The following is a 71,899-nucleotide window of genomic DNA, read 5'->3' as shown; positions in this document are numbered from 1 at the left end:
ATTTTTCATTATGAATGTGAAATCATGTTCAATTTCATGGAAGACCCACAGATGTACAAGAGCAACAAAACATTGCTGTACAAAGCATCTCCCACATAGATGGCTGTTTTCAAATGATGTTGAAATGGAGCCCATTGTAATCATGATGCTGTACTCTGATTGCCTCCAGTAACTCAGTTGGGTGGGGAATATTGAAGTGACAATGAATATTGAAGTGACAATGATGTCTACTTCTGGTGACTACACTGGAAATGTAATTTAATACATTTTAGGCTTACTTAGTAATGTGGTACAGGGAGAAATGGAGTTTTCTATCTATAGCAACAAATCAAAATAAGAATTTATCGGCCTGATCACAAAATTTGCTGATTTGTTGTTCTCCCCAGCAGTATACTGTTTTTCACACCGTGTTATTTAGAATCATTTGACTTCAAATGTTGGTCCTGGTCCTCAAGCCCTTGCTAAGAAGACTGGTTATTAATATTTAGGTAAATGACTGTATATGCTTTGCCATAATATTTTGGTTGCTTTAGCCCCATTCTACACAGTTACACAGCTGAAAATCATAGTAACTGCTAGGAACAAATGGGGGATATGAGCTGCATTAGTAGCACTAGCTGTATGCGTACTGATCAAAGATGCCTATGAAAATGTTGTTGGATCACTTTTCATCCTTATGTTGGAAACGGATAATGTTTCAGATTCTTCCCATCATTATTTATTTTAGCCCATGTGTCCTGTAAAGCTAAATAGTTTTACTTCTGACTCTTTAAACAATGCATTTTATATAGTTACCTTATTTGCACACTTCAGCCAATACAATAAAAATTTGGATTGGTCTAATCCTTTGGATTGTAGTAATATGCAAACTGCTGCACACAGTGAAAGAAGGGACACAGTTGCAATTTTATGTTAAAAGTGTGGCGTGCAGAATTATAGCAGCACAGATGTGAATTTGTCCATGTTCTATGGATAAAATATGTTTTATTTTTTTCCAATAGAAAATCAGTATCCAGCTTTGGACTATGTGGCAGCTTGGCTATTGATCAATGATCAGCCTATGTTTTTTTTTATCTGAATATGGTTTGATTTGAAAGAGATTTTATTTTAAAACCACTTAAAGCAAAACGTATTCTGTTATTAGCATATTTTTGCTACTCCATATTAGTATACAAAGATGAATCTCTAGTTTCAGAGAAAGGGTAAGGGAGTTGCCTAAGCCAGTTCAGTTTTTCTTTAGCTTTTAGACCCCATAAGAGATCTGTCATTTGCCCAGCTTAAATTGCACAGCAAGTTGCTGCATTGTCACCCTATGTGGTATGTTTTATTTTGGGCTACTGGACCAGGGATCATACATATGATGTTTGGATTATTATTTGCAACTAGCTTCACTTTAAAGGCTACATCAAGGCTGAGTTATCAAGCTTGGAGTGTTATAGAAAAAGGAGGTATTCTGGAAAATAACATTATCTATGGGCTATAGCTCAACACTGAGGGTGAGGGTGACTCCTAGGGCCTACAACTTGTGCCTTGGTCTTTGAGCAGATGATGAAAATTTCAACATAGACTACTGTGAGACTACAGGGTCAAGGTACATGATATTTAGGCCCAGAAACATCACCTCATTGGGCAAAGGGTCAGAGACAGAGGGAATGGTTTGCAAAGACTAGTGCAAGGTAAATATGACCAGATGTGGAATACTTCCATAAGGTAACCAAACAGGATGATTGTTTTATTCAACAGCAGAAACCTGATTGGTTGCTCTGGGTAACTGCTGCATGTTTGCTCCAGTTTTCTTAGCACTTGTCTTGATAAATTACCTGCAGAGATGAGTAGTAATTTACAGTATGCATACCTTCAGTCTCTGGCTTGTTGCTATTATCCTTGCTTGAAAATTCAGAGCAGAGATGCATTCATTATATGTGTAAACTATTTATGGTAATACCCAGGATTGCACAGGCAAAGACACCTCCATATTTAAGATTGCAGTGCATAAGATTGTTTTTAAGATGCGATCTCTCCTGTTCTACTGCAAAATGTTTCACCCTGTGTCAGTCAGTATGTATGAAAGCTTTTCAAATTTCAGTCATACCAAACTCTTTCTGTCTCTACAGTGTTAAAAGTGCACTTAATACGTTGGCCTAATTTACATCATACTAAAGAAAAGAATGGTTGGCTTGTTTTTCCTGTACGGCTTCATACAATAACTATAAGGTGTACAAGAAGTATGAATTCGAGCTAAGTTTGTTCAGGGGAAAATATTAAAGAGAACCTGTCAGTATTTTTGCAGTGTCTGGAAAACTGACAGTGCTGCTTAAAGGCAAGTTCCACAAGATGCCTACAGGTACCTTTTGTTATAGTTCAGATTTTTTTTTTTACTCCATTGAGTTCAACAATCTCATGTACATCAAATGGAGGCATTTACTTTCATGACTTGGAGCTGCTGTCCATACGCCCAATAATGCACTAATAATGTCAATAGAAATACTGTTGTTGAATTGTGAATGAGGGAATTGGGTCAGACAGAGCTCTTAAGCACAGAGGTCAACAACTCCATACATTTTGGGATGACAAGACTCCCTATCTGCACAGTAGAAGGAATATGTACTGTACTTGAAGGCAATCTGTGCTAACTGCCTTTATACAGCATTGTCCACATGCTTTGTGATCCATGACAGGTTTGCTTTAAGCATACTAAGGACTTTATATGTTGTTTAGTGTTAATTTTATAATAATTTATGTTTTGCTGAAATGGAGTAATGCAACTTAAGAAAGTCAAAGCAATGTTTATATTTTTTTTTATATGCGTTATGTTGTATATTTCTAAAGATGAAAATAGTCTGTACATATCTTGGTTATTTTTGCACAGTTTTTTTCAAGATTGTAAGAATCTTACATATGGTCATTTATTTATTTATTTTCTCTTAATGGTGTGCTGAAACTGAGGACTTAACTTTAAAATCTTGCCTCTTCCTTTGCTGCTTTACATTCCTTTTTTTTTAAATACCAGTTTCTTCCTAAAAACATGGAATTTTCATTTCTTTGACTTCTGAATTTCAAGTCTATGTCTTGTTAAGAGTTTATCCCCTCTTTTGCCAGAAGGTCCGGGCAGAAGAAGTGAAAAGGTGACATGACACTTCCATACAGCACTAATGCCTCAAAGAACCTAGAGTCAGAATACAGCTAATGCAGATGTTGAAGCAATACACATGTAGGCTGGTTATATATGCTAATCAAACATGGCATATTTGACCCGTGAGAGTTGTATTCTATTATTACCAGTGCTTCTAAAACATTTGCCCATCTGTAGATCACAGTAGAATAAGATTCCCATTTCTGGAATGTCTTTTGAGTGGGTAGGTTGCTATCAATACTCAAACAGAACACAGTGCCTTGTAGAATGATGAAAGGTACGACTGTACACTTGCAAATTCCAACTGATCTTTTTTTGTAAACTGCTGGTTTAGAATTCCAGAAAAAAATCTAGGTAGTTTGCCTTACTGCAGATGTTTTGTGTGGTTCATTCTTTCTCTGTATGGTACTCATTTTGCAAATACATACTTGATTCTTTCATAAACTAAAAGGAAATTTGCGCCACCAGGAGCCATTGCGCTCTGTGCATGTGACGTGAAAGTGTGCGGCCATACTTCGCAATGTTTTGTGTTGCAGTGAGCTAGTTATCAGGGGTCTGTTTTGAATAGGAATTGCAATAAAAGAGGTTTACAGCAAGTGAGAGAACACACAAGCTGAACTGAGAGGAAAATGGAAGGATCCAGTATTCACTTGCTTTACAAAATGCTACTTGCTTGGCTGTCATGCTGATCATCTGCCCTTAAAATGGACTTAAAGGACATCTATTGTGAAGAATTGAAAAATGTAAAATACTTACATATAAAATGTGCATTTCTCCTAACAAACGGTACTATAAATTACTTTTTTTTTTCCTATGTCACTGTCACTTACAATAGGTAGTGAAAATCTGGCAGGGTTTAGACTAAACCATCTCTTAATGTGGCATTCTCAGTATCAACATTACTCTTTACAAAAGTAATCAATGGAAATCTTCGAAGATGTCAGCTTCCCCACACACTTGCATGATATTGTGGCAGTTGAACTGAGCAGTGCTTTTGTAAATAAGGAAATAACTGAGAATTCCCGATGAGGAGATTGACTAGGCCAAAGACTGACAGGTCAAATTTTCACTACCTCCTGTAAGTAACTGCGACTTAGAAAAAATAGTGAATTTTTAGTCTGTATTTTAAATTTTATAATTTGTCATGATAGATGTCCCTCATGTTAACTGTCAACTAGGTAATAATATTCTTAAGAACATATTTAGCCTCCAACCTTTATATCAAACCTGTAGAGGATGGCATGACCGTAAACTGATGGCAAGGCTGTATACTGTTCAGCACTCCCATCTAAGCTGCACAGGCTGCTGCAATGAACAGGGCTCTACAACAGATCACATTGGCCCAGCTCCTCAATAGAAGCTGCCTCTCTAGAGATGTTCTATGAAATGCAAATAACACCAGCTTGCATTCACATTCAATACAAATTGTATGTAGATTGGGCCAATAAGATTTATTTTCTGCATTGCCCCAATTCCTGGTTGCGTACAGTTTGCATTACATTTGCATGCAAGCATAAATTATTACCTTAATATGTTATGGCAGCCTCTACTTCTTTCATGTCCTTCTGTCTTTTCAATCTTCCCACCTCCCATTTGTAAGTAGCAGTGATATGTCATGGTGACAGGAGCACTTGAAATCCCCACGCCTATCCAGTAAATCTGATACGTTGCAGGACAACTGTGATTCTATGATTTGTCTGAAGAATCTAACCAAATTGTTTCCCAACCCAGTCCTTAAAGCCCACCAACTGTGCATGTTTTGTGGAAATCCACAGAGGTAGTTCTGCTGAGATGCTAATTACCCCTCCTGTGAACGTTTGTTTTTTCCTGCACAACATACTGCTGGTGGACCTTGAGGACTGAGTCAGGGAACACTGAGGAGCCTGTGCATGCATATTTAGAAAAAGATGACAATTTGTCTGGAATACGTTAGATTCTTAGTCCATTTTATGGGTACAAGATATTTGTAGAATAACATTACTGAATTTGCAAGTAGAGCTGTTAAACACTGATGACAGTACAAACTACTGATAGATTATACCGGAGTATTTCATATATCATCATTTTAGGCTAGTCTTCACCACCATCGTTTGGAAGGATAAGGCAACTGGAAATGTGACCCAGATTACTATGGCTTTGGGATAAAAAGAAAACCAGAAAACATTATTTAATCATGATTCCACTTGCACACTTTACTGCCTTAGTGACCTGCAAATGCACAGGGAAATAGCGCTATTCAGGTCATTAAATAAATGCACCCTGCCAATGGTACGTATTACACAGGTGCTGTGTCATTGTATCATTACTGAATGTGAAAGAGATGCAATCTTGTACATGAGTTTTGAAAGCCTTTGTAGTCTTCAGTTGATGGCAAACAAAGTTTGACACTTTTACATTATAATTAAAACATTGATATGTTTGCACTCTCCTCTTGGATTGGTTGCCCATAATAAGTATTACTGTAAGCATTCATTTAGTTTCTCTGAAATTCAGTGGAAAGCATTCAGTTAAAAAAGGTCTAGGCAAACCATTATGGCATTTAAAAACCATTCACCTCTGTGTTTTCTACCACTTGTCACTTTTGCATCTTGCCATTTTGTGGACTTCTTGCCCTGTGTGTTGAAGATAATTTATGAATTGTGGGTTCGCCTCACAGTGCAGACGAAGGGAGCTGGAAGGGCAACTGGATCCACTAGTGCTTGTCATAGGAATTTAAACAGAAACAAATCAGCTCCCCTTTGCTTCTAAACGGAATCACACTGTAATCCTTCTGTAAAGTCACTGCCACAAATGTGGTAAGATCCATAGATAGTGCTTAAAGGGAAGGTTCAGGGAGGCTGAAAAAAAATAAAAATCCATATCCACTTACCTGGGGCTTCCTCCAGCCCGTGGCAGGCAGGAGGTGCCCTCGCGCCGCTCCGCAGGCTCCCGGTGGCCGACCCGACCTGGCCAGGCCGGCTGCCAGGTCGGGCTCTTGTACGCCCCACGCGGGCGCGCTGACGTCATCGGACGTCCTTCGGGCTGTACTGCGCAAGCGCAGAACAGCCCAGAGGACGTCCGATGACGTCAGCGCGACCGCGTGAGACGCAGAAGAGCCCGACCTGGCAGCCGGCCTGGCCGGGTCGGCCACCGGAGACCACCGGGAGCCTGCGGAGCGGCGGCGAGGGCACCTCCTGTGTGCCACGGGCTGGAGGAAGCCCCAGGTAAGTGGATATGGATTTTTTTTCCCACTCCCTGAACCTTCCCTTTAAAGGAAACCTGAGGAAAAAAAAAGTACAAGCATGTGTACTTGGGGCTTCCTCCAGTCCATCTGTAAGATTCCCTCCCGGGCCGCTCTGTTGTCCCGCAATGGATTGCCCAGTCATGCTCCACTAGGCATGTGCAATCTTGGCCACACACGTCCCCCAATCACGCTCCCATTGCTGGGAGCATTTTGCGCAAGCGCAGTTAGTCTTAGCAATTTGCACATGTGCAGAATGCATCAAGGTACGGTAGCGCAATCGGGATGCGCGTGTGGCCATGACCGCGCATGCACAGTGGAATGCAACTGAGGAATTTACAGTTCCGCACTGCAAAACAAAGCAGCCTGGGAGGATGGCAAGGAAGCCCCAAGTAAGTATAATTGCTTGTGCGTATTTCAATTTCTAGCACATGTTAATTTAGTTATCGTTTTGAAGTATATGGCAGTCAGGTCTATGGATGAGTAAGTGCCAGTGGCTTTTTGCCAGTATTCTCTTTCAAGCCATGGCTAATACTAATAAAAGGAGCCTGTGTTGGATGCTAGCATTGCCCAACTCTCAAGATCGGTGTCTGTTCTGTGGCAGAGTATGGCATCAACGTGCCTGCTCTGTAAGTAGGGCTACATGTAAGAGCTAGAAAATATCAGCCTCTACAATTGCGTGGCATCTTTGAATGTGCTGGTCGTCAAGGCAAGTTACTTTTACGGCCCTTTCACACTGCGTAAGTTGAGTTGCAATCAAATCACAAAGCAATGGAGCAGAAAAGCAGTAGCGCTGAGGTGCAGCCATACAGTGAGGCATCCTATATGCTACTGCAGATTTGAGAAGAGGGGTTCATGTGTCCACTTCCCAAACAACCAGTAATGGGCTGCTAAATACATTACAGCTCATTGCCTAAACTGCATGCATTTCTTTTAAAGGGAACTGGCAGGACAAAAATGTGATAATGCTGTTACTGGCTTGTTTTTAAAGGTGCTATTTCCAGAGCCGTCATCCTTATCCTTGTGGTTCAGCAACTTAAAGCATATATGTAGCCAGTGTCAGAACACTTGCATACTGCATGCTTGATCCTGGCTTGTTAAGGATGACAGCCCTGATATTTGCATTTTGTAAAAGCCAGTCAGAAATGGCAGCTCCCGGCAGATCCACTTGAAATGAAATCCTTCAGCTGAATGAAGCGTATGGCTCTAGAGGTAAATGTGTTCATAATATCATGACACTAAAATAACATTCCCAGCAATAGAAGCTTAGACTCTGCCACACATCCGCTGTGCACAGGCCTGTTAGCCATAAAAGTGACATGGAAAACTTGTTTGCCTTCTTTTGTATTAATGTTACAATGTACATAGCAATGACAGACCTTTGTAGAAAATAGTTTATACAGCATATTCTATTCAATGCTGGATATCCAGCTAACTCTTTAAAAGAAGACCTTTTTTTCTAGACCTTTAGTATTGGTATGCTGTATGCACCATGACACTTGAACACAACTCCCACATTGGGTTTTGATGAGCTGGTGTGTTCTAGGTTTGGAGATCTGTTGTTGCACAGAGAAAAAATAGATTACAAATAGTACTAAGTATCGTGCTATTCTGCAATAACAAAACACAGTTTCTCTAGACGCCTTCTGAAGAGAGCATATCCATGCCATTCTGATGGAAAGGACATTATTTTACAAATCCATACTTTATAACACTATTTCCTCTCATTGTACTGCACTTGTATCAAATGTGATTCATTCCATGCTTGTAATACTTGAGAAGCAATGAGTGGCTGACAGGAATCTGATCAAATTATCAACCGCTCTTGCTTTAAAAAAGGGGGAGGCTAACATTTTTCTCAGGGTCCCATGTGTACTGTGGGAGCCTCAGTTTGGTTCAGTGAAGATGAAACTCTGATGCATTGGGGAACATTACATACTATCGCCAATATACATAGAGTTAACCTACACTAAGGAATGATAGTCTGTTCATGGCAGTTTTGGGCCCTCAGCTAGCTAGTAACATGTTAGGATGCATCTTTCACATGGAGGGCTTCATATTGTTCATGTCAGGTAATAGGGTTTGTTCAAGAAAGGCTTTTGAATTAAGATTTTTCTCCTCATTTAGAAGCAGTCCCACTTGGCTTAATAGTCAAGCAGAGAATACTCTTCTTAGAGTTAAGAGTGACGTGTGGTAAAAAGCTCACTTCATAGGCCATGCAGCACAAAACCTATGGTAAACCTAATTCATTTATACACTTTGGGGGTGATTTATTAAAGGTGTGCTGTGTAGAGGACTGAAGTTACTGTGTTCACTTCAAGTATCCAATCAGGTGCCGGTAATTTAAATGAACAGGAAGTTCTCAGCACAAATGGATGTTGAAGAGAACACTTACCCTTTTGTAAGTCTCCTCCTTAGTTGGTATGACTGAAAGAAATACAGTACAGTGTGTCTTAGAGATGAGATCAGGGCAAAAAAAAAGTTAAAGAAAAGCTTGAGCGTATTTAGTAACTTTGATTTTTATGTACTTGAAGCGTCCTCAAAATTCTTAATTTTATAGAGGATTTCACACTGTTTTGTTGTTTTTTTGTTTGTTTTTTTTAAATGAAAGAAAATACTAAGCATTTTTATGGGCTGTTAAGCTTGACTGGAGCTGTAATTAAAATAAATACATTTAGGGGTATTTTTTCAGTGGCAAAAAAGGCTGTAAATTAAAAACCCCTTCCAAATGTTTTGAGTAGGTGTAAATAGTAAATTCTATGGCATAAAGTTTAAAAAAAAATGAAAAAAGTTTAAAAAATGAACAAATGTATCTGATTGATACTGCCATGGTCATGTGCCTGGCCTGGAGATATTTTCCAGTGAGGGATGTATTGTTATTGTCTTACATTTAATTTTTTTTCTTTATTTTTTTGTAACATGGCTTTGTAAATAAAATAATTTATATGTTTGTAAGAAAACACATTTGTTTTGTAATTTTTGTTCTAATAAATGGATTTTTGACTAAGATTACATAGATTTGAATGTTATGAATGGTGTCCATGCAAACCTGACACTCAAATAGAATTTTGATAGCATAAATATCCATCCAAAAAAACACATGGCATGGCATTAAAGTACATCTGTGTGGGTTTACATATGTAAAAATAAAAGGCAAGTGTTTAGTTGTCTTGAATAAGCCTTTAAATTATTTTTGCACACCCTACAAGCCCTGCAATCCAGCACACTTTAATATATAGATACTGACATTTCAGATAACATTTATGCTTTAATTAATTAAGCTGGCATTTTGAAAGGAAACTGGAGGCGAGTAAGCATATAAGATTTATACATACCTTGGGCTTCCTCCAGCCTCATCCGCACGGATCGCTCCCACCCTGCAGTCCTCAGTCTTCTCCTGCTCCGGTATCGGATCTCGTTACTTCAGCCAGTCGCGCCCAGTCTTGCGCAGACTTGCCGTGACTGGCTGAAGTTACGGGACCTGGTACAGGAGCAGGAGAAGACTGAGGACTGCAGGGTGAGAGCGATCCGTGCGGATGAGGCTGGAGGAAGCCCCAGGTATGTATAAATCTTATATGCTTACTCGGCTCAGGTACACTTTAGGAGATGACACCCAGGGTTTCAGGGCTGGGTTTGGGTGCTCAAAATAATATAAGGGCTTATGTTGGTTTTAGCCATACAATAAAGGTATACATTTATATAAGCACACCAATCCTAATTCAAAATGTATGTTAAATAAAACTATAAAAGGTATATGAAGTGAGGCCAATGGCATATAAAAAAAACTAGCAGCTGCTACATGGATCACCTGCTCATATCGTGCATTCACTCCCATGCTTCTACAGTCATGCACCCTTTAATTCAATGTAAAAAAAACAAACCATTTCTTCCAGAAAATGTTTGCAATTACAAATGCTTTGGTATTGTCATGTTTATTTATTTTGTTAGCACTGGAAGAACACCAAAATGTAGAGACATTCCACTCAAAACATAAATACTGGCTTTGGCAATATTAATGGCACCCTCAACTTACTACTTGTTAGCACACCCTTTGGAATAGATGACATCTCTCTACTAAAATTCTAGACCAAACTTAATTTGCCAGCTGCTCCAGGTTTTCTCAGATTTGAAGGGTTTCTCCCAACTGCTCTCCACAGGAGCTCTATGGGATTTAGATCTGGATTCATTGCTGGCCTCTTCAGTACTCTCTGGTGCTTTGTCTAAAAAACATTTCTGGATGCTTTTTGAAGTGTGATTTGGGTCACTGTCCTGCTGTAGGACCTATGACTGAGACCCGGCTTTTTGACACTGGGCCTACATTGCACTCCAGAATTTTTTTTTTAATAGTCTTCAGATTTTATAATACCACTTGCCAGTGCCTGAAGCAGCAAAGCATCCCCAAAACATCAGTGAACCTCCGCCAAGTTTGACTGTAGTGTTCTTTGCAGGCTTATTTTTGTTCTCTGTAAGCAGTTTGATGATGAGCGATAAGCTATATTTTTGTCTCCTCTGTTCGGAGGACATTTCTCACAGAAAGACTGTGGCTTACACAGGTAAATTTTAGCAAACGCTAGTCTGCATTTTTTATTTTTGTTTCTGTTGGTTCTCCTGGATCACCTGACACAGCGTCCCTTCGCATTTTGATGGTAACAGATAGTGCAAACTGTTGTGCCCTTTTTGCAGGTCCGCTTGAATTTGTTTGGAAGTTGATTGAGGTTCACTTGGACAATTCTTTGTTGTAATCAATCATCTTTCTCTATCATCCCTGTCTACAGAAATGATCTCCAGTGCAGTGGGTGTAAGCTTCTACACAATGTTATGTACAGTGCACACAGAAAGTTCTCTGGAGATAGACTTGTAGCCTTGGGATTGTCCATACTTTTCTATAATTTTGGTTCTCAAATTCTCAGACAATTCTTTGCTCTTCTTTCTTACTTCCATGCTCAGTGTGGTTCACACAGAAAGCCAAGAACAGAACTCAATGAAAAACATCATTCAAAATGTTTCCATTTAAACTGGATGCAAGTGGTCATTTCAATATTGCCAGCATCCTATTAATTGCTACTGTTCAATAAAAAATTAAAGGAACATCACATGCTTGAAATATAATTAGTACAATTCTAAAAAGGTACCATTAACTTTGTTGAGTCCATTTTTGACAATATTTACAGAATGTCTTTTTCAGCTTTTTTGTGTTCTAGTGCCAACAAAAGAAGCATGATGATCGCAAAGCATTTATAACTGCAACTATTTTCTGCACAGTGCTTTTTCTGACATAACTCCAAGAATGCCAATATTTTTGATTATGACTGTAAGAGCCACGTGTAAGGGTCCTATAAAGTTAAACTCCACATTGATTGGAAAGAAAAATCTTTCTCAGAACAGCCCAGTAGACTGTTCTTACCGGTTTACATTGACAGGAAGTGCTAAGAAGGAATGTTAGCTTACCAGCAACCTGTGATTAATTCCAGGACTGCAGGTAGGTATGGTCAGTGAGATGCAATAATTTTGAGTTGATGCAAATTTTTTGAAGCAACTGTAGCTGTTTATATAGTCACATCCAAGCACTGATTTTCCTGACTTGAGAAGGAACACGTCATTGTGGCCAAGTTTTAGTATTTGTGCATGCTCAATGCTAATGTACAAAAGAACCAACAAACATTCCGTTAACATTGACTTCTATGTTGTTTGGCAATGTGTGCACTACTCAGCATTGTAACTCTCACATACGTGGCACATACGCTGGCTGCAGGCGTCCTCAATCATGCTTGCGCTGCCGAGAGCATCCTGTGCATGCACAATAGAATTTTTTTTTCTACATACTGTGCATGCACAACACTCCCGTCCATGGGAGCGTGATCAGGAGGCGTGCGGACCAGGTGCACGCATCTAGCTGGCAGAGGGGCGCTTCAGTGACTGGAGCATCGCAGAAGCACGGCAAAGGCACAGGATGACTGCAGGGGGCTGGAAGAAGTCGCAGGTAAGTTAAACTGCTGTTGTTTTTTTGTCTCAGTTTAGGTTCCCTTTAACCTCCCTGGCGTTATGATTTCTGCATTTTAGTCTAAAAGCAGTGCAGTTTGTTCACACGCTTTTAGACCCTAAAAATTGCCTCTGGATATGCGGCGGCCCTGCACATTACACGCCTCCCATGGATCCATCTTGGGGTTATCGCTCTGGTGTCTAATGCAAGGCTCATGCGGCCCTACTTGCCATTTTATGTGGCCTTCAAGGCCTGGGACCCACTAGGTATTACTGCTGTGCTTGGAAACCATGCAAGCGCTTTGAGCAGCAATCCCCAGAGCGATTGCGGCTGTGATTCCAGGCACTTGGAAGCGCTGTCGGTAAACTGTAAAGCACTTCTGATTTTCTTTTTCCTGTATGAAAAAGTTTTATACTTACCGAATCCTGATGTCTGGCTTCCGCCTGTAGCCTCACCCCCTAGCAGAAGAGGTTATAGCTGCTTCTCTAGCTGCAATCAGACTGTGACTATGGGCAGAAGCTGGACATTGGGACATCAAATAAGGGTAATGATATAACACAATTGGACCCCAAATTGCTGCAAAATCGCTTTTGAAAAGCAATTTAGAAGCAATTTTGCAGGGCTTGTATACTTTGTTTTGAAGCACCATCGCTCCCAAAGTGTTGCAGGACCTGCAGTTGCGATTTGCTTTAATTGCTCCTGTGGGTCCCACTCCATACACTTACATTGGCAAAGCGCTTTTTGGAGTCACCAGAGATCAAAAAACGCTGCCAAAATTTCTCTAGTGGGTCCCAGCCCTGAAAATGCCCCTGCCCACCAGCTAACACTCAGATACTTAATAGCTTGTGACAAGAAGAGGTTTCTTGGCTGCAGGGGGTGCCGCCAGCGTACAAGCGAGGCAGGCCCGTGCTTTGAACCTCACTGTACAGGGGTGGCCTCTTTGTTGCTGGCAGCCGTCGACCTCTGTGCAGCTGGGATTGCGTCCTGTCTTCATGGTTACCCAGCTGCACATCTTATGACGTCACAGGTGCCGCCGGTGTTCCAACATTTTAGCATACCCGACAGAATAGCATACAAATGCTACTGAGCATGTGCAAAGTCATGCAGGGCATACATTAACCCCATAATACCCATCAGCAGCATTAACCTTTTCAACCCCAGTTAGCTGCCTGTGTGCTGGTGTGCAATCTCCACTATCCAAGTGGACATAGAGTTAGAATAAAAAGTTGTCCGAGCGAAGCGAGGACCGAGCCCGCAGCCCAGCGAGCGAAGCGAGCGGGCAAGGGGACACTGATTCTACTAACAAGGGGTATATCACTTTAAATGTATGCTATTCTGTCAATGTATGCTAGTTAGTTGGAACACCGGTAGTAACCATGGCCAGAGCAGTCTGCTTTGGAACAGGGTTACGTAAGTATATGGGGCACCACATGTACCTAGCTACGTATACTGCAGCAGCTATAGCGCGCTACCTATACTGAGGGCATCACATGTACCTGGTTATCTACACTGCAGCACCTATAGCTCGCTACCTATATTGAGGGCACAATCTGTACCTGGCAACCTATACTGCAGCACCTATACTGGGGCAGCGCCTATAGCTCGCTACCCACACTGAGGGCACCACCTGTACCCTTTCTCATATGTTAACTGTGGACTACCTGTATTTGGCCCCACCCACACTGTGTCTTGGCCATGACCACTTTTTTGCTGCAGCATGCTTTGTGCTCTGCTTTCTTTGGTGGTGTGGCCACACCCTTGTGTGGAAGGGGTGGGGCCTCAAGTTATGGGCTGCTTGGGGCCACCAAAACGTTAGTTGCACCCCTGCTTGTCTGGATCATCTGGTAGTAGAGGCATCCATGTTAGGAGGCGATAGGGCTGTTAGGGTTCAATGTTGTGTTGGGGCGTCATGTGGTACTTTAGAAATAATGGTTAATGCATAATGAACTGTAGTCAGCACAGGCACCATATGCAGAGCTGGGACAAGGTCCTCCAGCACCCAAGGCTGAGACACCAAAGTGTGCCCCTCCATCCCTCCCAGCCCCGCCGTCACACACTGATTGCTATTAGAATAAGAGTCTCCCCAGGGTCCCCAACACCTCCAACATCTTAATCTCTAGTTATCTGGCTTGTAGTCACTGCCATATATCCCCTTCTTTATTTCTCTCTGCTTCAAACACAATAAGGGAATGATAGCTGAGTGAGTTGTGCGACCCCTCCTACACTGCGCCCTGAGGCTGGAGCCTCTCCAGCCTCTGCTTTGGCCCGGCCCTGACCATATGAACGGATTAGGTCATCTCAGGTCAACTCACTGAGTTGCTACAACGCAGCCCAGAATTTCGGCTAACCCTGTCCTCAACTGAGCAGGAAACTGAATAATATGTATTACCATATAAGTGTTCCTTTATACCTGTCCCATTTGATCACACACTACTGCTTACCTACCAACTTTTTGAGATTAGAAAGAGGGACACTTAAACCATGCCCCTGATCACTCCCCCATCACACCCCTAGTCGTGCATACCATAAAGATTTCATAAGAAAAATATGTTGTTTTGTAATTCAAACCACACTGGTCTTTTCTACCCTGGTTCATTTTTCTTCATATTAACATTTTAAAATTGGGGTTCTTTTCCGTTAACCGGGCGCATCCATTAAGTGGCGATAAAACTACACCAGAGTTGCATCTTTCCCTACTATCCATGGCAGCCTGGAGGGGGAATAGTAATTAACGCCACCTGGTGGTTGTGCCCGGCTAATGGAATAGTACCAAAATTAGTAATATATCAATTTAAAGGATGGGAATAAGTTTAAAGTCAATCAAACACATATTTAGTAGAGAAATAAATATATTTACATAGAAACAGGGACAAAGTCCTGAAAGATGGAAACATGGGAAGGAAAGAGGGACAGGGCTCCCAAAGAGAGACTGTCCCTCCAAAAGAGGGACAAGTTGGGAGCTATGCCTTCATATTCACATGTCCAGTCCCACTATTTCACAACCCCATTCCTGCTGCTCGTGGCTCAAACTGGCTTTAAGATGAGTTTGAGAACTTTGCTGCTGCAATTATGGGATGCCCGGGAAAGGCATGAAGACGTCAGCTTTTGATCCAGAGGGAGCTTTTCAACACGTGTCTTGTGAAACGTGTACTAATGTGAAAAAAGAGGACGGTAATTTTGCTTTTGTATAGATAAGATCAGGTGAAAGCGTAAAACGAAAGAACTATTGGCTATTTATTATTTTAGGAGCAACAAGCATCTGCGTGCGCTTGCAATGTCATGTGCCATAAGTAATGAAGAGACATCTGCAAGCTTTGCCACTAGGGGTAGCATTTCGTCTCGAGCTAAGCTGTCATTGGCAATCCTAGAAAATGGCGACATACAAACAGTTTGCCACTAGGGGTAGCATTTCGTCTCGAGCTAAGCTGTCATTGACTCCTAGAAAATGGCGACATTTTGCGGACTTCCGAACCCGAAACAGCATATTTTTTTTTGTTCACGCCCAGAAATGTTCCGCGCGCTCTGTTTACGTAATGCTGTCTCCTAGCAACGAGAAACGCTGCTAAAAACCATGGCGGCTGGACGTGCATTGCAAGCTGAGGACTATCTCCGGGAAAACAAGATCATGGAGCTGGTGAACAACCTGACCAGCCTGCTGCTCTACCACCGGCCTGGTAAGCTCTGCTAATGCTTGCTGGCCGCATAGTGGGCAATGTCTCCAAGCCAAGCCGTGCTTGTATAATGTATTACAGATACTGCATCGTCTTCATTTCTCCTTCCTGGCGCACCGTGCGTGCAGCATTTACAAGTCTAACTCCAATGTCATTAAACAAGACTTTTTTAATTGGGTCATTGATACAAAACCAAATTTTAAGTGTTTATATAAAACAGCAATCACACAGTGGCATATACATACATCCCAACATTTTGAGATGAGAAAGAGGGACAATTAAGCCACGCCCCTGCCACACCCTTATCACGCCCCGTCACACCCCTAGTCACGCATACCATAAAGATTTCCTAAGGAAAATATGTGGTTTTATAATTCAAACCACACTGGTCCTTTCTATCCTGGTTCATTTTCCTTCATATTAACATTTTAAAATGAGTAATATATCAATTTAAAGTATCTCCCCAGTATATGTAGCCAGGTGTATAGGTCTCCCCAGTATATGTAGCCAGGTGTATAGGTGTCTCCAGTAGATGTAGCCAGGTGTATAGGTCTCCCCAGTATATGCAGCCAGATGTATAGGTCTCCCCAGTATATGTAGCCAGGTGTATAGGTGTCTCCAGTAGATGTAGCCAGGTGTATAGGTCTCCCCAGTATATGCAGCCAGATGTATAGGTCTCCCCAGTATATGTAGCCAGGTGTATAGGTCTCCCCAGTATATGCAGCCAGGTGTATAGGTCTCCCCAGTATATGCAGCCAGGTGTATAGGTCTCCCCAGTATATGCAGCCAGGTGTATAGGTCTCCCCAGTATATGCAGCCAGGTGTATAGGTCTCCCCAGTATATGTAGCCAGGTGTATAGGTCTCCCCAGTATATGTAGCCAGGTGTATAGGTCTCCCCAGTATATGCAGCCAGGTGTATAGGTCTCCCCAGTATATGTAGCCAGGTGTATAGGTCTCCCCAGTATATGCAGCCAGGTGTATAGGTCTCCCCAGTATATGTAGCTAGGTGTATAGGTCTCCCCAGTATATGTAGCTAGGTGTATAGGTCTCCCCAGTATATGTAGCTAAGTGTATAGGTCTCCCCAGTATATGCAGCCAGGTGTATAGGTCTCCCCAGTATATGCAGCTAGGTGTATAGGTCTCCCCAGTATATGCAGCCAGGTGTATAGGTCTCCCCAGTATATGCAGCCAGGTGTATAGGTCTCCCCAGTATATGCAACCAGGTGTATAGGTCTCCCCAGTATATGCAGCCAGGTGTATAGGTCTCCCCAGTATATGTAGCCAGGTGTATAGGTCTCCCCAGTATATGTAGCTAAGTGTATAGGTCTCCCCAGTATATGCAGCCAGGTGTATAGGTCTCCCCAGTATATGTAGCCAGGTGTATAGGTCTCCCCAGTATATGCAGCCAGGTGTATAGGTCTCCCCAGTATATGCAGCCAGGTGTATAGGTCTCCCCAGTATATGCAGCCAGGTGTATAGGTCTCCCCAGTATATGCAGCCAGGTGTATAGGTCTCCCCAGTATATGCAGCCAGGTGTATAGGTCTCCCCAGTATATGCAGCCAGGTGTATAGGTCTCCCCAGTATATGCAGCCAGATGTATAGGTCTCCCCAGTATATGCAGCCAGGTGTATAGGTCTCCCCAGTATATGCAGCCAGGTGTATAGGTCTCCCCAGTAGATGTAGCTAGGTGTATAGGTCTCCCCAGTATATGTAGCTAGGTGTATAGGTCTCCCCAGTATATGCAGCCAGGTGTATAGGTCTCCCCAGTATATGCAGCCAGGTGTATAGGTCTCCCCAGTATATGTAGCTAGGTGTATAGGTCTCCCCAGTATATGCAGCCAGGTGTATAGGTCTCCCCAGTATATGTAGCTAGGTGTATAGGTCTCCCCAGTATATGTAGCTAAGTGTATAGGTCTCCCCAGTATATGCAGCCAGGTGTATAGGTCTCCCCAGTATATGCAGCTAGGTGTATAGGTCTCCCCAGTATATGCAGCCAGGTGTATAGGTCTCCCCAGTATATGCAGCCAGGTGTATAGGTCTCCCCAGTATATGCAGCCAGGTGTATAGGTCTCCCCAGTATATGCAGCCAGGTGTATAGGTCTCCCCAGTATATGTAGCCAGGTGTATAGGTCTCCCCAGTATATGTAGCTAAGTGTATAGGTCTCCCCAGTATATGCAGCCAGGTGTATAGGTCTCCCCAGTATATGTAGCTAGGTGTATAGGTCTCCCCAGTATATGTAGCTAGGTGTATAGGTCTCCCCAGTATATGTAGCTAGGTGTATAGGTCTCCCCAGTATATGCAGCCAGGTGTATAGGTCTCCGCAGTCGGAGCAGTGCTTTTCAGCGCTGCTAGATTTGGGCGCAGCCGGCGCCTCCATAGACTACAATAGGAATCACTCCTATTGCAGCGCTCAGTGAGTAACGTCGGGTCCGTCAGAAGACGGAGCCAAGGTTGCTTAAAAAACACAATAATTCGGACTCCAGCAATCGCTGGATGCCGAATTATTTCATTCCCCCACTATCCGTGTCGGCCTGGAGGGGGAATAGTAATTAAAACGGCCCGGACTTGTGCAGAAGCAGGATCAGCCATATACCGCTGAATCCTGCGCCCAAGTCTACCGGCGCCGATTTCAAATGTACTCCTCCCCAGTATATGCAGCCAGGTGTATAGGTCTCCCCAGTATATGCAGCCAGGTGTATAGGTGTCCCCAGTAAAATGTAGCCAGGTGTATGTGTCCCCAGTATATTTAGCCAGGTGTGTAGGTCTCCCCAGTATAGCCAGGTGTATAGGTGTCCCCAGTATATGCAGCCAGGTGTATATGTGCCCCCAGGAAGGGAGGCAGCCAGTGAAAGGGAGCTGGTGGCAAAGTGGCGGAGAAGGGGGAAGTCTCTCCCCCCTTTTCTCACCTTGGTGCTCCCTTTCCTGGCTCTCCCTTCCGGATCAATGTGTCTCCTCCGATGGCGCATAGCGGCAGAGTGATAGTGGGCGGAGAGGACTTACCAATGTCCTTCCAGCCGGCAGAGGGAGCTGTGATCTGTGCGCCGCTAGTCTGGTCTTGAGTGACCAGACTTGCGGCGCACAGATCACAGCTCTCTCCGGCGGCTGCGTAACAGCGGTAAGTTCTCCCCGCCCGCTGTCAGCCGCTGCGCCAGAGAGATACATTAATCCGGAAGGGAGAGCCAGGAAAGGGAGCACCAAGGTGAGGGAAGGGGGAGGGGGGGACTTCCCCCCTTCTACGCCACTTTACCACCAGCTCCCTTTCACTGGCTGCCTCCCTTCCTGCGCAAACAGTCCGCCCCTGCATCTGACCCCCCAGCCAGCCGGGACACTGGGGGATCATAGCGGGAAAGCGGGAGAGCCCTCTTAAATGACGAAAACGGGACGGTTTGGGACTAAAGGTTAATAAAATTATTAAGTAGCTAAAAAGATTGATAGCATTCAGTGTGATTACCACTCTTCTACCTGGAACACGCCATGCATTTTCCCATCAGACAGACAGGTCGAGTCTCATTATTTCTGGCAGGTCCATTCTGATTTTCTGATTATTTCTATACAAAATCGATCAGAAAGACTATTGGAAATCAAATTGGACCTGTCGGAAATAATCAATTTGACCTGTTTATCTGATAGGAAATTGCAAGGTGGGTACTAAGCATTAAGGTGGCCACACATGTTAAAATTTTTCTGTTTGATTTTATTGCAATTCGATGATCTGATCGGTTGCACATAAAACTCAAAAGTTTTTTTTTTTTAAATTTGTTCCTGAATTCCAATTCCATTTCCTGTGTTTTTTTTCCCTGACTTTTTCAATGAATGTAAAACAGGGCGTGCCACTAAGCTGTTTTCTTTATTTGTAATAAAATATAAAAAGACAATGAGTTATACAAATAATTTTGGGGTTAGTGAAGCTGTGGGTGATAACTGATACGCATTGCAAGCTCTGCAACAGCAATAGACGTTATCCTTCACAGACTTCTCATAGCTACCACAGCTAGTTTACCATGTGAGGTTTTGCATTTGATTCAAACTGTACTGTATGTAGGCAGTGTGGCACATATAAAAGTTTAGTTGGCAGATGGGAGGATCCTGGAAAACTGGTGATTTCACAGATGCACAATCATTTAGGCCCGGTTCACACTTGCGTTGAAGTGGCACCGATCACCGGTTGATCGGATCCGTTGCCACTCTGTTTACGTTCCGCTGCTTCCGTTCCGTTTCCCCACATCCCCCATTTTTTATTTAGAACCGTCTGTTTCTTTACTAGTGTGAACACATTCCGTTTTCTCATTGCCCCAAAGCTTCGGATTTCGTTTCGTTCCGCTGGGCTCAGCGGTCCGGATAAAGTGGTGCAGCAGACACTTGATCCATTCCCATCCCTTCCGATTTTTTAATTTACATTAGAGTTTTTAACTCTAATGTAAACCGGGCCTAATTCATACACAGTTCATTGTATGTGTGTGAAATATAGATGACTACTATGTGTAATATGTAGTTCCCCCCCAAAAAAATCCAGTAGGTAAACAGATTTCTCTTTCAAAGACTAGCTCTAGAAAGTGGTATGGACCTTAGATTGTAAACCCAGTTAAACGACAGTTAGGGCCTTTTCACAGTGTGTAATTAGCGTTGCGATCAAATCGCAACACGATGAAGCTGAAAAGTTGCACCATGAGATAGTGATGCAGTGCAACCATACAATGAGGCATACAGTACAATGAAAATATTCCTCGCTGCCACTGTAAACACACACATTGCCTTGTTAACGTACAGCATGTTGTGCGGTACTGCGTCAGAACCTGCTGCACCGCATTACATTTGAAAGCCCCTTATGAATATCATTGCTTTGTGGTGATATTATCCATAGTGAGGTAACAGACTTAGGGGTGTATACAACAAACTGCGTCTAGTAGAAATGTGTAAAATCTTACTGCACCATGAATACATTACATGCAATGCATTCTGCTCTACTCACTGGCCTCAATTCATAAAGCATTACCGCATGCAGTAATGCTGAAAATAGCAGACTTTCCCGACCACTTAGCAAAGTGTCAATTCATAAAGGCTGTTATCGCATGAAAAACTGAAATTATCGAGCAGTGAGGAAAATTACCGACTTGGCTGTAGTTACCTCCAACACATGTCAGTAAATTGTCAGCAAATGTCAATTCATAAAGCCTTCAACAAGCGGTAAGCCAGACGATAATTACAGACCCCTCTGGTGAGGGCTTAACAAGTTACCGACACCTCTGGTGAGGTCTTAACAATGCAAAGTGCAGGGAGCTGAAAGTTTGTGCAGGGAGCCGCAGTCTCTGTGTCTGTGCAGGGAGCTGAAGACTCTGTGAGTCATCTATGCAGGGAGCCGAAGTCTGTGTGAGTCATCTGTGCAGGGAACCATAATTACAGCTTGTAACAAAAGAAATATCGCCACACTTCTGCTGTACCGCTCAATGGGCTGTGGTAATTTACCAAACTTCAAAGGCAGCTGTGAAAATATTTATAAATTAGCACACAAAGGTGTAAAATACCGAATGTGGTATTTTCCCTACCAGATTTTTTTTTTTTTTTTACTGCAAAGCCTATTATGAATTGAAGCGATTGTGCGGTAAGGCTGTTGCATTCCCTGTGAACGCAGGAATGCAAGAGATTGGGATGTTGGTGCCACACATTATGCATGCATACAGTAAAGCATACAGTTAATGAAAAGGATGTCTTACTTTTACTATTAATGTGTGCGCTTAGCGGTAAGGCACTGCATGCAGTGCTTTACTAAGCCACTACCCGTTATACTGCAACGCTCCCGACACACAGTGAATGTCACATAGGTGGTGCATTGCAGTGCAGTAAGCCACGCTACAAAGCATCTGTTACACACCGCACTGCATCACTGTGACCGTGGCCTTGGACTTTACACACACAATTCTGCTTAAAGCGGTATTGTCACCATAAAAATCAAATTTCAGCAGCAACTGGTCTGAGTGTATTAAGTGATAAAGATGCTAATCCTGCATTCAAAACTTGCAAAACTTTTTCTGCTGTTATGGTTTGGAGTTACCACATACTTTATGAGCGCTAGCCCTAGTGCCAAAAAGTTGAATTCTGGGAGTTCTTTTTATCTATAATATATTTCTCCTCTTCCATTTATTTCCCTGCCTAGCTTCTTATCAGAAACTCCATCTGATCACTTGCGTTTACAAGCAAGGCTGAGGTGACTAAGTGATTGGATGTGTAAATAAAAAAAAAGACTCTGGGAGGAGGGCAGCTAATGAATACACAATGAGCAAGAGAAGGGAGGGGGGAAAACAAGAGTCAGGGAGGATATGATGTCAGCATTAGCTTGGCAAGATGGCCACTGCCTAGAATAGGATTTTTTGCTTTTCCTTTATAAAATTCACAGGAATCATTACGTGGATAGCACAATACATCTGTTATGTAAGTAGAAGTAGTATTTATCTACTTATATATGTGTTTTTATATTTCTAGGTTAGCATGGGTGTCGCTTGTTCTTTAACCACTTGAGGACCCACCCTTTACACCCCCCCCCCCCCCCTTAAGGACCAGCGCTGTTTTAGCTGATCTGTGCTGGGTGGGCGGGCTCTGCAGCCCCCAGCACAGATCAGAGTGCAGGCAGAGCGACCAGATCGCCCCCTTTTTTCCCCACTAGGGGGATGATGTGCTGGGGGGGTCTGATCGCTCCTGCCTGCCGGGTGTTGCGGGGGGGGGGGGGGCACCTCAAAGCCCCCCTCCGCGGCGAAATCCCCCCCCCCCCCCTCCCTCTCCTACCTCGCCCCCCCTGGTGAACCGGGCTGCACAGGACGCTAGCCGATCTGCCTTACGGCGCTGCTGCGCAGCAGCGCCGTACAATGTAAACAAAGCGGATTATTTCCGCTTGTGTTTACATTTAGCCTGCGAGCCGCCATCGGCGGCCCGCAGGCTATTCACGGAGCCCCCCGCCGTGAATTGACAGGAAGCAGCCGCTCGCGCGAGTGGCTGCTTCCTGATTAATCAGCCTGCAGCTGGCGACGCAATACTGCGTCGCTGGTCCTGCAGCTGCCACTTTGCCGACGCACGGTATAAGCGTGCGGTCGGCAAGTGGTTAAAGGGACTCCGAGCAGTGCCGTAACTATGGAAAGATGCATACCATTTTGAAGCTCTCTTTCTCCTCTTTCCATTGATATATAGAGCGCCACCCTACGCCTTTTAGTTTTCGCAATTTTCGCGATCGAAATCGCGTCCGCCATCTTGAATTCCTTATTCAGCATTGTATTATGCAGGACGACACTTTCCCCAGTGTCGGCAGCTCCATTCAGTGCAATGCAATGAAATACAAGGAACCCAGGGGGATATAATTACAAACAACATGCTGGTAGGTGTGAGGATGTAATTAATTAGTTGTGGGTATGCTTAAAGGCATACCCACAGGCACTGCTCGGAGTCCCTTTAAAGCAATTTATTGCATAACCCTTTAGTGTGAAAGGGCCCTAAGCAATACAGTAAAGATACTCATTCAGATTGCGTGGAATTGAAATTTCTGATCGGACATTGGCCTTTTTCAATCGGTAAAAGGAAATCGGATTTTTGCAGAAATCCGATTTACTGCAATTTGGTAATTTTAGCCCGATCTCAGGATTTAGAAGCATTGGACCAATCGAGAATGCTGCAAATTTAGACCAATCACAAGACTCTGATACTGCTGAGTATGCCTGAGGGCCCATTTCCACTTGTGCGGTGCGAATCGCTGCGGGTACAATTCACATGCGGGTGCGAATTTCACATGCGGATGAATGCAAATTTTCATGTGAATTTGCATACAATTTCGCATAGATGACGATGTATGCGAATTTAAACATGGCAGTGCGTGTGCTTTTCCATTGATTCCATGCAAATTCGCATGAAAATTTGCATAACAATACCGCATGCGAATCGCATAGTGGTATGCGAATTCTGATGGCTCTGCCATGCGGATTTTTCACACGGACGAAAACACTCAGAAATCCTGAGAAGTGGAAACAGTCCCATCCACTTGTATTGGCTATGTGAATTTGCATGCGGCAAATGCATGCAAATTCGCGATAGTGGAAACGGGCCCTGAGTGTTGTGAATGTCTGTGGTATTCCAGTTACTGTGGTAAAATTCTGCATTCTCTGATTGGTCCAATATTTCTGAGTCAACTCGCATGCATTTAGCCGATCAGAGAATGCAAAAAAAAAGAGTCATCGGAAATCTGCAGAACCGGTAATCGGCATTGGTGGAAATTGGAGTATAGATGATCAACAACATGCAGATAATAAGCTCATAACGGATAAGTGTACTTTCTGGTTGCTTGGCTCTAGGCCTAGCTAATACAATGATATGTCCCACTCTATATACTGTACATACTATGAACTCTGTATTAAATGTTTAAGTACAGTATTTAAAAGTACATTAACCTTGGGAAGGCTGTGGAACTGAGTCTTTAACCTCCTTGGCGGTAACACTAAGCCTCAGGATGAAAAAACCGAGTCTGGCTGCGGGTGACTGCTAGGAGCCTGCACCACAGATGGCATTTGTAATTCACCTCTCCGGGATCTGGACGCTTGCCGCTCATCATCTTCCAGTCCTGAAGCTCTCTATCCCTCGGGTGAGATCGCCGTTTGTCTCATGACTACTAATGGCAATGTCACCATAGGGGTAGCGCACCACACAGAGGACAGGAGGGAGAACTGCGGTGCTGGATCGTACGGAGGTGAGTGAAATGCAGAGGGAGGTTAAGGGCTTGTTTCCACTGTAGCGGTGCGGAATCGCCTGGATTCCACCGCTGAAGAAATCGCATGCGGCTGCGTTTCCGCATGCAGATTTACCCGCAATTTCGCATGGCAAGGAGCCATGCGAATTTAACCATGTCACTGCCTGTGTTAAGTTCCATTGGCTTTCATGCGAAATCGCATGCGAAATCGCGGGGAAATCCGCATGACAAAGCCGCATGCGATTTCCCTATTGAATACATTAGCGGCGATTCGCCCGCATTCCTGCCGCATGCGAATCTGCACGACCCTGTCGTGCAGATTTTCCCCGCACCGAAAAACGCCGCCGCACACGTGGAAACAGCCCCATCCACTAACATTAAGTATGCGAATCCGCATGCAGTGCCCGCATGCGGATTCGCTATAGTGGAAACGAGCCCTTAGGGTCTGCTTAACGTGCAAGCTTACTCTTAGGTTCATGTTTTGCATTACATTCAGGTGTGTATTAAGGTGTATTTATAAAGTAACACATTGTCATTTAAATACTAGATTTGGTTTCAATGCTTTAATATGATGTAGTACACATGTTCAGTGCAATGAGAGAATTAAGCAGCCCATACACTCAGCCGATTTTCTGGCCGACCGATCGATCGCGATCGATCGATCGATCGCAAATCGGTTGGCCAATCGACCGATCGACGGTCGATTTCGATCGATTTCGATGGATTTCCATTGAACTAGCAGGGTGGAAAATTTAGGTCGATCTGATGAGATTGCTTATCAGTTTGCATTGGCCTTAATGGAAATCTGATGGCAAAAAAATGCCATCAGATCGAATTTCAACAGATTTCAAACTGAAATCTATTGGAATTCTATCCTGGTAAAAAATGTTCTAAAAACGCATCAGATAGATCATCAGATGCATTTCTTATCTGTCTGCTGCCAATCTGACGAGTGTATGGGCACCTTTAGACAAGGATCTATATACTCTTGCAAGATGTAGTTTGCATACTTCTTTTACCCCACTACTTTTTATGTTGGTTGCAGCATTTTCACCCCTTGTTCATTTCCAGTTGCCTGTATTTATAAGTAAATCATGTGACAGGCTGTGTCCAGTTTTGCTTCACTGAAGAAATCTGTTTTTGCAGAAAGACCCCGAGAATTTCTGATAACCCAACTTGAAAAGCTGAAGCTTGCCAGGCTGGCAGACGTGGAATACCCATCATTGTTTGATGAATCTAATGTGGAGGCAGTATTTGGAATTCTGGACCCTGCTGGGCAAGGTTACATAACAGGAACTCAGTACATTGAAGGTGAGAAATAATGTACCAGTTGCTGATGAGCGTACATTTCCCTGTTGAAGGAACTCTACATTGGGAGGGATATGGTGGCTGCCATATTGATTTCCTTTTAAACAATACCAGTTGCCTGGCAGTCCTGCTGATCTTTCAGGCATCCGTAGTACTGAATCACACACTTGAAGTAAGCATGTGGCTAATGTAGTCAAGACTTATGCTACATACACACTTGAGATAAAAGTCTTTGGAAAAAGCAAGATCACAGACCAATTGTACCCCCTTCCATGTAGTATGAGAGCCATACCTACACAGTCTATTCTATGGAGCTGAACTCCCCATCAGATAGAAATCTTTGCAAGATGCTGGACACACAGATGGAACAGATCAGTATCTGCAAAAAATCTGTTCCTGCAAAAGATCCGTTCCTGCAAAATGCATTTATAGTCTATATCTGCAGATCATCATACACACCTTGTTTAACAGACATTCATCTGCAGATCAGACAATCATTTGCAGATCTGAAGATCCATCCTGGTGGATATGATCTGCAGATGATTGTCCGTTAAACAAGGTGTGTATGAGGATCTGCAGATATCATAGACTATGAATGCATTTTGCAGGAACTGATCTTTTGCAGATGCTGATCTGTTGCAGATACTGATCTGTTGCATGTGCACCTCATCTTTGTGTACAGCATCTTGCAAAGATTTGATCTGATGGGGAGTTCAGCTCAATAGAATAGACTGAGTAGAGTGTGGCTCTCATACTACATGGAATGGGGTAAGATTGGTCTGTGATCTTGCCTTTTCCAAAGACTTTAATCTCAAGTGTGTATGTAGCATTATTCTTGCTACACACGTTCAATCATGATTGGCCAATCACTGACCAATTTTTCCACTTCCATGTAGTATGAGGGTCAACAGATTGAATACTGCGAGCAGATTGTGTAGGTAAACCCTCATACTACATGGAGATGATAAAATTGGTTAGTGAATAGCCAATCATAATTGAAAGTGTGTACCAGGCTTTATTCAGACATGTCTGATCTGCATGCTTTTTCAGGGCCTATGGCAAAAAGTATTACGCTCCATACACACATCCAAATTTAAGCTGCAGATGGCTGGGCAATTTTACCACTGCTGTGTAGTATGAGGGCCAACAGATTTTGAATACTATGAACAGAATGTGTAGGGAAGGTCTCATACTACATTGAAGTGGTAAAATTGGTCATGTGCAGATAAAAATGTGATGTGTGTATGGACCTTTAGAGGAAAAGCATCAGCAGGACAGACAGGTAATTTACATTGCTTAACCACTTGAGGACCACAGTGGTAAACCCCCTAAAGACCAAGCTGTTTGTTTCATAATTGGCCACTGCAGCTGCAGGGCTGCACAACACAGCACACAAGTGATTTCCCCCCCCCCTTTTCTCCCCACCAACAGAGCTCTCTGTTAGTGGGGTCTGATCGCCCCCTTGTGTTTATTTTATTTTATATAAATATTTATGTTCATGGTTTTTTTACAATTTTTTTTTTTTTTACTATTTTTGTCTTTTTTTCTCTCCAATCCCCTCCCTCCCCCCAGCCGGCCAATCACGCGATCGGCTGTCATAGGCTTCTGCCTATGATCGCTCTCTTGTCCCCCAGGGGGACAGCCGTGTCACACGGCTGTCCCCAGTGCAGCGCTGCACTGTGTAGATAGACGGCGATCACGCCATCTAACAGTCTTGCCGCTCGGAGACTTAAGATGGGGCAGAGCTCCGTCCCCCCAAGAAGGAGATGCGCGCGATCTCCTTCAGTAGCTGGCTCCAGGACCTGACACCAGTTGGCGTTAGGCGGTCCTGGGACTGCCGCCGCGGCCACGCCCATTGGCGTGGAGCGGTCTTAGAGTAGTTAAAAGGAAATAAATATAGCAGCCTCAGTATCCGTCTCACTTCCGGTGTCCTTTAAGCCTGTTGAGCTGACTTTTTATTGTGCAGTACTGTGGCAGCACTACCATCCCTGTTAATAAGTAATTTCACCCTTTCACCACAAACAAGAAATCCCACATGCAGGTCCGGTTTTCCTGCACCAGAGGCAGATAACCCAAAGTGTCTAAATGTGTGAACAATTGGAAGACACATCAAAACCTTATGTTAATGTGGACCTGAACTCAGAACGCCTCTCTGCTGTAAAAGATACACAACAGCATAATAACTGGTAACCACTTGAGGACCACAGTGGTAAACCCCCCTATAGACCAGGCACATTTTTACTAAAATGGCCACTGCAGCTTTAAGGCCAAGCTGCAGGGCCGCACAACACAGCACACAAGTGATTCCCCCCACCAACAGAGCTCTCTGTTGGTGGGGTCTGATCGCCCCAAGTTGTTTTTTTTTTAAATATATATGTATATTTTTATTTTTGTTTTTTTTTTACTTTATTTATTTTTCAATCCACCTCCCGGCTCCCCCCCCCCCCCCCCCAGCCAGCAAGCCAATCCTGGCGATCGGCTGTCATAGGTATCTATCCGAGCAGAATATGCGCGCGCAGCCTGCTCGCGATCTCCCGCAACATGCAGCCCCAGGACTTGGCGCCAATCGGCATTAGACGTCCTGGGGCTGCGCCACCGTGGCCACACCCATGGGCATGGAGCGGTCTTCAGGTAAACAAAAAAAAAAATGTATTTGTTACAGTTGATACAAATCCTAAAATTAATTTGCAGTTTCTACCTCCTGATTCATGGAAGCAGACACATTGTTTACAGCCTGTGCTTTCAAATGGGCTTATCGGCTTATCTGCCATAGGCAGTCACGTGTAACAGGGGAGGATCAAAATTTAACTTGTGATTAGACACAAATGAGGGGGAATTACAGGCTAAATTCTCTAAAAACATTCAGGATGCATTTCTCTACATTTTCCTTCTGTCCTGTGCAAGAGTTCAGGTCCACTTTAAAATGGTACTAAACCCCTGGAAAGCTGGCAATCTTCAGGAGGGAGGTTTCACATTATTGTTGGAAAATTGCCATATAGAGGGCTTGCGTCTTCATATTTCACTGTGGCACGGACCTGATCTGGCTCTGCTTTTCCTGCTGCAGTCTGAGTGGGACGGTGCTACTGCGCAGGTGCAGAGAGACTATTTTTTGGGGGTCCCAGCGCGAACACGCAGGAGATTTGGGCGCAGCCGCCGCCACCATAGGCCGTAATAGGAATTACGGCTATAGCAGGCACTGGGAGTAACTTCAGCGCCGTCAGAAGACAGAGCTGAAGTTACTTAAAACATAATGGAAGCTGAATTTATTTCATTCCCCACCATCCATCGTGGCCTGGAGGGGGAATAGTATTTAATACGGCCCGGACTTGTGCGGCAGCAGGATCAGCCATATACCGGCTGAATCCTGCGCTCAAGTCTCCAGCGCCATTATCTCTCGTACGCTCCCAGCATTGGAGCAGCTTGATGTAGAAGGATGAGGGAAGCCTCTTTACGATCCAGAGGCTTCTCTCTTCTGAGGCATCGGCTTTTATACTTTGTGAAAGTCACAGGTTTACTTTAACCATACTTCTCAAACCTGAACATGAGATCTGATTTAGGTCCATACATTCTTAGTTTACACAAATTGCTATGATATTATCCCTGGTGTCTTGGATAGTTTAATAGCTGGGTTTTAACATTTCCTAAAATAAACAAAACAAATATGCTGAGCAAACGCTGAAGTTGTTTTTTTTTTTTTTTAATTATTGGGTTGAGTAACCTACCCCCCCACCCCCGCATATTCACCCCGCCAGCTGCAGCACTCCCCATATCTCCCCCTTTCAACTTTACTGTGTTCCCAGGGCCTCTGCACTGTTTTTGTCAGAATAACCACTCCCCTATCCTGGCTTGCTGTTCCATCCATGCTCCCTGCCTTCATCCCCGCCGCATGCCTCTTCTGCACGACTCTGCGATTGTTATTCTGTAATGACTAGTCATGGAGTAAAGGCAGCCAGCAGGGATGAAAACAGAGAACATGAATGGAGCAGTGTGCTGGGAAAGGTGAGTTGCAAATCAGTGCAGGGGCCCCAGGGTTTACAAGTCAGGGGGAGACCTGGGGGCTCTGCAGTACTCAGGGGAAATGATCTGCCTTTGCCACTATGGTATCGCCCACCCTTGGAAGGATTATTTCTCAGTAATATATTCACAGCTGTTACATAAGACTAAGGCCCCTTTCACACTCCCTTCATTCTGTTGCCGTGCAATTGTTCTACAATCACACTGTGATGGTCCTGAAAGGTTGCGCCACATGCCACTGCAGTGCAGCCATACAGTAAGGTATACTTTTTAATGAAAGTATGCCTCACTTCTGGGTTAACCGCACTGCAGCTCTTAGCTCTTGTGTCGCCTCGTCTGTCGCACTGTGATCAGGGGCTATCACTGCTTCTGTGATGGGATGCAGAATTTTTGTGTGATGCGACATAACCAGGGCTGTGGATTCGGTACAAAAATCTTCCGACTCCTCAGTTTGTGAAACCACGACTCCAGGTACCCAAAATAGCTCCGACTCCTTAGTCTAATACTTAGCAGGGCTGTGGATTTTGTACAAAAATCATCTGACTCCTCAGTTTATGAAATCAACGACTCCAAATTCGGGTGCCCAAAATTGCCCCGACTCCACAGCCCTGGACATAACAGATCTTGGTAAGTGTGAAAACAAAAGTTAACAAAAGGCAATATGATGCTATCTTATGTACGGGCCGGGAAAGACAGTATATAAACACTGTTGAGAAACGTATGCTTTTCCTACTACAGAAGTGCTAACAGGGTTATTAAAATGGCATAATTTCAATACTCGCCATAAATAAGTGTTTGTGTAATGATATCAGCCATGATTGTGGTTTCAGGGCTTACACTTATTTTCAAATTTACAGCTCTGAAGACTTTAGGCATTGACATTAGCAGCATCCCGGCACCGCCTGAAAAAATCACTCTGGAAGTCTTTAAACATGATGTGTGAGTAACGCATACTGATCTGCAGTCAATGCTAAACAAATGTTTTATATTTTTAAATAAATTTGCCTCTTCCTGTTCTAGCTCAGTAGGCATTTAACATCTACACAGTATTTTTAAAGTACTATTTTGTTTTTCATACATATCTCATTGGTTACTGTGCATGTTACTTTTTTTTATTTGGAATGTATATGAAATGCATAATAACATTTCCAAAGACTGTATCAGATAGCGCTACCATTCTATTATTTATGTTACTATGGCAGCTCTAATACATTAGCCTATGGGATGTTTAAAGAGAAACCATAACCAAGGATTGAACTTCATCCTAATCATTAGCGGTTACCCCCTTTCCCAAGAGAAATATTTTCCTTTTCACAAATGGATCATCAGGGGGCTCTGTATGGCTGATATTGTGGTGAAGTCCCTCCCACAGTGTGATGTCAGCACCAGAGTGCTGACACCACACTGTGGGAGCCTTGTTGGAAATAACAGTTGTTTCCAACTGCCAAAAATGCATCATTTTTTCAGACATCACTTGCCAGCAGTAAAGATGTCGCCATGTGATAAATGTCAGAATATAAATCAGGGAGAGGAAAGATTTTACAATGAGCAAACACTGATTAAATCATTTATAAATAATTATTGTAAAAATTAAGCACTTTTTTCTTTATTTTCACTGCGGTTCCTAAAGTGTAATTGTCACATTCTAAGGAACTAAAAAGAGTGAGCAATGTATCATACAGTAATAGACCAGATGTATAAAAAAAAGTGTATATTAGTTTATTCATTTATGTTGTTTAACACTAAAAATTGATTGACACTACACCCCACCCCTCTCTTAGTAAAAGCAGGATTTTGTGCGTTTCCCACAATGTTACATGGGGTCCATTCAGCCACTACTGCTGAGCTTTTTTATGCCAACTCTGGGTTTGCAAACTGGATAGCATGTTTGCAACTTCTATGTAAAGGTTGTGTTTTCATATAAATATTTACCAAACTTAAAATAGTATTTAGTGATCAGGCAGGAACTGTGGACATCCCTATTCATTTATCTGGTTTACGTCCTGAGCTAGTATTGGGAGAACAGATAATAGTGATGGAGCTGGACCTCTTTGACATCCCAGTCCTCAACATAAGGCAGATAGCAGCATAGTGTACACAGAATATGATTGGGAATAGTGCAATACACCACGATTGCTAATTTGAGTTCCAGCCTATGGCAGCACCAAAATCATTGGCGCAACTTTGCACTGAAATTAGCTGTCTTAACCTGCATTGCAATGTGTGAGAAAGGTATTACTGTCTGTCTGCATATTGTGAGCAACACAAACCACTTGTTCCAGTATTTATGTATAGGCTTATCAATACAAAGCACAGCACCTTAATCTATCTTTATTTCTCCCAACAGGAGGATTCACCTGAAAAAAACATGTGCAACATTTAGGTCATAGATTCATACCTGTTTTGAGTGTCTTTAGTTAAATTTAATTAAATGTAATTCTTTGTAAAAGGCATCATTTGTACTGGTGTCTGATTTGAAAAGGCGACAAAACATACTAAAGAGTAAGTTCAGAAGATCTGAAATTGCCACCAGTTTAGTTCCATCAAATATCAAGCTGTTACAGAATTAAATCTTAGGTAGTGACCTGCATCAAGTCAGATACATGCAGTAATCCATCCTTTGCCCAGTATTGCGGCACTAAGGCAGGATTGGTGAGGCAATGGTGTGACAACCTGGACTTGTGGCTGGGAGGAAGACTTACCTGCAGCATGTGAACAAGCATATAGTCAGATGTGCATACATTTGAAATCGGCGCCGGTAGACTTGGGCACTGGATACAGCCGGTATATGGCTGATCCTGCTCCTGCACAAGTCCAGGCTGTGTTAATTACTACGGTATTCCCCCTCCAGGCCGCCATGGAAAGTGGGAGAATGATATAATTCGGCTTCCAGCGACTGCTGGAGGCCGAATTATTGTGTTTTTTAAGCAACTTCGGCTCCGTCCTCTGACGGCGCCGACGTTACTCACTGAGTGCCGCTATAGATGTGATTCCTATAATAGTCTATGGTGGTGCTGGCTGTGCCCAAATCTAGCAGCACTGAAAAGCCCTGCTACGTCAGATGTTTACAGACACATGGGGGGCTAACAAATGTATTCCTGCACATTGCCTGGCTGTCCTGCAGATCTACCGCTTCTACTTTTAGCCATAGACCCTAAAAAAGCATGCTGATCAGATGTGGCAAGATCAGCTGCAACTTAGCTTGTTTCAGGAGTGTGTACCAGATACTGCTGACAAAGATCAGGACAGCCGGGCATCTATACAGTAGTTGCCATATGTCTCTAACCTCAGGTTTGGGGAGGACCCAGAAGGTAAGCATCCAGATCACATACCTCACGTTTGCTTTAAAAGATGTGGGAGAAAAGTCACATTATCTTAAGATATTTTTAAACTGTTGACGCAATATATTATCCCTAGCAGTGACAGCCTATTCCCAGCAATTTTATAAAGTCTAATATAAAGGGGCCCATACACTGGTTGATTTCTGCCATCGATCGAGCCTATGGAATCAATCGATCAGAAATCGATTCTATCAAATAGTTTGATCGATTTTGCGGCCGATTTTGATCGATTTGATAGGATTGAAATCTAGGTCGATCTGCTGCTGGCAGCAGATCGATGGCCCATAGAGTTGCATTGGATCTAATGGTCCAATAATGCATTTAGATCAATTTCCAATAGATTTCATTCTGAAATCTGTTCCTAGTGTGTGGCACACATCAGATAGTTTCCTGTCAGATTCAACTTGACAGGCATCTGACAGAAATCTGATGGTCAAATCTGCTGCAAATCTATAAGTGTATGGCCACTTTAAGACTACATATACAGTATGTAAGTGTACATAAAATATGGCTCTGATCAAGAATACAATACACTTGCCATACTAATTTTACAATACAGACACATATTTTCCAGTTATGCACAGTAAAAGCTGTCACTAAGCTTATACTGTTATTAAGCTAGCTGCATTCTATGCTTTTCTCAGTTTGAAATATGTGACTTAAAGGGAACCTGAAGTGAGAAGTACATGGAGGCAGCCATATTTATTTCCTTTTAAACAATACTAGTAGTAGCCTGGCAGCCCTGCTGACCTATTTGGCTGCAGTAGTGTCTGAATCAAACCAGAAACAAGCATGCAGCTGATCTGTTAGATTTGAAAAAAAAAATATGTCAGAAACACCTGATCTGCTGCACACGTATGATCTATGGCTAAAAGTGTTACAGGAAGGGGATCAGTAGTACAGCCAGACAACTGGTATTGTTTAAAAGGAAATAAATACGGCAGCCTCCATATCCTTCTCAGTTCAGGTGTCCTTTAAGTTGAAGTGTTAAGCAGAAACAGAGCGGTTAATCTCTACAAAAAATAAACATAATTTTACTACATTATACCATGTTTTTAAATAGGATGGGTAACCAGTTTATTTTGGAAGAAATTCAAACAAAATTATGGTCAACTGATATAATTGATGCAGTTTTTTTTTTACTGAATTAGAATAAAATGCCACACTTTCCGCCAATATTCACTAGTAACAAGGCTACTACAAATATGTAGTCTGGGAATGGTATGAGTAGCACATACAATATGGTTTTCTTTGAATTAAGTTTAATTGACCTTTTATAATACATATTTACATCTATTCAAAACACAGTTTAAACTATACAATGATGCAATTGTAGGAAAATTTATGTCCACAACTGTAGTAGAAAGTTTATAGATTTATTTTGATAAAATCTTATTTTCCAGTATTGGGCCAATTGGTCCGTAGATTGAACAGAATTTCTACATCTTGTGGGGCCAGTTTATAGATCCCAAGTTCATTGAGCGCTGCTGTAGCAGAGGGCACTTTGCTGTTCAAGGTTGAACTTTCCAAACTTTGTGTAGCAGACTGTAGAACATCCTTCAGCAGCAGAGCTGGACCCACACCCATGTTCAGGATAATGCATGCTTCTTTCACGCTGCAATAATACATTAATAATTCATTACTACACCATCTGCACTGTAGTGGATGATTGGAGAAATGGTTTAAGGAAAACAGTGTTGAGTGTCATAAAAGTTGAAACAATATGATAAAAATTCCCTTCTTCAAGGGGAACTGAAGTAAGAGGTATACGGAGGCTGCCATATTTATTTCCTTTTAAGCAATACCAGTTGCCTGGCAGCCCTGCTGGTCTATTTATCTGCAGTAGTATCTGAATAACACCAGAAACAAGCATGCAGCTAGTCTTGTCAGATCTGACTTTAAAGTCTGAAACACCTGATCTGCTGCATGCTTGTTCAGGGGCTATGGCTAATAGTATTAGAGGCAGAGGATCAGCAGGGCTGACAGGCAACTGGTATTGCTTAAAAAGAAATAAACATGGCAGCCTCCATATACCTCTCTCTTCAATTCCCCTTTAAGGTGGCCATACACTGGTCGATTTGCCATCAGATTCGACCAACAGATAGATCCCTCTCTGATCGAATCTGATCAGAGAGGGATCGTATGGCTGCCTTTACTGCAAACAGATTGTGAATAGATTTCAGAATGAAACCGATCACAATCTGTGGAGCCGCCGCCTACTATACATTACCTGATATGGCCGGCGCGACTCCCCCGGTCTCCGCTGTCTTCTTCTCCGCACTGGGTTCCGGAACGGCTGCAGCTTCACTGAACGTCCTGTCCAGGGGAAGTTTAAACAGTAGAGGGCGCTCTACTGTTTAAACATCCTGCCGGGACAGGAAGTTCAGTGAAGCTGCAGCCCTGGAGTGGAGAAGAAGACAGCGGAGACCGGGGGAGTCGCACCGGCCGGAACAGGCAATGTATTGCTGCTGTAATGCGGTCGGTGGGCATTCGAACGCCGCTATCGACGCACTCCCGACCAGCCGGCGATTGAGAAAAATCTTCCGCACGGACGGATCGACGGGAACGATTGATTTCGGACAGAAATCGATTGTTCTGTCAGCGTTTGCACGACGATTTCACAGCAGGTTCGATCACAGTGATCGAATCTGCTGTATATCGGCGGGAAAATCGTTAGGTGTATGGGCCCCTTTATTTATCCAAACACAAACAATGCAAGTCGTGGTAAGTTTCAACCAGCAAATACCATTTACCCAAAGTAATTAAGAAAGTGTATGTGTGTGGGTGGGTGGGTGGGTGTAGACGTTGCATAACGTGCACACTATGTGTGTGAATGGCAATGTACACTGTGGGAATTATACACATTAACTACTTGCCGACCGCACACTCATACCGTGCGGCGGCAAAGTGGTAGCTGGAGGACCAGCGACGCACATCTGCGTCGCCAGGTGCCCCCTAATTAATCAGGAAAGGCTGCTCGCGTGAGCGGCCGTTTCCTATTAGATCACGGAGCGGGTCTCCGTGAATAGCCTGCGAGCCGTGATCAGCGCAGGAGACGTTTGTCTCCTTTGTTTACATTGAACGGCGTTGCTGCTACAGCAGGGCCGTAAGGCAGATCGGCGATTCCCCGGCCAATCAGCGGCCGGGAATCGCTGCCATGTGACAGAGGACAGCCTGTCACAGGCTGCACAGGACGCTATCCCCGATCACCAGGGGGGACAGGGAGGAGAGGGAGGGGGGAATTTCGCTGCGGAGGGGGGCTTTGAGGTGCCCCCCGCAACACCCAGGCAGGCAGGAGAGATCAGACCCCCCCTGCACATCATCCCCATAGGGGGGGAAAAAGGGGGGCGATCTGATCGCTCTGCATGCAACCTGATCTGTGCTGGGGGCTGCAGAGCCCACCCCGCACAGATCATAAAAAACACACTGTTCCTTAAGGGGGGTAAAGGCTGGGTCCTCAAGTGGTTAAACATGCAGCAAGTTACAATAAGGCTTGGTTTCCACTTGTTTAAAAAGCATACCAGTCAGGGATGCAGAAATTATATACCATGTTATAACACACGCACAGCACCGTTAAAGTACCCCTGAACTGAGAGGGGTAGTTGGCACGCATGCTAAATTTTGTTTGTGGTGCTGTGATGTAGTGCACAGCACCATCCTCATGTCCCAGCTCCCCCAGGGGTCCCCGCAGTACTCAGTCGAAACTTTTGACTGGTACCGAACGTCGAAAACGGGCAGGAGGAAGTGGCAGTTTCCTCCTCTGTTGCCCCTAGCAACGTCCACTAATCATGCCCTGCGGCTGCAGCTTTATCCTGTATCACTCGTGACACTGCGGCTGAATGGTGGAGCTGGCAGGTCGGCAAAGGCAGCGCTTGGAAAGCGGAGTAGGTGAGTTATGATCTGATGTTTTTTTTTATAAATATGGTCATAGCCGCATCAGGAGTACTTTAACCCTCCTGGCGGTTTGCAAAAAAATCGCCAGGGGGCAGCAAATCTTTTTTTTTAAATTTTTTTTTTTTTTTTTCATGTAGCGAGACAAAGTCTCGCTACATGATAGCCGCTGCTCAGCGGCATCCCCCCAGCCCCTCCGATCGCCGCCGGCGATCGGAGATCCGGAGATCCCGTTCAAAGAACGGGATCTCCTGGAGGGCTTCCCCCGTCGCCATGGCGACGGGCGGGATGACGTCACCGACGTCATCGACGTCGTGACGTCAGAGGGGACTCCGATCTGCCCCATAGCGCTGCCTGGCACTGATTGGCCAGGCAGCGCACGGGGTCTGGGGGGGGGGGCGGCCGCGGCGAGAGGAATTGCGGCGGATCGGCGGGTAGCGGCGGCGATCGGGCACTGCACGCAGCTAGCAAAGTGCTAGCTGCGTGCAGCAAAAAAAAAATTATGCAAATCGGCCCAGCGGGGCCTGAGCGGTGCCTTCCGGCGGCATAGCCCGAACTCAGTTCGGGCTTACCGCCAGGAAGGTTAAGCATATAAATGAGCAGTTCAGTCAGTAGCTAGTAGGAAGCTGTGGTGTTTTTAATTCCCATTTAGTTGACTCTTGGGCTTTTGGAATGGTTCCCACTAGAAAGCTAATAAAAACTAGCATTTTTGCAAGATTAGATTAGGACTCACCAGATTGGGGAAACTTTGGCGCAGTTGGCGAGCTTAAGCGCGTTGAAGGGTAACCAAGAGCCCCTGTCACCATTTTCCTGTTGTGTGCTGCAGCTTCTAAGCTGCACCTTTAAAGAGAGTCTGAAGCCATTAAAAATACTTCTTTTTACTGGCTATTTATGTTAAGCAATATGAGCAGTGCTGAAACGCCACATTCCCGCGGAAGAATGAAGTCTTTATACCTCCCAAATCCCAAACTTTCCAGGTCGTGGATTTTGCTGCCCAGGGAGGCAGAGCTTTGCGCTGTAGCTCTGCCTCTACTGGAGTCAATCTCGGCCTCTCCCCACCCCTCTCAGTGATAGAAGACAGAGGGGCAGGAAGAGGCAGTAATTGTTGGAGATTGACTCCAGTAGAGGCAAAGCTACAGCGAAAAGCTCTGCCTCTACCAGGAAATGCTTCCCGATTTTTGGCCCGGGGGATTTGGGGGGGTATAAAGACCTCGTTCTGCCACAGGAATGCAGCGTTTCAGCACTGCTCATATTGCTTAACATAAATAGCCAATAAAAATAAGTATTTATTTTGGCTTCAGACTCTTTAAATGCCTGCATGCTGTTACATGCCGGATACTCACTGCTTGAAGTAGTTCTCTGGCCTCTTGCAGTAGTGTGAAAACAAAGGAAACAAATTCCGCACCATATCAAACTGCAGTTGTGCTGCTCCTCCTTCGTTGAAGTGATTGGCCAAGATAATCTGTGCAGACCAAAAAAAAAAAATCCCATCAACCTCCAGACCTCTCATCATTACTGGTTATCCACAGGCTTGTTTACTTACATCTTGATATATATACAAATCCAGCTTTTCTGCAAGCATTTGCCAAATAGTTTTAAACAAGGTATGACAGAGTTGTTGCTCCAGTTGCAGAAGACGGTCTCTTAGTGCCAGCAGCATAGGGCAGGCTGTGCTGGAAAGGGACATTACTGCTTGTTCAGATTGTGAAGGCAGGGACAGCCACCTGGAATCAGCAGAACAGATGAAGGTTGTTATAATTTAAGTAGGCCTCAGTTATTTGGCCGGAGTCTTATGTAAAAGGCTTGTCCGCAGTGTATGCCTTTAAAATAGATAGAGTTCTTGTGATGCAGGCAGAGGCCTCTCAGGGTCTGCGTGTAGCAGAGGATACACGCAGATACTGAGAACATGTTCCTAGAAGGCCACCGGCCTACTCTGACCTCAACACGTACACCACAAAAACAGTAAACATAGGCCTTGTTTTCTAAATACCAAATTGTTGTATGTCAAAAGCCTCATTAAATATTAATTGAGTAGGTGGGTATTATGACCCCACGAGGGGGCTCAACCAATAGTCTGATCTAGGGGATGGCAACGATGATGTCATATTTAACTCTTTCCTAGTCGGTATTAAAGAAGCAGACGAGCTGGAAGACGGCTCTGATTCCTGCTCTACTTCTTACTTTCACACTAGCTCTCAATGCTGACTGGAACTTCTAAGTATTTTCATTCTATATGTAATCTGATATAATGTATGCTGTACATAGGTAGTCTAGTGTAACGTAGTTTAGAAAGAAGGTACCTGATTGACTTCAGCAGGAAGTTTAATCAAGAAGCTTGTAACACAACATGAAGATTGGCGTGGCTAATATATGATGAACTGTATCTATCTGTATTTCTGTTTCCTGAATAAATAACGTGAATATTGAAGAAGCCTGAGAAAGTCTATCTCCTGCTTGCTGTGATGAGTCGTGTGTGCAACTCTTGCTGATGAGTTGCTGGTGCCGGAAAAAGGTGATTAGAACAGTTTATAACAAAGGTTTCAGATTTATGGCAGTGAATCTGTGTACTTGTTCTGATATGTACAAAGCTTTGATATATTCAGGCATACCTCTCTTTCTTGTACATCCTTGTTGCTTCTTTGACTTCTCTGAAGACATGCTCTACCTGTCGGCTTAACATGTCATTTTTCAGTCTCTCCAACAGATTAATCATATCATCAAACACTGATATTTCCATAGAGGCCAGCTGTCCCAGCTGAAGCTTACTGCTAGAGGTTATGTCTGTACAAACCTCCAGGGCAGCCTGTTGCAACTGTAAGAAGAACTGGAAACAAATATTGTACAAGACATATATAGAAAAACACAGACACTAGAGTGTTACCATGCAGCCAACATTATTGTTAAAGATAGTTTCTGGAAAGTGTCTGCAACACCTCAACCAAATAGCTGTGTGTGCTAGGGCTCAAAACAAGAGCAATTATATGGTAGAAGAAGAAAGCTCTTAAAAAATAGCACCTCCCACAGCAAAATTTGAAAAAGTATACCTAAAATCTTTATTCAACATTAGGTATAATAATAATCACAATATTGATGATTCAATAAAGATTAAAACCATTTAACCACCTTGGCGTTATGGACGAGCTGAGCTCATCCATGTACGCCAAGGTGGATTGCTCAGCCCCTGGAGAGTCTTTTCACTTACTTTTTTTGCCGAACATGTAGCTAGCACTTTGCTAGCTACATGTTCTGTCCGATCGCCGCCGATTCACTGCGATGCACCGCTAAAGGGGCTGCCCCCTCCCCCCCCCGAAACGCCTAGCGCAGCGTGGCAAATCACCGCCAGGCTGCGCTATGGGAAGGATCAGAACTCCCCATGACGTCGATGACGTTATGTCCGATCATCACCATGGCAACGGGAGAAGCGACGATAGGAAATCACGCTTCTCGCGGGATCTCGGACGTGTAAGTATGGCCGGTGGGGATTGGGTGGATGCGGGGCAGGGGGAACATGGCGTACTGCTGTAGCTGGCTACAGCAAGAACAAAAAAAATGATTTAACAAAACCGGTAATGCGTACGCATTACCCAGAACGCCAGGGAGGTTAAAAAACAAGCAAATATTCCAACATGATCTCTGCTGCATATGAAACAATCACTCTAAATGCAATATATTGTATAATGACATAATGCTGCTGTCCGATATAATACCCCACAGTAGGCTAGCCTACTGTGGGGTATTATATCGGACAGCAGCATTATGTCATTATACAATATATTGCATTTAGAGTGATTGTTTCATATGCAGCAGAGATCATGTTGGAATATATGTTGGAATATTTGCTTGTTTTTTAAATGGTTTTATCCTTTATTGAATCATCAATATTGTGATTATTATTATACCTAATGTTGAATAAAGATGTGTTAGACTTTTTCAAATTTTGCTGTGGGAGGAGCTATTTAAGAGCTTTCTTCTTCTACCATATAACAGTATTGTTAAAGCCTAATTCTAGGGGGAACAAATGTTTTAGTTTTGGATAATGTGGCAAACAGGAATATATATATTCTTCCCAAAGAACAGCAAAAATAGACAGCAAAGGAGGACATTAGGCTTGATTCACTGACAAATAGCAGGCCTTATCAAAGTTAACATGCCTTGTCAAAATAGCATAGTGAACTTATGCCTGCTAATTGCCAATGACGAGAGCTCCACTTGTCCTGCGCTGAGCCCCTGCAGGTTCGTAGAGTTCGCTATGCTACTCTGATAAGGCGTGCCATTTGTCTTAGTGAATCAATTCCATTGGCTTAAAAAACAGCCTGTGCACAGATTGTTAAATACTGGACTCTTCCACGATGACGTGCCCTCTTGGAAGAGACCTAACTACTATCTGACAATTAAACATAGTGAAAACCTGGGGGTGCTAGCCCATTAATGGTCTACACATTTTTTTCCAAAGAACAGCAAGAAAAGGGCAGGTGGCAAATGAAACCAACAGAGGTGTGCAGAGCTCCTCATACAAACCTTGAATGCAAATCAGATACAAACTATGCACTAATCCCAAATCTAAATACATTGAATGCAAACTGATGCAGTGAAAAGCCTCTCAAACTCTCTCAACTGCTTTCTGCTGCCTGGCAACTGCTCACTGCTGCCTGGTAACTGTTTGCTGAGCACACAGTTCAACTGCCTGTCGAAATGAGCCCTTACATTTTTGGCTAGCTGCATTCATGTGTATCAGTTTGCATTCAATTTATTTAGATTAGGGTTTAGTGCATAGTTTGCATCTGATTTCCATTCAAGGTGTGTATAAGTCCCTGGGGAGCGCTGCACACCTCTGTTGGTTTCATTACATTCGCAGTCTAGGAGCACTGCCTATTTCTTGATGTTCTTTGGTAAAAAAAAAAAAATGTTTAGACCATTTATGGGCTAGCAGCCCCAGGTTTTAACTATGTTTAAAGGACAACTGAAGCGAGTAGAATATGGAGTCTGACATATTTATTTCCTTTTAAACAATACCAGTTACCTGGCAGCCCTGCTAATCTATTTGGCTAAGGCAACATCTGAATAACACCAGAAACAAGCATGCAGCTAATCTTGTCAGATCTGACAGTAATGTCAGAAACACCTGATCTGCTTCATGCTTGTTCAGGGTATATAGTTAAAAGCATTAGAGGCAAAGGATCAGCAGGGCTGCCAGGCAACTAGTATTACTTAAAAGGAAATAAATATGGCAGCCTCCTTATCCCTCTCACTTCAGTTTTCCTTTAATTGTCAGTTATTGTTAGGTCTCCTCCGAGAGGGCACGTCATCGTCGTAAAAGAGTCTAGTGTTGAAAAATCTTTGCACAGGCTGTTTCTATAGCCAATGTCCTCCTTTACTGCATCTGTTCTGAATTGAAGTTGTGCAAGTTGCCCATGTTTGGGTTCTGCACATCTATGCAGCTGGTCAATTTGGCCACACACACACATACACACACACAATATTTTGCTCTTTTTACTCATGCACTGTGTCCCCATCTGTGAGAATTTCAATTCTTATTACAAAGTTATCTGAACAGCATTATATAAAAATAATAATAATAATAATAATTGCTAAACAAACCTCCCCCTAAGGGTAGTTCGTAAACTGTGGATGCTGTGGGGGATAAAACAAGCATCCATCTTCTCTCTTTGTTGCCAGTTTCCTGCTGGTTCTTTGTATGTCCCTGGCTGCTCAATGCATGCTGGGAGGTGTAGTTCCCATTGATGTGGTTACAGATGCATTGGGCTTCCCCCAGCATGTAAAGATTTATGCATGCCAGGGATGTGTAATGCATGCTGGGAACTACATCTCCCAGCATGCCTCACACAGCTGGATACATACGCCGAACCAGCAGGAACCTGCGGCTGAGGAGAGAGAAGATGAAGGTTTCTATATGGGCACAGGTGGGGGGAGAGAGAAAGCTACGCAGCAGCCCTCCATGGTAAGTAAATGCTTGTTTTATTCCCCATGGCACTCGCAGTTAAAAAAATCTCCTTTGGGGGGAGGGGGGGACATTTGGGGATTTATAATACCCTTTAACCACTCAAGGACCACATTATTAAACCCCCCAAACGACCAGGCCTTTTTTTTGTAAAATTGGCCACTGCAGCTTTAAAGAGGAACTGTAACATAAAAATATCCCCTGGGGGGTACTCACCTCGGGTGGGGGAAGCCTCCGGATCCTAATGAGGCTTCCCACGCCGTCCTCCATCCGTCAGGGGTCTCGCTGCAGCCCTCCGTGGAGTCCGGGCAGCGGTGACGTCATTATTTACCTTCCTGGCTCCTGCGCAGGCGCTCTGACGGCTTTCCATTCCGAACTACACGGAAATACCCGATCGCCGTCGGGTCCGCTCTACTGCGCAGGCGCAAGTTTCCTGCGCCTGCGCAGTAGAGCGGACCCGAATGAGATCGGGTATTTCCGTGTAGTTCGGAATGGAAAGCCGCCACAGCGCCCCCGCTGGAGCCAGCAAAGGTAAATATTGAAATGACAGTCGGCACAGTCGCCGGCTGTTCGGAGGGCTGCGGAGAGACCCCCGTGGGACAGAGGACGGCGTGGGAAGCCTCATTAGGATCCGGAGGCTTCCCCCACCCGAGGTGAGTACCCCCCAGGGGATGTTTTTAATGTTACAGAGTCTCTTTAAGGCCAAGCTGCAGGGCCGCACAACACAGCACACAAGTGATTCCCCCCCTTTTCTCCCCACCAACAGAGCTCTCTGTTGGTGGGGCCTGATCGCCCCTGTGTTTATTTTATTTTTTTATAAATTTGTTATTTTTTCATTATTTTTTTTTAACAACCCCTCCCTTCCCCCAGCCAGCCAATCATAACGATCGGCTGTCATAGGCTTCCGCCTATGAGAGCCGATCGCTCTCGTCCCCCAGGGGGACAGCCGTGTGACACGGCTGTCCCCAGTACAGTGCTGCTGCTGATCGCAGCGCTGTACTAACAGTAAAGAGACTGTCTAAGTCTCCCAAGCGGCGATCGCTGCTCGGAGGCTGAAGGCGGGGAGGAGCTCCGCCCCCTAACAGGAGATGCGCACGCAGCCTGCGCACGATGTCCTGCAAACTGCTGCTCCAGGACTTTACACCGTAAAGTTAAAGGACCACTTTTGAGGAAATATGTAAAATTAACCTCCCCAGCGTTCAATTTCCCCAGGATTTCTGTGCAAACAGTGATAAAACTTATTTTTAAAACTTTTTTTTTCCTGTAACTTGCCAAAATGTGTCAAGCAAGGGTCTAGTATACAGTGCAGGAGAGCATTGATGTGTATGCATGTTTATACTGTTCACAGCATGTTTTTTTGAACTGACATTTCTGTCCATACCGCTAGGGAGGTTAAAAAAATGTATATGCATGCGTATAATAAAATGTACATTTGGTCCAGAGTAAAATGCACAATAATTTCCCTTTTTCACTATCTTGCAGTTATTTATGCAGGCTGTATACATCTTAAATATCTGACAGGTTTTGGACTACTAACACCTCAAGGGGGGGGGGGGGGGGGATTTTCAGGGTCTACTTTATTTTTAAAAGCAATTACTGAACGGCAGTTGGTCTGTCCAAATGGCAAAATAGTCAGCAAGTATAGTGGTCAGCCAGCATCTTGGTATATATACACTTTTGAGAGTGTTTTGTAAAGAATAAAAGGGAATACTGAAAATCCCTGTGAGGAGATGGCCTAGTCCACAACCTGTCAGATTTTTACTGCCTACTGTAAGTGCAACAAAGGAGAAAAGTAATTTATGGTACATTTTACTCTGGAAGAAATGTAATTGTATAAAATACATATTTTACATTTTTCTCAATAGTTGTCCTTTAAAGCACAAATCCTCATTTCATAAATATGTATAGTTTTTGCAAAACAAACCTACATTTTGCATGCAAGATGGAAGTTGGTAAAGATGATGATTCTGATGAGATAATGGAGAAATTCAGTACTTACAACATTATCAGCCCAGTCACCAAGCACAGTTGCTATATAGTTAACAGCATTAAGGATTGCACAGTACTTGGGACCTAGCAGAGCTCTACTCTCTTCCTTCATTACTTGAGTAAGACGAATCCTAAAGTCATCAACCAGGTCTTTCTGGAGTTCCAGAAACTTCAGCTTCTTCTCTGCTGTAGGCAGATTCTTATACCTGTCTGATAGTTGGAAATAGGAAACAATTAGTGATGCCGACAAGTTTTTCTTGGAAGGAAATAAGACCACTTTACCTTTTATGGTTGCCATAAAATGAACAATGTTAATGAATGGTAAATGTAAACTACTGAATTCATCAAATAGGCACAAACTAAATCACACCGCATGGGAATCTCAACTTAAAGGAGTTATCAGGCAAAACATAAAAAAGGAGTTTCATTTACCTGGGGCTTCTACCAGCCCCATGCAGCCATCCTGTGCCCTCGTAGTCACTTACTGCTGCTCTGGTCCCCCTCTGTCAGCTAGTTTAGTTTTTGCCGACCTCGGGGTCGGCGGGCCGCATTGCATACATTTTTATGCATTGCCGCTGGTGCAGGAACATTAACACATACATTTTTATGCGTTAGTGGTATAACCTTCCTGGCGGTAAGCCCGAGCTGAGCTCGGGCTATGCCGCGCAGGAAGATATCTCAGCCCCTGGTGGAGCGATTTGCTCCATTTAAAATGCTGTACGCGCAGCTAGCACTTTGCTAGCCGCGCGTACAGCTTGATCGCCGCCGCTCTGCGGCGATCGCCCGTACGCAGCGGCGCAAGAGGGCCCCCCCCCCGCCAGAGCCCTGCGCTGCCCGGACCAATGAGTTCCGGGCAGCGCTATGGGCTGGATCGGAGGTGTCTGACGTCAGGACGTCGGCTGACGTCCATGAGGTCATTCCGAACGTCGCCATGGCGACAGGAGAAGCCAAACAGGGGAGCGCGTTATATACGCGTTCCCCTGTTTGCTATTGATGCCGGCGACGATCGCACTAGAGGGACACATGCGCCCTCTAGTGGTGTTTCATGTAGCTACCGCTCTGGTAGCTTTACATGAAACACAAAAAAAAAAAAAAAGGATTTTTGCCATTTTGGCAAAAAAAATTAACCGCCAGGAGGGTTAACGTGTACATTTTTATGTGTTCAACTACTAACGCGTAAAAAGGTATGTGTTAATGTTCTTGCACCAGGGTAAGTGAAACTTTTTTTTTTTTTTTTTTTTGCCTGATAACTCCTTTAAAAAAGAGAGCATGAGGTGGGCTAAAAAAAAAAAAAAAAAGTAGGCTACCTGATCCGCAGGGCTGAGCGCATCAGGTAGCCGCAAAAAACGCCGCTCCCGTGGGCTGCAATAGCCCACTTTCACTTGCATGACCCCTGGGTCACGAGGCTGCACTGAGAGACTGTGTTATCTCTTATAGCGCGCGGGGAAGCGGCAGGAGGCACGGCGAAGGAGGCAGCGCAGGAAACCCTGTAGGAACACCCCTGGTGGGCGTTTTAAACAGGGAATTCCTCTCCCCTCTGTTTACCGAGTTAGCGACAAATCTTGTCACTAAACTCGGGGAGCTATAGCGCAGTGGTGGTAGGGGGGGCAGAGAGCGGCGGTTGGGGGACACAGAGCCATGTCATTAGGCAGAGAACATGGCTCTGTGTCCCATCTGCCCACTGAAGATCCACCTCGGGTTCTCTTTAAAATGCACTTAAACCATCTGAACCTTTTCTTCAGCTACCAGTTTTATTGGATCAGAGCTGTGGTAACTGATGCAGTTGACTGGTGTTATTAAAGAGAAGGTCCAAGCAAAATAAAAAAAAAATGAGTTTCACTTACCTGGGGCTTCTACCAGCCCCATGCAGCCATCCTGTGCCCTCGTAGTCGCTCACTGCTGCTCCAGTCCCCCGCTGGCAGCTTGCCGACCTCGGAGGTCGGCGGGCCGCATTGCGTACATTTTTACGCATTCCCGCTAGTGCAGGAACATTAACACAAACATTTTTACCCATTACTGGTCGAGGTCGGCAAGCTGCCAGCGGGGGACTGGAGCAGCAGTGAGTGACTACGAGGGCACAGGATGGCTGCATGGGGCTGGTAGAAGCCCCAGGTAAGTGAAACTCATTTTTTTATTTTGCGTGAACCTTCCCTTTAAGTTTGTTCCGATCTGATCAATTTCTTACATAATCTGGATAAATTGTACAAGTATAGTCAATATGCACAACAAGCAAAAATGGCTAACAGGAGCATCAGGGAAAGGTTGGGGGAAAAATGTGCCCAATCTGGCAATAAGCTATGAATCCAGGACCTATAACAAATTGGGCCTCTAATAAAGATCAATACAAGATATCACTGGTTGTCAGAGGGCCAACATAAAGAATGTGTGATAAAAACAAATAAAACCCTTTGTATCAGTGTATTAAAAAGTGCCCAGAGACATGATACAACCTCATAAACAACAAAGGGCCTATGCCAATTTACTTTTTCTCTCAAGTTTTCTCCTGGGGGAGATTTTCTCAATTTATAAATAAAAAATTAAATTTTCAGCCACCATAAAGCAAGAAAAAAATACAGTACATAGCAAGGAAATGAACAGCGCTACTTAAAAACAGGCAAGTGCCTACCTGCAAAAGAGTGCAAGCCCCACTTGTGGGATATAATACACACCGAGCATACACATGACCTGTCTACCACTGGAGGAGGATGTTAGTTTCCTGTAACAGCTTGCATGCAACCCATTAAGTACTCGTCCCTCCCACTGCGAAGAAGTCGATCCTCCATGGGAGGGGCCTAACACTAACTAAATCCTAACCTATGTGTATGCTCGGTTCCTTGCTATGTACTAATTTATTTCGTTTTTGGTCAGCTGCTCCCACTTAACAGCCATGCTTTTGGTGTATATGCAGAGCTTCTGTTTGGGTTCAAGGTGCGTTTGTAGTTCCTGGGGGGGGGCTCAGCGCACCTCTGATTGGAGGCCATTCGGAGGCGGCCTGGTGTTGCGCTGATCCACCTTTTGCGCAAAAGAAAAATACAGTACAGTACTTTTTTGGTATTTTTTCAGTTGTAAGGTGCATAAAATGTATTTTAAGCAGAAGATGAAACCTTATCTCCCCGGAGATAACCTAGAAGAAAATGGTATGGCTGACCCTCCTGCTTTAAAAGAAAAAACAAGCCCCTGAGGATTTATCGTGTGTGTGTGTGTCTGTGTGTGTGTGTGTGTGTGCGTGCGTGTTGAGAAGAAAATTGTTGGGCAACAATAAGCAGGGAAGTTTGAGAAATGCTTCACTCTGACTTTGCTCCACTGAAGGTCAGGGTCAGGTAGCAAAACAGAGATTACTCATACAGTAATGTGCACATCACAATTTGATAATATAGGAAATTATTTTAATGACCTGTGTATAGTCACATGAAAGACATATACTGGCTTATTTCTTGGACCGAAGGCACTTATAGGGGAAATAGCAGGTTACCTGTGATGACAAGCAGCAGAGTCATAAATGTTTCGGCACAGTCTGGAAATTTCATCTCATCCACTTCACTGATATCCTTGTACTGTGAAGCCCAGGCAGCCTCTGAAGACAGCATGGAGTCCATCTTCTCTAGAGCCACTGATAATTCAAGTAACAGAAGATGTGTTTAAGACTTTTTACTCCTTAGGGAGAAGTAACAGTTATACTTCTACTGCACTGCTGACAGTGCGGCAGAACTGGCACACAAGGCATTCTGGAGTCCAGCCACAACCCACATCAGACTCAGCATCTAACAAATCTAAATGGACAGCACTGTGGCGTAGTGCTTAGAATGCTTGCCTTGCAGCACTGGGTCCCTGGTTCATATCCTAGCCAGGGTACTATTTGCACAGAGTTTGTATGTTTCCCAGAGTCTCTGTGGGTTTCCTCCCAAATACATACGGATAAGTTAAGTGGCTTCCTCCTAAATTGGCCCTAGACTATGATACATGCACTACATGATACATACATAGACATATGACTGTGGTAGAGATTAGATTGTAAGCCCCTCTGAGGGACAGTTAAGTGACAAGACAAGATACTATGTACAGTGCTGTGCAAGATGTCAGCGCTATATAAATACTAAATAATAATATAAAATGAACTGCTATGAAAACACACCCAAAAAAAAAAAGGATATGCCTGTTGGACACAATGGGTAAAATGACCATATTGGACAGAAAGGGAATGGGATTGTTTTCTCTGTGTCCCCCAATGCTCTACCCCTCTTCAAGGGTGCCACAGCTTGCACAACCCTCCAACATGGCTCACTCTGTCACCCTCTGGTTCAGAGGGTGGAGCGGTTGTGTTGGAACAACTGGCATACCAGGCTGTTCTCCCATATGATCATGTACACATAAATGCTGGGGAGATATGGGGGAAAGAGGGGGTCACAGAGCAGTCTTCTTACATGTAAGGGGCCAGGGGAATGACAATTTAGGGACAGGAACGCTGCTCAGATGCAGAATTATTGTTCTTTCAAGTTTGTTTCTGTGGTATACCAGCTCACTTTAACATTTCTGCATTATATTAGCTTAGCTGACAGTGTGTTGTAATGTCATAAAACCACTATAAACACGGTTATAACAAAAAAAAAAAAAAAAAAAACATTCACAAATACTCTTTCAAAATTGCTAATTTGCGGTATTATTTTGAAGTGTTAAACTGCTCTCAATGCTTGTAATGGGCTGTATGCCTGAAGGCATAGCAGCTGAGACAGGATTGCTGTGTGTTATAGACAGAAGATGGTTGAAGTAAAGGAATCATCTAATAACAGCAAAACTAGTCTACATATACCATGCTGTCTTCTTTATGGCTCTCCTGCTGCAGTGGGTGACAGACTGGGATGGTTGCATTCATCAGCTATTATGTAATGGATCAAGTGTGTGAACAGAAAGGATAACCACTGGCAAGTCAGTGAAGCAGTGTCACATATTACTGTTTTACAGTAGCTGGGACAGGCCGCCCTGATACAAGTTTGAATACTACTAAAACAAAAAACTATCCTTTCTTCTTGCCTAGATCCACACTTGAAGTAATTTTATTAAATTTTTTTTTTATTAGAATATTTAGGAATTCAAGTAGCCCTGAGAAGAATCACCAACAAATGTTATCCTACCTAATAAAACCTGTGTCCGCACATGTGTGTTGACATGTGGCGACGGTGGTGGTGCGGCGGGAGGTTGTGAGGGAGTCCTAGCGCCCGTTATGTTTAGTAATGTTTATAAAAAAACTGTTTCTGGTACAGTTCAAACACCCCAAAGTTGATTTATTTCACTTACGCTTCCTTTCCACTGTCAGCCATCTTTGAAAAAAGGTGTCTTCAGACAGGATGTGCATACAGTTTGGAAGGCTGCTTGGGTAGCCATGTGCTGAGTGGAGCTCCCTTTGAAACAAAAGTATTTCATCCACCAGATGACAGAAAAGGACATCATCATACAGCAAACACGGCATATCAGTGGACAACTTCTCAAGCACCAGCATTACAAGACCACGGGTGAACTCCATCTAGAAACAAGAACAGAAACATATCAGAATGATAATCTGCAGCAACTTTACAAACAGGAGACAAGAAATTGTATCATTTTACAATCTAAGGGCTGATTAATACAATGGTAAAAATAAACTGATGAGATTAACAATTGTATCTATCGTCCTACTGCTAAAAAATACATTTAGAATCCTGGCAGTTTTATTTTCTGTGTATCAGCTAAAAAAAGAATGTTTAATATTGTATGGTCTCATATGCTGACACAGTCTAATAAAAGTGTAACAGAAGCTAAAATAGATGAACCATTAACCTTTTTTATTTAACCCCTGCTCTCAGAAGCCAATCTGTGCCAGAATAGTGTTTTATAGCTGTAATTCCTTACGCTACAGCAACTTGAGAGAAACTATCACTTGAATACCTGAAAGTTTAACTCTTTCAGGCAGAAAAAAAAAGAAACACAGCCTAGTTATTTGTATGTATTTATCACTGTAAATACACACGTCTATTATCATGTCACTTCAGGTATCCTTTAAAGGATGCATGAGGGAAATGTGTCCCAGCAAAACTTCCAGGGTCCCCTATAGTGGCTGCCGACCCAGCCAGGTTGGTGGCTTCTGTGCATACCCGCGCTGCTCGCAGTCATACTCCTATGGCTGGGAGCGTTTTGCACAGCTGAAGTACTCCTGTGCTTGCACAGCTCCGTTACATTGGAGTGCGACTACGAGTGACACTGCCGCGCACATGTGCAGAAGCCACTGACCTGGCCAAGTCGGCAGATGCTGCAGAGGGGACCCTGGAAGATTTGCTGGGAGCGGAGCTTAGGCAAGGGACATATAGGCTTCTAGAGTAAGCCCCAGGTAAGTAAATTGATTTTTTTTTTCACATTTTCCTCATATATCCTTTAAGCATCACTTTAGTTAAATGTTCACACCCCCCACGTACGTATGTGGATATTCTGCATCAGTTAGGCATACTTTTGACTAAGAGCGTTCCTTATATAAAATTCTGCCTATTTCTTCACCTAACAGAGGAAACCATGTGAACTACTATCTTCTGTAGTACCAATAGAAAAAGTCCAGTATCAACTGTCTGGCACAACAGATCCCCCAGACTTTATCACAAAAAGATAATAAAGGCATCGGAAGCATTTCACATTACAGGTGTTTCATAAAAGTTGCTTGCAGCATAAAATCACAATATCCTCTACCCAAACTTCTTCATTCAATACTTACTTTAGCATTCACTGAGGAGCCTGTCCTGGTCAGAATCGGCTGAATCCTCTCATGTAAAAATTTTGAATGGTTCCCAATCCACATAAGTACTTGGGTAAAGTACCACTCAGGCTGAAATAAAAATTAAAAAGCACATGATAAAGCAAATGCCAGCATCAGCTTATACATTTGCAAAAGTAACATCATTCCTTCAATATAGACAGTATTAATAAAACCAAATTATCCCATGATGGACTGGACTGTTAGCCAAGTGTAAAAAATTATAAAGCAATCAACTGATATATATTTTTACACTCAAGCTGTACCAATCTTTAAAAAACTTTAAAGGACAACTGTAGAAAGAGGTATAAGGAGGCTGCCATATTTGTTCCTCCTTAAGCAATACCAGTTTCCTGGCAGCCCTGCCTTTGGATGCAATAGTGTCTGAAAAACACCAGAAACAAGCATGCAGCTAATCTTGTCAGTTCCGACATTAATGTCGGAAACACCTGATATGCTGCATGCTTGTTCAGGGCCTATGGCTAAAAGTATTAGAGAGACAGAGGATCAGCAGGACAGCCAGGCAACTGGTATTGCACAAAAAGGGAAAAAAAAACATGGCCGCCTCCCTACAGTTGTCCTTTAAGTGTACCCAAGCCAAAGCTCAGGTACAAAATTAATTACCTAAAGAGAGAGGCTCCCTCTCTATTCTAATGTCCCCATCACTGAGCGTGCCACAACCCCCCCCCCCCCCCCCCCAATGAAGCTCATTGACAATGCATTGTTGCTAATAACATCAGAGCTCGTCTCCCTCTATTGTGGCCGTGTGAGCCTGCCCTGCTCATGCGCAGTACACCGGAGCCGTACTCACGTGACTACTGTGCAGCCATGCTGCAGGACGGGAAGGAGCGCAGCCCTGATCTGGAGGGGAGCTGTGCTCAGCGACGAGGGTCATCTGAGTAGAGAGGGAAGCCTCAATAGGATCCTGAGGCTTCCCTCTCTTAAGGCATCCAATTTTGATCCAGAGCTTCGGCTCCGGATCGCTTTAAAACAAAATGGATGTTTCGAAACATCGTATTTGTGCACTAATTGGTGCGAATACGACATTTAATAAAATGTCTGTGCTTTATGACCATATAAAATGCAGGGCTGTGGAGTCGGAGTCGTTGAGTCGGAGTAATTTTGGGTGCCTGGAGTCGGAGTCGGGAAAAAATGCACCGACTCCGACTGAATTTGTAACTGTAATTAAAATAGAAAATATGATAAAATGTTCTATTTCTCAGATAATAGTCATTAAAAATAATGTATATATACAGTATATATACAGTAATAGCTGTGCTTAGTCCACAAAAATGAAATAAACCAATCAAAATTAGTTACTTGTGCTGCTTCAATAAAGCAGTCCCCGTATTTTTAAGGTCAGATATACATATCTGATTGTGACTGTAAATATGATGTGTACACAGGAATCTCTTATATATACTAAATAACATCTATGCTGTAAGAATAAAGCCTGATGTGTAGCTGTGTCACTAATAGAGATGGTCAACGAGATGGAAATAATTCTGCATTGATGCTGATTTATGCAAATGTGTGCACTCTCTTTGCTCATGAAATCAAATAAATTGATATGTTGTTAAAATTTGGTTTGGTAACTATGAATTAAAGGGTACCTGAGGCGAATTAAAAGAAAAGCTTTATACATACCTGGGGCTTCCTCCAGCCCCCTTCAGGCCATTCGGTCCTTCGCTGTCCTCCTCCGCCACCTGGATCTTTTGCTATGAGTCCAGGTAATTCAACCAGTCAGAGCAGTCTGGCTACGTGCAGCTTCTACAGCCAGGAGCATTCTGCACCTGCACAATAGTGCTGCGCAGGTGTAGTATGCTCCCGGCGGCACGGTGTGTGCATGCGCACTACGCCCGACTGGCTCAAGTACCTGGACTCACAGCAGAAGATCCAGGTGGCGGAGGAGGACAGCGAGGGACTGATTAGCCTGAAGGGGGCTGGAGGAAGCCCCAGGTATGTAAAAAAAAAACCTTTAATTTCATCTGTCTCAGGTTTACTTTGTTACACAGTAGTACTATACTCTACATATGCTCTCCCCACAGAGCTGCAGGGAATCCACTGAGAATGTTGTGCACATTGAACACAGAGGTGTTGTCTATCACCCATAAACCTGGTTCAGATTGTGCATGAAGAATGTGTAATAGAGGAAGAATCTCCTCATTTCCCTGCAGAGTACCTGCACATCATTCTTACATGTACCCACAGTTACATTGCCTAGGGCCTGATAGATGTTCTTTGTTCCGGTCTGTACATTTAAAAAAGTACTCTTACCAAGGACTAGTTTTAGCCTAAAGGGAATAAATATAGTAGTCTACATATCCTTCTCACTTCAGTTGTCTTGTAAAATTCCTAAGCGTTGGCAGTTAAGAGACGAATGTCACGTTACATACTGTTAATCAACAAAATTGTAATTAAATTAAAGGAGTCGGAGTCGAGGAGTCGGAGCCGGAGGAATCCTAAACTGAGGAGTCGGAGTCGGTGGATTTTTGGACCGACTCCACAGCCCTGATAAAATGTGTGTGACCATGCTAGTAAGCATGTAGAGAGAAGAACAAGTACCCACCTTACTTAAAACATTGGTCTGCCGGTTCCCTGTAAAATGATAACGGAACCTCTTCTGGAGAGGTGACAACATAATCTGCATTGGAAGAATGATGGCAGGAGAGGATGGGAGGGAGAATTTCTCTGGCATCTGTTTAGGTTTACTTATCAGTTCATCTCTAAGTACACAGGTTAAGGAAATATAAAGCAACTTCAAACACGAGGGAAGCAGATTTTCATTTCAGCTCACATGAGGATTATGCATAGGGTTTTATTTATGTAGATTCAAGCTGACACACACACACACACATACACAGACTATATTCTTCTTAGAAACAGCTGTGTGTTAGTCTTAGAGAATGTGCAGAATATGCATAACATTTTGGGTAGTAGTACCATTTTATATATTGCTATTTGACCGATAAAGGAGGAGTTCGATTTTAGTGAATCCTATGCTGCTTTTTACTTTAAGTGGATTTCTACTTTGTTAACAACTTCCAGCATCAGTCTCCAAGCACTGATTTCCTGGTTTTGCAATATTCTTTCCCCTACTAACCTAAACATTTTCTTTCTGAACTGCTGCAAGGAAGTCAATAATGGTATCCTTTACTACACAGTATGCTTGTGTATTATAAGCATCTGAACAAGGGTTTGGTCTCAGATAATCTGAGATGCTGCAAAACAGCCAGAGATTTTCAAACATGCTCTGGAGTATGAACCCGACTACTTACCATAAAGATCTACATTTTCAGATTACATCTGACTTTTATGAATAAAGTCCTGAATCTATGCCATGTCCAAGCATGGAATGCTCACTGTTAATAATGTTTCCACTTTCAAAATAAAATACCTGACACCCGGCGTATAAGATGACCCCTGACCTTTCAGAAGATTTTCAAGAGCTAAAAAGTAGTCTTATACACCAGAATATACTGTAACTGTTTCTCAAATAAAAAAACACCTGAAAGATACGAAATTTGAAGTTTGAGGAGCTGAGAGAAAAGAGATTCCAAGTTAGCGTAAACGTCACTGAGCCCAGATGAGGACGATGGCGATGATGCTGGAGTTGGTGACTGATGAGGACTGATAAAAGGCCACTGTAACTGGTTTAATACTTCCTCAAAATCACTACAAAAAAGGGGGAGAAAAATAAAAGGTGAGTCCATGAAAACATAATCCAAATAGTAGTGACAATATGACGGTTAAGGAAGATTCACTATCAGGGAAAAGACATTGCAAGTCAATTAGTGCATAACTGAAAATTAATTTGTGCTAAAAAGGAGATTCAATGAGCATTTAGCATTTCCATAAATTGTAATAAGAGATATAAATACATTTTTCCCCTAAAGGCTATCATGCTGTGGCTAAGCTTTTAGAGCAGAGAGGAAGTTAAATGTTGAAATAAACAAAAAAACTAAAACAAAAAACAGCTTTAAGTGCTGCAATGAACAGGGCAAAAATAATTGCAAAACTGCTAATTTAATGGCATCTCATCCCGGCAAGGCTACATAGAATATTTTCTGACTCTCTCTAACTGCTTTAGGGAGATATGGGGAAAAAGGGGATTTGCTTCACATTTTCTGGAGATTAAATTAATCACCAGTATTTTTATCAGAATTCTGGGATATCTTCAGGCAAGTTACTGGGTAGTTATTACAGTTAATGAACTGCAGGGCTTACTGTTGGCACCTAACAATAAAGGCCTAGGAGTCTCTAAATTCAATAAATTGTTCATAGATAAATGCTGGGCAATGGGTCATTGCCTGTAACTGGTTAGACATAGATCTACCAGTAGATCAATTTAAGAACAGAGTGGATCTTGTGAGTTAGATCCATTATCGTGCCCATTTTTCTACAGGCTACATGTATCGGATTTACTTTGACTGAGATGATCAGATCACATGTCTTAGTTTTCTGTAATAAGCATGTGTAGAAGGTCCTCTAGCTAAACATGACCGTATGTGTATGGATATCTCACAAAGTACAGCTTTTATAAATATCGTATAAGTTGGCTTTTTCTCTACCAAATTGGCTGTAAGGTTTTCTATAAGTTTTTAATGAATAAAGTATGTAGATACAAAAACCTTTAAGTCCCTTGTATAACATTCACCTTGTTAATTTATCCTTTAAAATTTTGTGCCAGAAATGAACAGTGGATCGTATAAATTTCAGCAGATGAACACAGGATGAATCCTGGAGCTTCATAGCCAGCTCTGCCATAGAAACCAAGGTATTTGTTGCTTCAGCAACGTTGTTGGTCATAAGATGTTGCTGGATATTATCACTGTTGAGACAAAAGAGAACATTAATATCCACCTGTAAAGATTCACACAATCTTATGTCAGTCACTAGTAATCTATTGAGCATTTCTTCCGAAGTCTTGGCAAACCAAACAGCTAGCTCTGCATAGATAACAATAAGTTATCAGATGCTCACCTTTGCTCTTCTATTTGTGAAATCCACTTCAGGTAAGATAGGTGTCGCTCCACTTCATTGATTTGTTCTATCAAGACCCCTAAATCTTCCATCCATGGTGCAGCATCCGTCAGGTGTTTGCTAATTGATTCAGAGATAGTGGCTTCTCTTTCCATAAGAGTGGCAAGAGAGGACTTGGTGTCTTCTGCATTGCTTAAAGCAGCCTGAATTCGTTTTGGGGCCTCAGAAGAGACAGTAAGAACCTAAAGGGAAATATGAAGTGCACTTATGATAGCAATAAAAAAGAAAAAAAATCTCAGACATCCAAAAACAAATCCATACAAATTTGACCTCAGTGCAAAAAGCATATAAGATGCCTCCCCCAAGCAAAAGCTAAAATCCATTGGTAGACAGTATTGTGGCTTACTTGCTCTTCAAGCTGTTTCTTCTCTTCTGTTATTTTCTCAATAAGACTGGCAACCTTTTTTAGGGATTTAAAGTCGTTTCCAACCTCCTTCTCCACAAACTCACACACATAAAATGGAAGATCACATGTTAGCGGATCTGGTTTTTCATTGGTATTATTCCTCTCCAGATCACTGTTACATGAATCAGCTGTTTTTCTCTCACTTTCACAGGAATCCATAGTTTGTGTAAAAACTCAAATTAAGATGGTTATGACATCTGAAAAAGAGAATCATTTGTTATCAAGAAATCTTCATAATAGCTGTACAGAATCACACTGATATGTGAAAGCAGCAGGGCTCAGAGTAATTTTTAGGTACCTGAATTCGGAGGTGTTATAAACTGAGGAGTTGGAGTCTGATCATTGATAATTGTTGTACCCACTCTGTAGGGCTTTGGAGTCTGAGCAATTTTTGGGTACCTAGCATCGGTAGTTTCATAAACTGAGGAGACAGATGATTTTTGTACCAACTCCGCAGCCCTGGAAAGCACCATAGTAATAGTACTGTTTATTTAAAAAAAAAAAAAATCAGACGTACAAGATTTTCAGGAAGCAAAAAACTCTATATAAATTCGTAAAACATAGGTTTTAATTAGCACTATAAGACAGTATATAGAAAATCATCAACTAGGCATAGGTGATAGCATACTGAATGGCGGTGTCCCCAGGCAGTGAGAGGACCTGGGGCGCCGCCCACGCCACGCCCCTTCCCCTTTATATGGCCTGCTGCTCCCAAGGCAATGCTGCAAGCATGTTCCCATATTGCTGGGTGATTTTAAACGTAGGTTAGGGCGGGGACCCCTAGAGAAGGCTGCACGAGCCGTCCCTGCTACTGAACTGATGTCTCTCTCAATAAGACAAGGGTAAGGTCCCCTAATAAGTTAATAATGTGTAACGCATGGATTTGCTTCCATTATTTGTATTGTGAGATGCATTAGTTCTAATGCACCTGTTTTACTGCAATGAGCACAGTTGTGCCTTTAAGAGGCTAGGTAGCCCTATGTAATGTCAGGTGCATCTTGGTTAGATGCGCGACCACCTTTTTTTTTTTTTCTCTCTGTTGAATATCGTTGTACCCACTCTGTAGGGCTTTGGAGTATGAGCAATTTTTGGGTACCTAGCATCGGTAGTTTCATAAACTGAGGAGACGATTTTTGTATCAACTCCGCAGCCCTGGAAAGCACCATAGTAATAGTACTGTTTATTTAAAAAAAAAATCAGACGTACAAGATTTTCAGGAAGCAAAACTCTATATAAATTCGTAAAACATAGGTTTTAAATTAGCACTATAAAACAGTATATAGAAAATCATAAACTAGGCATAGGTGATAGCATACTGAATTGGTACCTATCAGAAATCATACCTGCCTGAAGAAGCAAGCTAATGGGCTATATCATATATGATGGGAAAAAAAGACAAAAGGCAACAAACCGGATTCAACAGCAACTGCGGGGCATGGCAATTTGATACTAAAACTAGCAGATTGGTGCTAGTTGAGCATGGGAATTTTTAATAATAAAACTGGAATTTCCTTTTTACTGCAATGAATAAATTTAGCTTAAAGGGAACCTAAACTGAGAAAGATATGGCTTTTTCCTTTTAAAATAATACTAGTTGCCTTCTCCTGCTGATCCTGTGTCTCTAAAGCTACGTACACACATACGATAACGATCGTTCGTTTTGAACGACGAACAAACTTTTAATTGACGAAAGAACGACCTAAGTAAAGTTAGCTTTTATAGGAGTAGAACGAACGTTACATCACGTAAAGCAACTATTGCGCTTGCGCATAAAAATTTCAGTTCGGGTATCCTTTAAAAGGAAACATCCATATCCATCTCAGGCCTGGTGCACATCGAGCGGTTTTTGAAGCGTTCTGCAAACCGCTTCCGTCTGTGAAAACACTTGGCTAATGTATTTCAATGGGATGGTGCACACCAACAGTTTGAGGTTTTTAGCAAACCGCAAACATGGGTCTGGCAGCACTTTTGCGGTTTGCAGAAGCGTTTCTGCCTCAATGTAAAAGTATAGGAAAAGCTCAAACTGCTCTGAAAAACGCTAGATCAGAGCTGCTTTCCAGCCATTTTTGTTACATTAGCTGTTCAGTAACAGCTTCACTGTAACAATATTTGTAATCTGCTACACAAAAACGCTCCAATAAACGCTAGGCATGTTTAGAGAATCGCTCTGAAAATCTGCTTCAAAAAAACTCTAGCATTTTGCAGATCTGCTAGCGGTTTTGGTGTGCACTGGGCCTCAGCCTGACTTCAGTCAGAGCACCTGATCTGCATGTGTGTTGAGGGGCTGTGGCTAAAAGTATTAGAGACACAGGATCAGCAGGAATCTCAGGCAGCTGGTATTATTTTAAAAGGAAAAATCCATATCCTTCTCAGTTTAGGTTCCCTTTAAAGGACAACTGAAGTGGGAAAAATATGGAAGCTGCCACATGTTTTGCTTTTGAACAATACCAGTTGTCTGGCTTTCCTGCTGGTCTATTTTGCTGCAGTAGTGTCTGAATAACACCAGAAACAAGCATGCAGCTAATCTTTTCAGATCTGACAATAATGCGCCTACATACTCCGGGACATTGTACAAAGTAAGACACAAACATGGGGTACAAAATAATACAGACAATGATGTACACCAATATACAAAATACAGAGTTGGTACAAAATACAGAGTCAGTACTAAGTACAGAATTGGTAATAAAAGTGACAGAGTTAATATGAATAAATGTGTAACATAATAAAAACACAAAGGGTGAGAGAACCCTGCCCTTGCAAGTTTACAATCTAAATCTATAATGTCAGAAACACCTGATCTGCATATGCTTGCTCAGGGTCTATGGCTAAAAGTATTAGAGGCAGAAAATCAGCTGGATAGCCAGGCAACTGGTATTGCTTAAAAAAAAAAATATATATATATATATATATTTCTTCCTGTGGTACAATGACAGCAGCCATGTTGTTTGTAAACATTACACAGAGGCAGGCTTATCTGCATCTTGATCACTAAGCCTGTGAAAAAAAAAAAACGAATCCCCCCCTCCTTCCTCTGCCTCTGAAATCAGTGGCTAGTAACACATCCTCCTCCTCCTGCCCAGTCTGAACTCCAATGAGCCCTTGCTACTGCCAAGGCTCTCTGAAAACCTGTGGGCGTGGTTTATTTAGTTTATAGGGAATTAGAGTATTAAAACAAAAACAAAAAAGTATTTGGCTTGAGGAATGCCCTATAAACAATAGGAAAGGAACACAATTATGCAATGAGTAAAAGTTCACCTCGGATCCACTTTAACTCTAGTTGCACATCCTGGAAAAACAGGCTGGCATAGTTGTATACCGTGTCGCCATGTGGAGCTGGGCCGAAGACAGTAGGAAGTGTAAATGATTAGCTCAGTTTCAAACTGCATACAATTTGCAATATATGAACGCAAGCTGGAATTAAAGGGATCTGACTGGCGATCTCTGTAAGGTGCCACAGTAAATACATAACAAAAGCTCGATCATTACTCCTGCAGCAAGATAGGAGTTACTGCATAACAGTACTCCAAACAGAGTACACAATATACGGTACTTATCCGTTAGCCGGGCACATCCGGCAGGTGGCACTAATTACTATTCCCCCTCCAGGCCGCCATGGATAGTAGGGAAAGATGTAACTCTTGTGGAGTTTTGTCGCCACCTGCCGGATGCGCCCGGCTAACGGATAAGTACCCAATATACTGTTGCCAAGGTTGCAAAATGTACAGTTTGAGACTACGGTTTTGTTGGATATTCTTAGCTGGCTGCCAGCTGAAACATGAATTTTTTTAAGAATCTGTAACTCAAAAAAGAATTCTGCAGTGCTCATTTTATAATGAAAACTGCAGAATTCCCTTTAGAATGAATTATTGCAACAGATTGGGCAATTAGATGTGATCATTTTATTGAATAGGATTTTGATTGCATTGAAATGAATCAATCATTTTAAAACAAAAAAATTAACTTTTTTTTTTTTTTGCAGCAAAACACAGTGGCATAATTGAGAACACTCGCACCTTGCAGCACTAGGTCCTTGGTCACTCCAGTTTCCCCCACATCCCCAAAACATACACAAGTTAATTGGCTTCCCCCTACATTGGCCTTAGAGTGACTACAATGGACATAGGACCATGATCGGTATTAGATTATGAGGGACAGTTAGTGACATGACTGTACTCTGTAAAGCGCTGCACAGCATGTTACTATATAAATAATAACAGTGTAATAATTTTCAAATCGATAGTTGTGATGAGTTTCTCTGGGCATCAGAACCTATTTTGCTTTATATTTATTTGCAAGGGCTCAGGGAGTGCAGTGAACCACAAAAATGTAACAATGTGGCAATGGAGGCAGCTTCTGTAGTAACTAATACACCATAACACACCATATAATAAGTATATAAATATATATTAAAAATTATTTAACACTAGATGTTCTGTGATGTAAATTGCCTGCACCAACAATGTTCTTTTGCACAAGATAACATAATGTATAATGTACTTAATCATTCAGCACAATGCGATATAGTGTACTCTAATGTAGAATGCATTCTAACAGTGCACGCAGGAATATACTATATACTTGCCAGTGGCAGTCATACAGCTACCTGATCACTGTTCCTTCACTCCTGATGACACCTCAGTCCCAGGAGGACACAGGCTGACACACAGCACAACTCAACAACGCGGCATTACGTCATTTCCTGGTTCCGGTGTCCTGTCGCTTCTGACTACCCGTCCAAAAAAAGCTACTTTGTGCACTGGGCATGCGCACATCCATCAGCTCTTCTTCAATGGAGGGGGGTTGTTGTCGCTTACAGCTACCTTTACTCATTTACTGCTCAGAACGGCTTGTGGAGACAACGTGTTTGGATTTATTGTGCCCTGCAGCTGTGTCTCCAGTGTTCTGATCCTCTCTCCCTCCTGCAGATGGTGGATTTCCCTCTTGTGCAGACGCTGGATTGAGGAATTACTACATTCTTCTCAGCTGTAGATTGGAGACTGATCAGCTGTGCCTGTGTCCCCGGTGTTCTGAACTTCTCTCCCTCCTGCACACGGTGGATTGCCCTCTTGTTACATTCCTCTCAGCTGGAGACTGATCGCCTCTGCTGATTGTAGACTGATCAGAGGTGCCTGTGTCCCATATGTGCCCTGCATTGTCTGTGCTTTGCCTGCATAGCTGGCTGCTACTAGTGTACCCTGTCCCTGGTGCCTATGTAACCCTCGGTTCTTGCCTGTGCCCTGTGTCCCAGGCCTGGACTGGCCAGGGGGAAAGGGGGGTGATTGCCCCCCAGGCCGCCTTGCATTCAGTGATTTTTAGGCTGGGCTGGTGCCTGGTGTATTCAGGTTTGTTGTTGTAAGGCAATGTGAAACACTAGAATAGCTGATAAAGTGCAATTAGAGGCCAGGCAAGCTGTTAAATATACACAGCAATGATGCAGAGCTTGCCTGGAGGGTCAGTGGTAAAATATCTGTCTGGTCTCTCCCCTATGTTATAATGACTGCATGTGTGGATAAGGTGTTAAACAAGTTGAAAAGTTTTGACAATCCCTAGACTCAAGGAGGGCTGCTTTCTGACTTGTGTGAGAGACTGGCAGGAACAGGAGTCATATCACAGGCAAGTAGCCTCTGTGTGATGTGGGACTGCAATACAGATAAGCTCTCTGCTCCATCTCAGGCTATTCTCAGTCTCTCTCCACACCTCTTCTCTCTGGGCTAGTGCACACCAAAATCGTAATAGCAATCGCTAGCAATTTGCGAAGTGCGATTTTTGAAAGAATCACTCCAAAAATGCTACATGCAGCATGTTTGTGATTTTATAAAAATCACAACGCTGCTGTGGCAACGCCCTCATAGGTTAACATTAGCCAATCGCTTTTCAAATTGCTGTCAATTTGAAAAGCGCTCAGAAGCTCTCGGTGTGCACCAGCCCTCCTGCATTCACCTTTGTTTCCCTTTTCCCCTAGTGCTGGCTGGCTGTGTCTTCTTGTGTCATACAGGAAAGCTAAATAAAAGTGCAATACTGGTGATGCAAATACTTTCTTCCCTCTCAGCTTTTCTCTCCTCACTGTTTCTCCCCTTCTCTGCATAAGGGCTCAGACACACTATAAGCGATATTACCGTGATTTTAATGTAAGTCAATGGAAGCGGTTTTTAAAAAGCTCTCAGAAAGCTGTGATGGCTAAAAACCGCTCAGAAAATCGCTTATAGTGTGTCTGAGCCCTTAGCATTTGTACGCTGTGGGTGAGTTGGGCTCCAGGAGAGGCGAATGACAGCTCTTCCTGCTGCCGCTAAACTCCCCACTGGCGTTAAATACTATTTCCCCTCTGAGTCGTTGCAACTCAGAGGGAGGTGTAATTTGGGGTCCGGCGATCACCGGAGCCCCGAATTACCCTTACACACACCGCGCAGTATTACATTGCTACTATGGGGCTCCTAGTTTCTGCGCCTGGTGCTAAGCGCCATGCACCAAAACCACCTGCTTTGCCTTTTCTCACCTCTCTCCAATCTTGTTATTAGAAACTATAATCTAAAGCTGGCCATACATGCATCAGTTGTTACTGACAGATTCTTTCATTATGATCGAATCATAATGGCTTTTCCACCTGTCAGTACTGAGTATGGATGTGGCCTATAGGGTTCCATACTATAGTGAAGTGGGTCGTTGGCAGGCAGTGATGCACTGCCACTGACCACCAATAAAAAGCAGTAAATGCGTGCGTGTGTGGTGAAAACAGGGATTAGTAGAGATGATGGTGAAGGGGAGGACGTGTGTGTGTGTGTGTGTGTGTGTAAGGGGGGCCGAGGGGTTAATGAGCCTTGAGGGAATTAAAGTGGCCATACATCTGTTGACTGCCGATCGACCAACCATTTTGATATTATCGACAATTTTGGGTGGAAATTGGTTGAATGTATCAAACTGAGATGTTGGGAAATCTCGGGCCAATGTAGTTGTCAGGTGCGATAATCACGGCGTGCGATAACCACGAGTTATAGACACGACAGAAACCCTGGCCGTTGTCCCTCAAAATGTATTGTGCCCCTGATGCCTGTACTTTACCTGTCACACTGTCCCTAGAGTGTTCTTTCTGTATTTCCACATTGGCGCTCCACGTGAATACTGGCATATACGACATGTGGTGCGTGTGTGACATCATTTGGGCTGGGGCTGCCATGGTAACGGGCCTCTAGTCTGTTTCCCCCCAGGCCAAAAGGTCCCAGTCCTCCCCTGCTGTGTTCTGCTCCTATTCCTGGTGAGTTTGCTTTGTCTGCTGCCCTGCTAAACCCTCCATTCCTGCCTTTGTCTTGCTCCTATTCTAGCCTGCCATGCCTGGTTAGTTTTGTGTCCCGTAGCTATTCTAGTCTGCCTATCACTACATGCCTGCACTTTGGCTATTAGCTGCCCTGCTATTAGTAATACTCCATTCCTGCCTTCATCCTGCTTCTATTCTAGCCTGTAGTTCATTTGGTTAGGGTTGCCGTGGTAAACCAGTGTGACAGTATACCACGTTTTGATTGTGCATGGTAATCATACCATGCACAATCACGTCTAACCGTTTTCCGCAGGGGTAGCGTGGGGTCACGCAGTAGCTGGGCATTCAATGCTACGACGGGCGCATGAATAGCGGCATGGGTAAGCACATACTCACTTGGCTGGGGCCCTGTGCGTGTGTACTGCGGCCACCTATTACTGACTACACCTATTCCTGGCTACCTATACCACGGCCATACCCATCACTGGCTACCTATACTGCGGCCACTTATTACTGCCTACACCTAACCCTGGCCACACCTATTCCTGGCTACCTATACTGCAGCCACCTATTACTGGCTACACCTATCCCTGGCTACTTTTACTGTGGCCACCTGTTACTGGTGACATCCATCCCTGACTACCTATAGAGCAGCCACCTATTACTGGCTATATCCACCGGGATTGCGCAGACACAGAATAGCACGCCATGAAAGACACATGCCCACTGCATCTGCAGCAGTGTCATGGGGGGGGGGGGGGGGTGTGCCTGACCGGGTGTCACCATCAGATGGGGCGTGACACCCAAGGCCCGGTGTATGCAACGGAGCATGCTGCTGAGGAACTCGCCCTTCCTGCTGGCGCGCTCCTCCTTGCTGTTCTGGTCAGCTTGTCCCATCTCCATGGCTCCCTGTCGCGTCTCTGCTCATGTGACCCTGTCAGTATGTGACGTCAGCCTGTACATTCCAGCGGGTTACAGTAACGCGAGACCTAGGATGAGTTTTCTCTACGGCAGGAAGAGGGGGTGCCGCACAGGACACCTGCTCCGCAAGATACATTCTGCGACGGGGGTAGGCACAGCAAAATATGCCAACTTTTATGACAGCAGCAGTGTGTGCACAAAGTTTCCCCTCCGCATTGGTGAGCCGATGATTCTGTTAGTCAGTGCTGCCAGGAGCGGTTTATTAGCATTACCTTACTGGAATCCTCTGCATCAGGTAGCGCAGCCTGTGAATTTCAAGGGAAACTGAAGTGAGAAGACTATGGAGGCTGCCATGTTGATTTCCTTTTAAACAATACCAGTTGCCTGGCAGCCCTGCTGGTCTGTTTGGCTGCAGAAGGATCTAAATCACACCAGAAACAAGCATGCAGCTAATCTGTCAGATCTGACAATATCAGAAACATCTGATCTGCTGCATGCTTGTTCAGGGTCTATGGCTGAAAGTATTAGAGGCAGAGAGTCGGTAGGGCTGCCAGGCAACTGGTATTGCTTAAAAGGAAATAAACATGGCAGCCTCCATATACCTCTCTCTTCAGTTGTCCTTCCAGCACTACGTGTAGAAGGGTCAGCTCACGGGGAGCACTCTCCTGCTATTCACACACTGGGAAGAGGTGACATACATACGGGTCCCCGCCCTGTCATGTACCATGAGAGGACAGGAGGATGCTTCCAGGCCCCTCGCCATCTTGTGATCAGCCAAGGAAAGCACCAGCTGGAGTATATGATATGGATCGTTTATTCGAATCTCCTGCATGCTGACGACGAGAATAAGAGGAGTGGGAAGAAGACGCTGCTTACAGATCAAGGACACAGAATTCATCTTCTGGAACTAAACATCCAAGCCCCAAACAGTTGTGTCATTAGAATGATGCAGATCACACCAGGGCCTTTATAATTCACTCTTTCTTCTAAGCTTTCCACCACATGATATTTTCACACTTTATCAATAAAATGCCTTTTAAGCTTCCAGCAAATAAGAAAATACTCAAACTTATTTTGACAGTTACCTTTTAACCTTTTTTTTTTTTTTTCTTTGCTACTTTAATTGCAGAGTGCTAAAAAGGTTATTTTAAATTATACCAGAGGTGAACTCCTTTGTAAAAATAGAGGTTTCAGGTAAGTATGGGCAGAAGTTCTCATGCCTACTGCTTCCCGCTCACCTCCATTCCCTTCTATTCTGGTGTAAAAGCCTGCACAAGTATGTCAAGTCGGCTAGGTCACACACTGCTGCGCAAGCGCTGGTGAGGCGCGTGTCCTTTGTTACACTCCCATGGCCGTGAGTGCTCTGCACATGTGCACTACGAGTCGTTAGAAGTGCTTAGAGCTACTGAAGTGCAATCAAGGACACACTCCACCGCGCCAGTTCGTGCGCAACCTGGCCGCGACTTAAAGAGAAACTCCGACCAAGAATTGAACTTTATCCCAATCAGTAGCTGATACCCCCTTTTTACGTGAGTAATCTATTTCTTTTCACAAACAGTCCATCAGGGGGCGCTGTATGACTGATATTGTGGTGAAATCCCTCCCACAAGAAGCTCTGAGTACCGAGGTACTTCTGGCAGTTTCCTGTCTGTGAACCTTGTTGCATTGTGGGAAATAGCGGTTTACAGCTATTTCCAACTGCCAAAACAGCAATCAGCAGCCACATCACTTGCCAGCAGTAAAAATGTCACCATGTAATAAATGTCAGAATATAAATCAGGGATTTAAAATATTTTACAATGGGCAAACACTGACTAAATCATTTATACATAATTATTGTAAAAATGAAGCACTTTTTTTTATTACATTATTTTCACTGGAGTTCCTCTTTAAGGGGGCTTTTACACTGGGACTGAGGTCAATGGGGGGCATGAGGACTTCTGCCCATACATGCATTGAGCCTCCATTTGTACAAAGGAGTTCACCTCAGGTATCCTAAATGCTAGGAGCAGACCAGGCATAATCGCTAGCATTGCGGAAAACACAAGTTTTTGCCAATAATGACAGTCTATGGGGCTCATAAAAGATGCATATGTGCATATATGCTGCATATTTCTGTACAGAAGTAAACTGCACATAATGTATTTCAGTGGTGACACAGATGTGTGTTTTACTGCATTTTTACCAATGTGGAAAAAAAAACCAAAAAAAACCCCAAGATCTTACCTGGGGCTTCCTTCAGCATCTGGCAGCCTATCTGTCCAGGTGTGTCCCGGGATCCTCTCTGTTGCAGATCGCCAGGTCGATGTGCCTCTTACGATCACATGGCCTAGAGCACAGTACTGCGCCGAATGCTCCAGGCCACATGAGCGCGCTAGCAAGCAGAAGATGCTAACCTGGTAAGGTCAGCATCTGCAACAGAGGGAATCCAGGGACACTGGAGCTGTGGTGAGGGACAGATAGGCTGCCAGGGGCTGGAGGAAGCCCCAGGAAAGTAGATCGTGTTTTTTTTTCACCTCGCACCTTTCCTTTTAAAGAGAAGATTAAAATGTTTTTCCTAATAGAAAACTTAGGAGAAAAATGTAATTGAATAAGGGCCCAGGTATCACATCAGAGGGAGTGAAACTCAGGGGCCCCAGTTAATGAAGCCGAGGGTGGTAGAGAAGTACGGTAATTCACCTGTCTGCCAGTGCACTACTCCTTCCTCCACTGTTGATCCAATCAGTCTCCATGGCTTTTTGCCACATCTCTAACCATATGCCCTGCTGATATATCACATCAGTTCGTACATAGCAGTGTCCTAGTACTTTTTCTGACCTGTTGCGCTGGGAATACACAAGATTTTTCAGCTGAGTTACTTTCCGATCGTTTTGCTTATCAATTTCCATTCACATCTGTGAGAAATCGATCAGAAAAACGATTGAAAATTAGATCAAACATGTCGGAAAATATCGAACCATCTATCTGCTGAAAAAAACTTATGGTGTATTCCCAGCATTGGAGTCTGAGACACAGAGGTCGCTATATACAATACAATGAAATAGTTTTCCCTTTTTTTTTTCAATAAAAATGATTGACTGTATAAGAAAAAAAACAAAACTTTTAAGGGTTATTTTTTCCGATAAAAATCTCATTGAATGTGTTGGGGGAAAAAAAATCAGAGTAATGTATAAAAAAATAATTTATTCAATAATTTTTTGTACATTTTAAGAAAGGGGAGGTACCGTAAGTGTTTGGCAGAGGGGAATATAGTGTTTATCAAAGGGATTGGAAGGGTAGCAGTGTTGTACTAAATCAGCGATCCCCGGCCAATCAGCGGCCGGGGATCGCTGTCACATGACAGGCAGGAGCCTGTTAGAGGCTGCACAGGACAGATCCGTTCCTGTGCAGCCTCTGATCTCCGGGGAAGGGAGGGAGGAGAGGGAGAATCCTGCGGTGGAGGGGGCTTTGAGGTACCCCCCCCCCTCCCGCCAGCCACACGCAGGCAGGAGCGATCAGACCCCCCCCCCCCCCCCCCAGCACATTATCCCCCTAGTGGGGAAAAAAGGTGAGCGATCTGGTCGCTCTGCCTGGTGTTTGATCTGTGCTGGGGGCTGTAGAGCCCACCCAGCACAGATCAGTAAAATCAGCGCTGGTCTTTAAGGGGGGGGGGGGGGTAAAGGCTGGGTCATCAAGTGGTTAAAAAGTTACCTCTAAATCATGGCCGAAAATAAGATATATTTTTTAAATAACAAATTCTGGTCATCAATGAATGGAAAGCCAACAGGCAGAAATAATTATGTTGACAATTTACAATGCAATGTACCATGCTAAGTATGTTAATTTTATTGTTAGTGCCTTATTGTAAATATGTCAAATATTTATCACGCAAATCTGGAATAGGCTGCAGAAGGCCTGGGAATCCTCTGGACTATCCAGGTGCTTCCCATTACTGAGGTATGTACTGTAACGTTTTTTAATTTTTACTTTCCCTTCAGGTGTCCTTTAACCCTTGCACTGGAAAAACAAAAAGGGAGGACAGGCCAAAAAGCGCCTTGAAAACACAGGTATCACAATCCACCGAGGGTTAACATGCCAAACAGGCATGCTCATCACGGCCGAATCACGAGTAATCGCAGCGGTTACTCATGATTCAAATTAGCTTGAATTACAGCAGGTGTGCGGCTGGGTTAATTACCCATAATGCCGCTGTCCGCCCTACGCTTCAATGAACTTGCAAGCAGCCTAATGGTTGCGTTGCAAGCCTCGGCATGGCGCACTTCCTCTTACCAGCTTGAAGGATGTGAGGAGCATGCCTGATGCCAAATACGACTGTCAGATTTTGCTACTATGCCTGGAAAGTGCCTTAATAACTAAGGTAACAACCCACATGCAAAACAGGCATGTCAGATTTTTCTACTTCAAAAACAAGTCGCTAAAAACCATTAAATAATTACCATTAAATAAGATCTGTAACCTATCACTCAAGGTCAAACAATATACGGTACTTATCCGTTAGCCGGGCGCATCCGGCAGGTGGCGCTAATTACTATTCCTCCTCCAGGCCGACATGGATAGTAGGGAAAGATGTAACTCTGGTGGAGTTTTGTCGCCACCTAGAGGATGCGCCCGGCTAACGGATAAGTACCCAATATACAACATATACAGAAGATTTTATTTTTTGGTACTTATCCATTAGCCGGGCGCATCCGGCAGGTGGCGCTGTTGTAGCGAATTTCGATGCGCTGTTGTATCTAATTCCATTCATTGTTACTGAACGTAGTACTGTGTGAATGGAAGCGCCGCAGGTGGCGCTAATTACATTGTTGATACGCAACGTAACGATACAGTGTGTTAATGGCAACGAATATACATTGTATTTGAAGTGGCTGGAATTAAAATGAAGGCGGCGGCAATGTAACACATGAAGCCGCCGCCTTCGTCTGTTGTTCTTCTTCTCCCCCTTTGCCCTCTCGCTTGTATACAATGCTGCCAGCATTTGTATACAGCATGTGGTGATTTATATAAATAACACTCCTGCAACTATTATTTTTTCTGCCCCTCGCTTGTATACAACACTGCCAGCTGGGGGGGGACACGCGTGTCCCCCCACAGTCGTTCGTCGCAAGGAAACAAGCAGGCTTCCCTGCCGCGACGAACGACTCTGGGGGGACACGCATGTCCCCGCAGGCTGGCAGCATTGTATACAAGCGAGAGGGCAAAGGGGGAGAAGAAGAACAACAGACGAAGGCGGCGGCTTCATGTGTTACATTGCCGCCGCCTTTATTTTAATTCCGGCCACTTCAAATACAATGTATATTCGTTGCCATTAACACACTGTATCGTTACTTTGCGTATCAACAATGTAATTAGCGCCACCTGCGGCGCTTCCATTCACACAGTACTACATTCAGTAACTATGAATGGAATTAGATACAACAGCGCATCGAAATTCGCTACAACAGCGCCACCTGCCGGATGCGCCCGGCTAACGGATAAGTACCTATTTTTTTTTTGCCATGATAGCTAATACAGACTAGAGGTGTAGCGAACGGTTCCAGGCGAACTTAGGGGGTTCGCGTTCGCCTGCAACAGGCGAACTTTTGCGGAAGTTCGATTCGCCCTATAATGCACTATGAGGGTCAACTTTGACCCTCTGCATCACAGTCAGCAGGCACATTGTAGCCATTCAGGCTACACTAAGCCCTGGAGCCCCACCCCCCCTTATATAAGGCAGGGTCCGGCGGCCATTAGCCTCACTCGTGTGCCTGCTAGAGAGAGGAAAGGGACAGCTGCTGCAGACTTTTTCTCCTAGGGACAGATTAGTTAGGTTCTAGGCTGCTTTGCTTGCTCCTGACTGATTATTATTGCTTTTAAAGCACACAGCAACAGCTCTTTTCAGAGCTCAACCTGTACATTTTTTTTTCTGTGTGTCAAACTGACACTTTTGTTGCATGCACAGCCTTGCTAATTGATATTGTGTGTGCCACTGCCAGTAGCCCAGCACATTCAGTGACTACCTGTGTGTGTGACAGGGAGCTGCACATTGTACTACCCAGTACTGCATATACCCCAGTACCTGTTGTGTTTACTTAACCCACCTCATCACTGCATATACCTAGCTTTGTGTTGAGTGAACCCAGCTCACTGCATCTAACTACCCAGTGCCTGTTGTGTTTACTTAACCCACCTCATCATCACTGCATATACCTAGCGTTGTGTTGAGTGAACCCAGCTAACTGCATCTAACTACCTGTTGTGTTGAGTGTGAACGCACCTGGCCACCTCGCTGCATCTA

The 71,899-nt window shown here is 43.6% G+C and overlaps 3 protein-coding genes across 10 annotated transcripts in view; 2 read left to right on the top strand and 1 right to left on the bottom strand.

Moving 5' to 3' along the window:
• The window catches only part of ATXN7L1 (ataxin 7 like 1), a 121,710-nt gene extending 118,934 nt beyond the window's left edge, over positions 1-2,776 (top strand). For all 4 annotated transcript variants that reach the window (XM_068276267.1, XM_068276268.1, XM_068276269.1 and 1 more), the window contains one exon: positions 1-2,776. This exon is cut by the window's left edge and continues 785 nt beyond it. The gene's annotated coding sequence lies outside the window, so the exon portion shown is untranslated.
• A 13,087-nt stretch (positions 2,777-15,863) lies between these two features.
• EFCAB10 (EF-hand calcium binding domain 10) lies at positions 15,864-32,501 on the top strand. The gene is made up of 4 exons (XM_068276266.1): positions 15,864-16,007; positions 25,873-26,037; positions 30,906-30,987; positions 32,396-32,501. Exons 1-4 carry the CDS (start codon positions 15,905-15,907, stop codon positions 32,436-32,438), a joined length of 393 nt encoding a protein of 130 aa, XP_068132367.1. The 5' UTR covers positions 15,864-15,904; the 3' UTR covers positions 32,439-32,501.
• Positions 32,502-34,746: 2,245 nt separating this feature from the next.
• On the bottom strand, positions 34,747-62,149 carry RINT1 (RAD50 interactor 1). 5 transcript variants are annotated; one of them, XM_068276263.1, is made up of 15 exons: positions 62,035-62,149; positions 57,748-57,908; positions 57,390-57,646; positions 56,984-57,225; positions 56,658-56,831; positions 55,520-55,675; positions 54,570-54,726; positions 51,962-52,072; positions 50,521-50,746; positions 48,701-48,838; positions 45,239-45,438; positions 39,890-40,104; positions 38,824-39,004; positions 38,624-38,742; positions 34,747-35,004 (listed from the first exon to the last, which is right to left on the bottom strand). In XM_068276263.1, the coding sequence occupies exons 3-15, from the start codon at positions 57,606-57,608 to the stop codon at positions 34,782-34,784; spliced, it is 2,361 nt and encodes a 786-aa protein (XP_068132364.1). In that variant the 5' UTR covers positions 57,609-57,646; positions 57,748-57,908; positions 62,035-62,149; the 3' UTR covers positions 34,747-34,781. The 5 variants fall into 5 exon arrangements, with proteins under 5 accessions (XP_068132364.1, XP_068132365.1, XP_068132363.1 ...); XM_068276264.1 differs by having other exon boundaries at positions 57,748-57,932; positions 62,056-62,149; XM_068276262.1 differs by having other exon boundaries at positions 62,056-62,149.
• Positions 62,150-71,899: the final 9,750 nt, after the last annotated feature.

The sequence above is a fragment of the Hyperolius riggenbachi genome, chromosome 3 (genome assembly GCF_040937935.1).
Source record: "Hyperolius riggenbachi isolate aHypRig1 chromosome 3, aHypRig1.pri, whole genome shotgun sequence".
In the NCBI taxonomy this organism is placed as follows: domain Eukaryota; kingdom Metazoa; phylum Chordata; class Amphibia; order Anura; family Hyperoliidae; genus Hyperolius; species Hyperolius riggenbachi.
This window is presented reverse-complemented; position numbering and strand designations above follow the sequence as displayed.

Bases quoted from the DNA above. Each gene is read 5' to 3' on its own strand.
- EFCAB10 (XM_068276266.1), top strand. From the start codon at position 15,905: ATGGCGGCTGGACGTGCATTGCAAGCTGAGGACTATCTCCGGGAAAAC. The intron at 26,038-30,905 runs GTGAGAAATAAT...TCAAATTTACAG, and splicing joins AGGAACTCAGTACATTGAAG to CTCTGAAGACTTTAGGCATT. The intron at 30,988-32,395 runs GTGAGTAACGCA...TTCTCCCAACAG, and splicing joins GAAGTCTTTAAACATGATGT to GAGGATTCACCTGAAAAAAA.
- RINT1 (XM_068276263.1), bottom strand. From the start codon at position 57,608: ATGGATTCCTGTGAAAGTGAGAGAAAAACAGCTGATTCATGTAACAGT. The intron at 52,073-54,569 runs GTGGGTACTTGT...TTTTTATTTCAG, and splicing joins AGACCAATGTTTTAAGTAAG to CCTGAGTGGTACTTTACCCA. The intron at 39,005-39,889 runs GTATGCCTGAAT...TGCTGATTCCAG, and splicing joins AGGATGTACAAGAAAGAGAG to GTGGCTGTCCCTGCCTTCAC.